We start from the raw sequence: 72,089 nt of genomic DNA, 5'->3' as shown, positions 1-72,089 counted from the left end.
TAAAATCAAGGCAGAGCACCGAGTTTTGAAGAGTAATAGCGGAAGAAGACAGTAAAAGATCGCTTTTACTGGGTCACTCAGTGTTCAGGAGTAGTGGCCCGGCAGACTTACTTTCGAGTTATTCCTTATCAAAATTAAAAAACTGCAAGCTGGACCTTGGATCTTTGGGCCAATTATTTCAAAATCAACCCAAAGATCGGGGGCTTGTGGGGGACGGATATCCCCAGGGTCCACCAGAAGGATAAAAGACCTCACGAAAGGCACGTGGGCCCAATAATTCGCGAGGTCATCCCTTCGTGGGCCTGGGGAAGAACGCCTAGTGAAATGGATCAACCCAAGATCGGATCGACGCAAGCCCAGATGGCCCGACGAATTTGAGTAATGATCGCAACAGTGACCCGACCTCCCCGCGCAGGGGCCCCGCGTATCGGAACAGAGCGGAGATAGGTCGACAGCATTATAGGAAGATAGACTCAGTCAGTTCACTATTACTTAGGCACACATTGTTATCATATCCACATGTAACGCCCCACGGTCGAGTATATAAGGCCTAGGGAGCACCCCTTCAAAGACATCTATCTATCCCACTACTTAGCCATCCACCCGGCTCTCTACGCTTCCAACACTAGAGAGCCTCCTTGTAACCCACCACATAAAGTACTCACACCAGAACGTAGGGTGTTACGCATCTCCAAGCGGCCCGAACCTGTATAAAACTGTCCACTGCCTCTCGTGCATTAGCACGAACCATCGAGCTACAGTCGGTAACACCGTCCTACTCCAAAAAGCACCTTGAGGGGCAACCCCGGGTGCGCGGTCGGACCCAAAACACGACAGGTGCGCCACTAGATCCGAGGTCCAGTGCACCAGACTGCCAAGTCTTCTTCAAGTATCTCTGGACAGACGGTCCGGTGAGCCATAGTATAGCTGAAAAGTGCAAATTTGCTCTTTTCTTCTCCAATTCAAATTGGTTGTCAGTGAGGGCTTTTCGATAACTAAAACAAACATATTTAGAATCTGTTCAACTTGTCTAAGTAACAGATTCATACATGTAGGTCATTCTTCAACTCAGAAACATGTTCTAGCTCAAACACAAACACCAAAAAACTCGTTCTCCAAAATATGCATTGTTAAACATTCTAAACTGCTAAAATATTCCTAAGGGCAATTTGAACTTATTCAAACCTTAGAACCACTCATGGTTCAACTCCTTCATGATTTTCCATGTTTTGATTCTTTTTGAGCTAGATTTCAAGTTGAACGCCACAATTTGACTCTTGTGAGCTTGCGAGTGCACACTTAGCAAACTAGTTAGATCACAAGGTGCAAACACAAGGTTGACTTGTCGCTTGTGGTTCGGGTTGATGATGAGTGATTGTCAATGGGTAGCGTCTCATGTCGAGTCGCGGACTAACCAGGGCGTGAGATTATATATGTACAACCATGTAGGTCGACTTGTCGTGTGCAGGTGTGGAGCACAGGTATAGTGTCAACGGTGAAGGTCATGCAGGTTCATGTCGATGGACCGAGAGCGGTGAAGGACGAGTGCTTGGACTTGACCTAGGGACCGGAGTCGTGGGGTGACTAGAAATGGTGTCTGACACCAAGGACACACAATCGCGCGAGGATGTGGCAGAGCAGGCCGTGTTTCCGACGCAGTCGAGGACTGGAGGGACACGTGTCCAGGATATGGGGGACACACACGGTGCGATAATCACGGTGGTTTGGTGGTTGATCCTTGGAAACCCACCATGTGCCGCTGATGGCGGATTTTGCCGAGTTTGGGCCTCAAAACTTGGCGGTGACGGTTCCAAAGGGAATTGGTGGCACCACGTGGCATCACAACGGAGGGTGCTTCAAAGTGAAGCAACTTCGTGTGGAGCATGTGGCCGTCAGATCGAAAACCTAGTAGTTGGTCTATTTCGCCCCTGTCGGAGTGGGTAGACTCTATGTAAATAGGGGTAGTTTAGAAATGGCAATAACCCTCTATAAATAGAGGCATAGGGTTGTTGCTACAACCATCTCTTTGGCTGCTATTTGTTCTAGAGCTTTTATTTAGAACTCCTAGTTTTCCTCTCTAGGTAGTCATCGGTTTAGCCAGGAGATCCACAACGCTTTGAACTTCGCGACTGTGCTTTGTAATATGTAGTGTTTAATCCGAGGAAGGGTGGCCGGTACCACCCACAGGTTTTGGTTGGCTTCAAACTTAGTTTATGTCTTACTGTTTTTTGTAGTCTTTCGTTCTTGAGTTCTCCCCTTCCCTTCTCTTGTGGATTTGTGCAAAACCATCGAGTTCTTGATTCACCGGTTCTCTTGGGATTTGTTGGTAGGTGAGATTTACTCCTAGGATCATTTCTTATGGCCAGATGGTGTTGTTTGTGGTCATGATCCTCTCCTATCTCGTTTTGAGTTCGTCCTAGAAAATCCCGTTCTTCTCGAGTTTTTGAATTTACGTTTTGTTTTCTGTGTTGCTCGAGTTGATAGTTCAACAGTAAAAATCTTTCTCCCCGCGCAAACTTTATACAAAGTTTGAGATTTTTCTAGACAGTTTTTAGTGCCTAGCACTGCCGCCCGTACACTTAGCACAACCGGACCTTAGGTCGGCACTACCACTCCCTCTTCCCTGTGTATTCGAATTTGAATTTTTACAAGGAGTTGGGTTGGACTTCTTCCAGGTTTTTGGTGTCTTCAAACGACACTGGATTGAAATACATAGTGATCTGGTTCTTTGTGAGTCCCATGAGGTTTTGGTATAATTTTGGGAATAAAGTCACATGTATTGTTCTCACAAGTTGAGAATTTTTTAGTGGCTCTCATTCACTCCACTTTGGTCGCCTCACCAGTCCTTCACAAGGTTGTGTTGGTCATTAATCACCAAAACTAAGCTAAAAATGTCATATAGCACATTTCCTTTTCAATCCCTCCATTTTTATTGTTGATGCAACCGCAACCAAAGCATAGATAACCAATTCAACTTGCAAACTAGTTCACTATTCAATATAGGTTCATAATATGCAAATTTGTAACACCCAAAATCCTATTTTTGGCTTTGGGATTTTTCCTTTCAAAAATGTATTAGATTAAAGTGTGTTTTGAAAGTCGCCTAGAGGGGGTGAATAGGCGAAACCTGAAATTTATAAACTTAAGCACACATTAAGGTCGGGGGTTAGCGTTAGAATTAAATTCAAGTCGGAAAGAGAGGGGAAAACAAATCAAACAAGATTCAAGGCGAGTGAACACGGTGATTTGTTTTACCGAGGTTTGGTTCCAAAGAACCTAGTCCCTGTTGAGGAGGTCACAAAGACCGGGTCTATTTCAACCCTTTTTCTCTCTCAAACGGTCACTTAGACCGAGTGAGCCTTCTACTTAATCAATTGGGTCACTAAGACCCCGCAAGGACCACCACACACTTAGATGTCTCTTGCTTTGATTACAAGTCACTTGGGAACAAGAATGAGAAAGGAAGAAAGGCAATCCAAGAAACAAGAGTGCAAAAGAACACGAACACACTCTCTCACAAGTCACTAATCCTTTGAGTTGAATTCTAGGCTTGGAGAGGGTTTGATCTTTGGAAATGTGTCTTGGAGTGAATGCACTAGCTCTTGTATTGAATGTGATCTCTGAAAAACTTGGATTCCAATAGATGTGGTGGTTGGGAGGTATTTATAGCCCGTAACCACTTGGGTAGCCGTTGGGAGGCTGCTGGCGATGGGCGCACCGGACAGTCCGGTGCGCCACCGGACAGACAATGTTCGGTGCGCCGCCACGTCACCCAACCGTTAGGGTTCGAGCGAAGTCGACCGTTGGAGCTTTGTCCTCTTGCGGCACCGGATAGTCCGGTGCCCCTCTGACTTTCTGCTCTGACTTCTGCCGCGGTACTATGCTGCATTGTTTATCCGTCAGAGTCGACCGTTGCGCGCAGATAGCCGTTGCTCCGCTGGCTCACCGGACAGTCCGGTGAATTATAGCGGAGCGCGCCTTCGTTTTCCCGAGAGTTGTTGGTTGACACCTGTACGGACATGGTGCACCGGACAGTCCAGTGCGCCAACTTTCAGCACACTCAAGTTATTTGCTCCGTTTCAAATTGACTCCCTAACTTGATTCTTTTTATTGGTTTGTGTTGAACATTATGCACCTGTAATACATGAGTTCTAGAAAAACTAGTTAGTCCATGAGTTTGTGTTGACGATCAACCATCAAAATTAATTATAGGAAACAAAGAAAATATTGGTTAGGCTGGCTCCAGCAAGGAACACTAAATGGATCTGTACGCTATATCTAGAGAAAGAAACGTCCGCTATCCTCTCCAACAAGGGACTGTAAACAAATCGGTAAAATATAGCGCGTGTTCGGCGAACGCTAAATGTGGAGGACCTCGGCAACCTAAACGCTGGATCCGTCCACTTCCTCATGTGAACGACGACCTCGGCAACCTCCTGTTGTTCGTCGCCTCCTTCAGTCACTCCGTTTCACTACCTTCGCGCTCAGCTTCCTCCTCGACATGGCCAGTGTGCTCGAGACGTGCGGCCAGCCACGCTGGTGGCCTGCGGCGACGCCCACCTATTGGCGCTCAGCTTCCTCGCCGTCGCGCTCATCCGCGTTGTTGGCCCCTCCCAGCGGCCAGCGCCCACACAAACGGCAGCCTACACCTGTTGCGCGACTGTGAGCTCGCGCCGTAGCAAACCATATCGAGCTGGCGTCGAGGAACCCTGGTGAGTTGAGACTTGAGAGCCTGGCGGTGAATGCATGGAAGAGGATGTGTTGCGGGATTTGGAGATTTGTTTGGAAAAATGGTATTTGCACACGGTAAAAAAGGCCTAGGTAGTGTAGTCCTAAAACATATTTATTAATACAATTTTAGAAACAAATTATAATATGTAGATCAGTTAAAAATGTTTTTGTAATTATGAATTTGAAATTTTCTGGTAATAGAGAATTGGTGAAATTATGGAGAATGAGATATAGAGGACAAAATTTAGAGGACGTTGTTGGAGATCATGAAGATATAGAGAACGAAATTTTTTAGAGTGTGTTGTAACTTGTAAAGGACAGAGAATACTCCTTTAGAGGACGAAATTTAGAGGACGTTGCTGGAGACAACCTTAGTTCTAAAACGTGTTTACCCTTTAAAAGCTTGTGAAATTTCTCAATTCCAACATGTAGTATGTGATGCCACAACCAACTCATATTAGTCTTAGCAATTAAGCATATATCAAGTGGGCGAGTCGAGCCAATCTAGCTCGCGAGCCAACTTCGAGTCGAGCCGAGCCTTATCCTTGAGCTCGTGCAGTGAGCCGAGCCGAGCCAGCTCGGCTCGTTTCCATCTATAGCCAGCACAGCAGTAGGAAACTCGTGATAGGGGAGGAATTGTGGGTAGGCAGAGCGAGGTGCGAGCCATCGCTGGAGGACGGCCGTGGCGAGTGACCCCGTCGCCGACCGGCAGACCACGGTCGTGCAACCGCCATGTGGGCCAACGCGGAAAGTCGGTCCACCACAGCATCGTCCATCCCGTACGCACGGTGAGGGAACGCGGGCGCGTGGAGGTTGGAGCAGAGGCCAACCCGGGACTAGGGATGGCTGAAAGGGAAATGTGCCCTTGGGCCATTTCTAAGTATTTTGGTGGTTTAGTGCCCAACACAAGTGCCTAAGTGTAAAAAGGTGGACAAAGTACAAATCAAGGATAAAGGTATGTTTCTCAGACTTAGTACATTGTTTTATGGACTAATGTATTGTGTCTGAGTGCTGGAAACAGGAAAAATCCAATTGAAAATGTCTTGGCTCGAGTAGCCAAGACTCTGCTGAGTCTGGGAGCACCGGACTGTCCGATGGTGCACCGGACAGTGTCCGGTGCGCCAGACTGACTCGGGCGAACTGGCCGCTCTCGGGAATTTACTGGCGACGTACGGCTATAATTCACCGGACTGTCCGGTGTGCACCGGACTGTCCGGTGAGCCAACGGTCGGCCGGGCCAACGGTCGGCCGCGCGATCTACGCGGGACACATGGCCGAGCCAACGGCTAGAAGGGGGCACCGGACTGTCCGGTGTGCACCGGACATGTCCAGTGCGCCAACGGCTCTCTGGCGGCCAACGGTCGGCTGCGCCGTTTAAGGAAAGAAATCGGGCACCGGACAGTGTCCGGTGTGCACCGGACTGTCCGGTGCACCAGTCGACAGAAGGCAAGATCAGCCTTCCAGATTTGCTCTCAACGGCTCCTAGCTGCCTTGGGGCTATAAAAGGGACCCCTAGGCGCATGGAGGAGGAAAATAAGCATTCCTACAACATTCCTAAGCACCAAGACATCGATTCCGCGCATTTGGTTCATTGTGATAGCATCTAGAGCTCTTGTTGAGTTGTGTACTCATTGAGTGGTGTTGCGAGCTCTTGTTGCGACTTGTGTGCGTGCTGCTGCTCTGATTTTGAGTCTTGTGTGCATTGCTAGTTCCTCCCTTACTCCGTATTTATTTGTGAATCTCAAGTGTAAGGGCGAGAGGCTCCAAGTTGTGGAGATTCCTCGCAAACGGGATATTGAAAGGCAAAGCAAAACATCGTGGTATTCAAGTTGGTCTTTGGACCGCTTGAGAGGGGTTGATTGCAACCCTCGTCCGTTGGGACGCCACAACGTGGAGTAGGCAAGCGTTGGTCTTGGCCGAACCACTGGATAAACCACTGTGTCATCTCTGTGTTTGATCTCTTGTGGTATTGTGTTTTGTTGAGACTCCTCTCTAGCTACTTGGCGATTATTGTGCTAACACTTAACAAATTTTTGTGGCTATAAGTTTAAGATTTACAGGATCACCTATTCACCCCCCCTCTAGGTGCTCTCAATTGGTATCAAAGCCGTTCTCTTCACAAAGGGACTAACCGCCCGAAGAGATGGATCCTAAAGGGAAGGGAATCGTGATCAATGACAAGGAGAAGGAGTCCTTCGTCAACGAGCCAAGGGATGACAAGTCCAACGACTCGGGCTCGGGCCACAGACGCAAAGATGGGAAGAAGAAGAAGACAAGACGCATCAAGGAGATCGTCTACTACGACAGCGATGAGTCTACTTCCTCCCAAAAGGACGACGACCACAACGAATACAAGAGAAAGAAACCGGTCAATTCGAACTTTTCTTTTGATTACTCTCGTATTCCTCAAAGTACTAATGCTCATTTATTATCTATTCCACTTGGTAAACCTCCTCATTTTGATGGAGAGGACTACGGATTTTGGAGTCACAAAATGCGTAGTCACTTGTTCTCTCTCCATCCTAGCATATGGGAGATTGTAGAAAGTGGAATGCACTTTGATAGTATGGATAGTCCCATGTTTATTAATGAACAGATTCATAAAAATGCACAAGCTACTACTGTGTTGCTAGCCTCTTTGTGCAGGGACGAGTACCATAAGGTGAGCGGCTTGGACAATGCCAAGCAGATCTGGGACACCCTCAAGATCTCTCATGAGGGGAATGATGTCACCTTGCTCACCAAGATGGAGTTGGTGGAGGGCGAGCTTGGACGGTTCGCAATGATAAGGGGCGAGGAGCCAACTCAAACATACAACCGGCTCAAGACTCTTATCAACAAAATAAGGAGCTACGGAAGCACGCGATGGACGGATCACGACGTCGTCCGCCTAATGCTAAGGTCCTTTACCGTTCTTGATCCTCATTTGGTGAACAATATTCGTGAAAATCCTAGGTGCACCAAGATGTCGCCCGAAGAAGTTCTGGGGAAGTTCGTAAGCGGGCGAATGATGATCAAGGAGGCAAGATATGTGGACGACGCGTTGAACGGTCCTATTCATGAGCCTCAACCCATTGCTCTCAAGGCAACGAGGAGCAAGGAGGCGCTACCAAGCAAGGTGGCGCAAGTTGAGGCGGCCGGGCTAAATAATGAGGAGATGACCCTCATCATTAAGCGCTTCAAGACGGCGCTTAAAGGTCGCAAGGGACAGCCAAGCAAGACCAAGACAAAGGAGAAGCGCTCGTGCTTCAAATGTGGTAAGATTGGTCATTTCATTGCTAACTGTCCCGATAATGAAAGTGATCAGGAAAAGGGGAACAAAAGGGAGAAGAAGAAGCATTACAAGAAGGCCAAGGGCGAGGCATATATCGGAAAGGAGTGGGATTCGGATTGCTCCTCCTCCGACTCCGACAATGAAGGACTCGCCGCCACCGCCTTCAACAAGTCATCCCTCTTCCCCAACGAGCGTCACACTTGCCTCATGGCAAGAGAGAAGAAAGTAAGCACTCATGATACTAGTACTTATGCTTCTTCAAGTGAGGATGAGTCTAGTGATGATGATGAGATAGATTACTCATGCTTATTCAAGGGATTAGATAGATCTAAAATTAATAAGATTAATGAGTTGATTGATGCTTTAAATGACAAGAATAGATTACTAGAAAAACAAGAGGATCTTTTATATGAGGAGCATGATAAATTTGTTAGTGCACAAAATTCTCTTGCTCTAGAAATTAAAAGGAATGAAATGCTCTCTAGTGAATTATCTACTTGTCATGAATCCATCTCTAAATTAAAAAGTGTTAATGATGATTTGAATGCTAAGTTAGAAATAGCTAGTAAATCAACATCTTGTGTAGAAATTGTTGAAACTTGCAATAGGTGTAAAGATTTTGACATTGATGCTTGTAGTGAACACCTAGTTTCAATTTCCAAACTTAATGATGAATTGGCTAGTCTTAATGCTCAAATTAAGACTAGCAAGAGTAATTTTGATAAGCTAAAATTTGCAAGGGATGCCTACACAATTGGTAGACACCCCTCAATTAAGGATGGACTTGGCTACAAGAAGGAAGCCAAGAACTTGACAAGCCATAAGGCTCCCATCTCCGCCAAGGAGAAAGGGAAGGCCCCTATGGCTAGTAGTGTGCAAAAGAACCATGCCTTTATGTACCATGATAGGAGACAATCTAGAAATGCTCATAGGAGATGTAACGCATATGATGCTTTTGATTCTCATGACATATTTGCTTCTAGTTCTTCTCATGTGCATGATAGAAATGTTGGTAGGAGAAATGTTGTTCATAATATGCCTAGGAGAAATGTTGTTAATGTTCCTAGGAAAGTAATAAATGAACCCTCTACAATTTATCATGCTTTAAATGCTTCCTTTGCTATTTGTAGAAAGGATAGGAAAATAGTTGCTAGGAAGTTAGGGGCAAAATGCAAGGGAGACAAAACTTGCATTTGGGTCCCTAAGGATATTTGCACTAACCTTGTAGGACCCAACATAAGTTGGGTACCTAAGACCCAAGCCTAAATTTGCCTTGCAGGTTTATGCATCCGGGGGTTCAAGCTGGATTATCGACAGCGGATGCACAAACCATATGACGGGGGAGAAGAAGATGTTCACCTCCTACGTCAAGAATAAGGATTCCCAAGATTCAATTATATTCGGTGATGGGAATCAAGGCAAGGTAAAAGGGTTAGGTAAAATTGCAATTTCTAATGAGTACTCTATCTCCAATGTGTTATTAGTTGAGTCTCTTGGTTACAATTTGCTATCTGTTAGTCAACTATGCAATATGGGATATAATTGCCTTTTTACAAATGTAGATGTGTCTGTCTTTAGAAGAAGTGATGGTTCACTAGCCTTTAAAGGTGTAATAGACGGCAAGCTTTACTTAGTTGATTTTGCAAAAGAAGAGGCCGGTCTAGATGCATGCTTAATTGCTAAGACTAGCATGGGCTGGCTGTGGCATCGCCGCTTAGCACATGTGGGGATGAAGAACCTTCACAAGCTTCTAAAGGGAGAACACGTGATAGGTTTGACTAACGTACAATTCGAAAAAGATAGACCTTGTGCAGCTTGTCAGGCAGGTAAACAGGTGGGAGGAGCGCATCACAGCAAGAATGTGATGACCACAACAAGACCCCTGGAGCTGCTACATATGGACCTCTTCGGACCCGTCGCCTATCTAAGCATAGGAGGAAGTAAGTATGGTTTAGTTATTGTTGATGACTTTTCCCGCTTCACTTGGGTGTTCTTTTTGCAGGATAAGTCTGAAACCCAAGGGACCCTCAAGCGCTTCCTCAGGAGAGCTCAAAATGAGTTTGAGCTCAAGGTGAAGAAGATAAGGAGCGACAACGGGTTCGAGTTTAAGAACCTTCAAGTGGAGGAGTTCCTTGAGGAGGAAGGGATCAAGCACGAGTTCTCCGCTCCCTACACACCACAGCAAAATGGTGTGGTAGAGAGGAAGAACAGGACACTAATCGATATGGCGAGGACAATGCTTGGAGAATTCAAGACCCCCGAGCGTTTTTGGTCGGAAGCCGTCAACACGGCTTGCCACGCCATCAACAGGGTCTACCTTCATCGCCTCCTCAAGAAGACTTCGTATGAGCTACTAACCGGTAACAAACCCAATGTATCTCACTTTCGTGTATTTGGGAGCAAGTGCTACATTCTAGTAAAGAAGGGTAGAAATTCTAAGTTTGCTCCCAAACCTGTAGAAGGGTTTTTGTTAGGTTATGACTCAAACACAAAGGCGTATAGAGTCTTCAACAAATCATCGGGTTTGGTTGAAGTCTCTAGCGACGTTGTATTTGATGAGACTAATGGCTCTCCAAGAGAGCAAGTTGTTGATCTTGATGATGTAGATGAAGAAGACGTTCCAACGGCCGCTATGCGCACCATGGCGATTGGTGATGTGCGACCACAGGAACAATTGGAGCAAGATCAGCCTTCTTCCTCAACAATGATGCATCCCCCAACTCAAAACGATGAACAGGTTCATCAAGAGGAGTGTGATCAAGGGGGAGCACAAGATGATCATGTGATGGAGGAAGAAGCACAACCGGCACCTCCAACCCAAGTTCGAGCAACGATTCAAAGGGATCATCCCGTCGACCAAATTCTGGGTGACATTAGCAAGGGAGTAACTACTCGATCTCGATTAGTTAATTTTTGTGAGCATTACTCCTTTGTCTCTTCTATTGAGCCTTTCAGGGTAGAGGAGGCCTTGCTAGATCCGGACTGGGTATTGGCCATGCAGGAGGAGCTCAACAACTTCAAGAGAAATGAAGTTTGGACGCTGGTGCCTCGTCCCAAGCAAAATGTTGTGGGAACCAAGTGGGTGTTCCGCAACAAACAAGACGAGCACGGGGTGGTGACAAGGAACAAGGCTAGACTTGTGGCAAAAGGTTATGCCCAAGTCGCAGGTTTGGACTTTGAGGAGACTTTTGCTCCTGTGGCTAGGCTAGAATCAATTCGTATCTTGCTAGCATATGCCGCTCACCATTCCTTCAGGTTGTTCCAAATGGATGTGAAGAGCGCTTTCCTCAACGGGCCGATCAAGGAGGAAGTGTATGTGGAGCAACCCCCTAGCTTCGAGGATGAACGGTACCCCGACCACGTGTGTAAGCTCTCTAAGGCGCTCTATGGACTTAAGCAAGCCCCAAGAGCATGGTATGAATGCCTTAGAGACTTTCTAATTGTTAATGCTTTCAAGGTTGGGAAAGCCGATCCAACTCTTTTTACTAAGACATGTGATGGTGATTTGTTTGTGTGCCAAATTTATGTCGATGACATAATATTTGGTTCTACTAACCAAAAGTCTTGTGAAGAGTTTAGCAGGGTGATGACGCAGAAATTCGAGATGTCGATGATGGGCGAGTTGAACTACTTCCTTGGGTTCCAAGTGAAGCAACTCAAGGACGGCACCTTCATCTCCCAAACGAAGTACACTCAAGATCTGCTAAAGCGGTTTGGGATGAAGGACGCCAAGCCCGCAAAGACTCCGATGGGGACCGACGGACACACCGACCTCAACAAAGGAGGTAAGTCCGTTGATCAAAAAACATACCGGTCAATGATAGGGTCTTTACTTTATTTATGTGCTAGTAGACCGGATATTATGCTCAGCGTATGCATGTGTGCTAGATTTCAATCCGATCCTAAGGAGTGTCACTTAGTGGCGGTGAAGCGAATTCTTATATATTTGGTTGCTACGCCTTGCTTCGGGCTCTGGTATCCAAAGGGGTCTGCCTTTGACTTGGTTGGATACTCAGATTCCGACTATACTGGATGTAAGGTCGATAGGAAGAGTACATCAGGGACGTGCCAATTCTTAGGAAGGTCCCTGGTGTCATGGAACTCTAAGAAACAAACCTCCGTTGCCCTATCCACCGCTAAGGCCGAGTATGTTGCCGCAGGGCAGTGTTGCGCGCAACTACTTTGGATGAGGCAAACCCTTCGGGACTTTGGCCACAATCTGAGCAAAGTCCCACTCCTATGTGACAATGAGAGTGCTATCCGCATGGCGGAAAATCCTGTTGAACACAGCCGCACAAAGCACATTGACATCCGGCATCACTTTTTGAGAGACCACCAGCAAAAGGGAGATATCGAAGTGTTTCATGTTAGCACCGAGAACCAGCTAGCCGATATCTTTACCAAGCCTCTAGATGAGAAGACCTTTTGCAGGCTGCGTAGTGAGCTAAATGTCTTAGATTCACGGAACTTGGATTGAATTGTAGCATACATGTATTTATGCTTTTGATCATGTTCCTTTTTGCATTTTGTTGTTTAGTATGGTGCTCAAGGTGTACAAACACTCCCTGGCCCTCACAAGTCCGTTGCAAAGTGATGCACAGTTTTAGGGGGAGATGTGTTACAACTTGACCCTTTGAGACTAACCATATGCTTGAGTTTGCTTGTTTTAGTCTCGAAGGAGAATTAAAAGGGAAAAGGTGGACTTGGACCATGCAAGACTTCCACTGCACTCCGATGAAAAGAGTAACTTTTCCAAGTTCATCTTTTAACTCTTATTGCCTATTTGCTCTTAATTGAAGATTTTGGTGAGGCAATGGGGTTCAAGGGCCAAGATTGATCCCGTTTTGGTGCTTGATGGATCAGCTACCACTTGAGAAATTTTGAAAATAGTAGATTAGAGCTTTTGGTTTGTCAAAACTCTTTTATGTCAAAAATTGGCCTCTTGTGGGGAGAAGTGTTGATTATGAGAAAAAGGGGGAGTTTTTTGAAATCCTTGATCAAATTTCTTTGGAAAACCTCTCTTTATGTCTCTACAAGTGGATTTGACTTAGAGATAGGAATTTGAGTTTGATTTGCAAAAACAAACCAAGTGGTGGCATAGAGTGATCCATATATGTCAAATTTGAATCAAAACAATTTGAGTTCTTACTTGAATTGATTTTGTATTTGTTCTACTTGCTTTATATTGTGTTGGCATAAATCACCAAAAAGGGGGAGATTGAAAGGGAAATGTGCCCTTGGGCCATTTCTAAGTATTTTGGTGGTTTAGTGCCCAACACAAGTGCCTAAGTGTAAAAAGGTGGACAAAGTACAAATCAAGGATAAAGGTATGTTTCTCAGACTTAGTACATTGTTTTATGGACTAATGTATTGTGTCTGAGTGCTGGAAACAGGAAAAATCCAATTGAAAATGTCTTGGCTCGAGCAGCCAAGACTCTGCTGAGTCTGGGAGCACCGGACTGTCCGGTGCGCCAGACTGACTCGGGCGAACTGGCCGCTCTCGGGAATTTACCGGCGACGTACGGCTATAATTCACCGGACTGTCCGGTGTGCACCGGACTGTCCGGTGTGCACCGGACTGTCCGGTGAGCCAACGGTCGGCCGCGCGATCTACGCGGGACACATGGCCGAGCCAACGGCTAGAAGGGGGCACCGGACTGTCTGGTGTGCACCGGACATGTCCGGTGTGCCAACGGCTCTCTGGCGGCCAACGGTCGGCTGCGCCGTTTAAGGAAAGAAATCGGGCACCGGACAGTGTCCGGTGTGCACCGGACTGTCCGGTGCACCAGTCGACAGAAGGCAAGATCAGCCTTCCAGATTTGCTCTCAACGGCTCCTAGCTGCCTTGGGGCTATAAAAGGGACCCCTAGGCGCATGGAGGAGGAAAACAAGCATTCCTACAACATTCCTAAGCACCAAGACATCGATTCCGCGCATTTGGTTCATTGTGATAGCATCTAGAGCTCTTGTTGAGTTGTGAACTCATTGAGTGGTGTTGCGAGCTCTTGTTGCGACTTGTGTGCGTGCTGCTGCTCTGATTTTGAGTCTTGTGTGCATTGCTAGTTCCTCCCTTACTCCGTATTTCTTTGTGAATCTCAAGTGTAAGGGCGAGAGGCTCCAAGTTGTGGAGATTCCTCGCAAACGGGATATTGAAAGGCAAAGCAAAACATCGTGGTATTCAAGTTGGTCTTTGGACCGCTTGAGAGGGGTTGATTGCAACCCTCGTCCGTTGGGACGCCACAACGTGGAGTAGGCAAGCGTTGGTCTTGGCCGAACCACGGGATAAACCACTGTGTCATCTCTGTGTTTGATCTCTTGTGGTATTGTGTTTTGTTGAGACTCCTCTCTAGCTACTTGACGATTATTGTGTTAACACTTAACAAATTTTTGTGGCTATAAGTTTAAGATTTACAGGATCACCTATTCACCCCCCCTCTAGGTGCTCTCAATGGCAATTGGACCCGTGGGTATGGATACCCACGGGTTTTGTACCCGGTGGACATGGATACGGGTTAAAAACTCACCCGTGGATCCTATCGGGTCGGGTACCCGAAATACGTCGGGTAGAGTACGGATAGTATATTTTACCCACGGATATCCACTGGATACCCAAAATATTAATTCACAATTTTACATGTTGTGTTTTTTGGCCCATGAAGCAAAGAAAAAAAGCCCAAAGCGGTGAACCGGCTAACCCTAAGTCCCTATGTTCCCGGCCGCCCACCCTGTCATTCTATATTTTACTAAATTTCTATTTGAATAACTCTATGATCTGTCACTTTGTTAGGATGGCATGCAATCTGAAATCATTGATCCATGAACTTGTTGGCTGCTACTACGAAGTTGCTGCCTGCCTGGTACTACATGAACATCATGGACTTCCTATCATTGTGTTGTTGCTTATATTTGTGTTGTGTGAACTATGATTTGTGAACTGGACATGTACTATGATTTGTGAATTGAACGTGTACTATGATTTGTGAACTGTACTATGATATGTGAACTGGACATGTACTAGTCATGAATTGTACTATGATTTGTAAATTGGTGATGTTGCTTATCAATTTCACATGTTGTGATGTTGTTCATTAACTCTCATCTGTCATAAACTGTGTTGCTCATCAATTTACATGCAGATTTATATTTTACAGTAGCATATTCACCGGATACCCGATACCCGACGGATACCCGGTGGATACGGGTATGAGTCTATTTTTTTACCCGATTGACTTGGTGGATATGGATATTTGTATAAGGGTCGGGTATGATATCGGGTCGGGTATTATCATACTCGAATACAACCCGACCCGCTGCCATCCCTACCCGGGACCCGGCCGTGGCACACGAAGTCGCCGGCACTGGTGAAGGGGCGATGCCGCAGACCGGCACGGCGGCACCCAGCACATGTGGGCCACGACGTTCCTAGGGGCCACCCAACGCATGTGGGTCACGCTCGCACCCCATTGTACGATATTTTATTTACTATTAGGCCATCTTTATTTCGTTGAAATTGAATTCCATTTTAAAAATAATAATTAAGATAAAACTAATTAAGTTCATATATTTATATATGTAATATATTTGAATATTATCCTAAATCATATGAGAGAGATAGTTGTATACTACATTTATATTATATCGAAGCAAGTAGAAGAGTGTGCTATAAGTTGTGCATCGGAAAAATAGTATGTAAATCTATAGAATCAATTTTCATCTCTCACTGCATGAATTTGAGATAAGCTAATATGATAACTTTGGAAAGTGGTGGAATGTCTCATTCTAAAAAATAGCCTATTCCATTAGTAAGATTTCAATTCCTTAAAATGAAAGGAAACAAACGGGACCTTAAGGCTTTGTTCGGTTATTTCTACATCATATTTGATTGAATGCGTTTGAAAAAAATAGTAAACATTTTTGACTTGGTGTGGATTTAAACACACGCAGTTCCATCCAATCCACATGGATTGAGATAGAACCGAACAAGTCCTAAAGGCTTGTTTGGGTACTGGAGTGTAAATTAAACTAATTTACACCCTCAATCTCCATCAACTCATGTTTATTAAGGTGAATACTAGACTATCCAAACATAGTCTAAGGCCTAGTTTGGGTATTCTAGTATAGACCCCAATCCACCTCAACACATGTGGATTGAGGTCAATACTAGAGTACCCAAACAATGTCTAAAGGGTGTTTGAATACAAGAGCTAATAGTTACTTGCTAAAATCAGTTAAAGACATCAAAACAAGCTAGCTAATAATTCAGTTATTAGCTATTTTTAGCGAATTAACTAATAGTTAGCTAGCTAGCATCTCCAAGAGAGACTTCATTTTTGACTCTCTATAGGACACTCTATTTACATACAGCATCTCACTCCAACACTATTTATTTAGTTTGGCTAGTCAGTGGCTAACTAAGTTTGGCTAGAGAGACAGGAGCAAATAACTTGGTCAGTTGGATGACTAACCTATTGAAGAGTTATTTTGTTGTTAAGCAACTAAAATTTGACTTGTTAAGTCATTTAATTAGTTTCTTGGAGATGCTCGCTAGCTAGCTAATTAAAAAAATATTTTTAGCCAACTATCTATTAGCTCTAGTACATTTAAACGCCCTTTAAGTGTAATCATATGCTTAATTCTGTCAGTGGAATCCCGTCACTATCAAGACAGCACAATCAGCATCCAAGGTCTGTTAGTTGTATGGAGCTACCCTGAGCTGACATCCAAACCCAGATGGTGGTGAACTAAGCTTGTGTGCCGTACTTGCGGTTTGCATGGCTCTTCACAGTTTCATTAGAGACAATGCCGTAGATGATTTTGATTTTGCAAATGATGTTCATGATCCTAGTCCAAGTGCTCATGGAAGCTTAGCTAACGTAGATGGTAATGTTGATGACACTGATATGGGTAATGGGTGCTTTATGTGATACAATTACATCTACAACGGTTTCATAAATTATTGTTATAAGAGCAACTCCAAGAGAATGCCTCATAATTATGCCCATAAATATAAAAATGGGCTTGATTTGGAGAAAATATGGCCCAAACTAACATGCTTTTCCTTATACTAGCTGAATGCCCGTGCGTTGCAACGGAAATATATAATACCAGTATACTACGATAACTTATATACAAAATGTGTGTTATATTTTTATGAGAAAATGTTTCATAATCAATTTGTGATCCTAGCCATACATAAATTTTGTTATTTTAATCTAGTTATTTCACCACTACATTGCAACCATCAGTATCATGCAGACTTCGATATATGCCACGATTTGTATGGTCTCATCATTAGAGAGCACGTTCCACACATGCCGGAAAAATTCCCTCATACATCATTAGTCATCAGACACGCACCACCATATACTCTTGCTTAAACAAAAAGGTAAGTGTGTATATGTTTGCGAAGAGAATTAAAGGCAGGCCGACATAAAAGCTACCCTGACAGTGGCGAGGATGACGAACTGGTCACTGTTGTCGATCCTCCTCTGTGTCATCTCCGGCACCAAGATGACGCCACAATCCTCGATATAGTAGTCATCGAACGCACGCGACATGACGAGTACTGATGACTCTTGGTTGGGCTGCCAAACGAAGTGCACCCCAGGCTCATCAGCGAGGTAGTACCCCTGGCCGTTGCACCACCGGATGCGCTATTCCACTACATATATCATGTTCGAGGACACTCACACAACGTCAGCAACGTCCATCGTCCCAGCGCACAAGAATTCATGTCCGGTCAGTAGCGACTTACGTGGCAGGTTGGGCTTCAGGTGGACGATGAGCTGGACGGCGTGATGGCGTCGTCGTCGGATGCGGTGTCCAGAACAACCCGAGAGTCATCGACGTTGGCGACAACCATGAGGCCCCCCTGCTTAACGATGGACAACGCGGTGCAGCTGCTCTGGACCGCGTCCAAGCGGCGGCTTTGCGGGAGCTTGTCGTACACAGCAGCGCATGCGACCACGTAAGACTGCTTTTAAAGGTCGAACTGACAGTCGCCAAGCTTCTTCTCGTCATCGATGAGCGACGACAACGCGAGTGCCTCTTGCTCATGGAGTTTGTTCGGGGTTTGAAGTAGGAAACATGGATTCATGCTTGGCGTTGGTTTATGAAAATGACTCACAAGTCTGATCCATGGAAAAAAATATTACGAAGAAAAAATGTCACACATGCAAAAAAGAGAATTTAAGTATAATACATTATTCAAACAAAATAAATAGCATGCAAAGCTCTTCTTTAAATAATATTAATTTCATCCAAAAATATAATTCAAGAATCTCGGTGATACTTATCTACTACTACGCATTGTGCAATGGTAGCAAGTGAGCTTGGAGAGAGATTGTCGGCGTTTCGAGACCGGGGGGTCCCTGGGCCGACGAGTGAATGTCGTCGTGTGCCCCAGCCCAGATGGGTCGAGCGCAAAGGGGGGAGAGCGAGGCGGCCGGAGACCGGCGTGAGAGAGGTGGGAATCCCGCGGCCTTCGTGTTCGTCCCGCGCCTAGGTCGGGTGCGCTTGCAGTAGGGGGTTACAAGCGTCCACGCGGGAGAGGGAGCGAGCGGCCCCAGGCGAGCGCCTGTCTCGTCCTCGTCCCCACGCGGCCAACCCTCTCTAAGAGGGCCCTGGTCCTTCCTTTTATAGGCGTAAGGAGGGGATCCAGGTGTACAATGGGGGGTGTAGCAGAGTGCTACGTGTCTAGCGGAGGAGAGCTAGCGCCCTAAGTACATGTTGTTGTGGCAGCCGGAGAGATTTTGGCACCCAGGTGGTGTGATGTCGTGGCCGTCAGAGGAGCGATGGAGCCTGGCGGAGGGACAGCTGTCGGAGCGGTTGAGTCCTTACTGACGTCCTCCTGCTTCCGTAAGGGGGCCGAGAGCCGCCGTCGTCACAGAGTATGGTGGGCGCCATCATTGCCTATCTGGCGGAGCGAGCCAGATGGGACGCCGGTCTTGTTTCCTGCGGCCCGAGTCAGCTCGGGGTTGGGCGATGATGGCGCCTCCTGTCGACGTGGCTGATCTGCGCCCTAGGTTGGGCGATGTGGAAGCTCCTCCGAAGCCGAGGTCGAGTCTGTCTTCCGTGGCCGAGGTCGAGTCCGAGCCCCTGGGTCGGGCGAGGCGGAGGCCGTCGGCTGAGGCCAGGGCGGAGTCCGAGCCCTGGGGTCGGGCGAAGCGGAGTTCGTCGTCTTCTGGGGCTGAGCCCGAGTCCGAGCCCTGGGTCGGGCGGAGCGGAGTTCGCCGTCTTCCGGGACTTAGCCCGAGTCCGAGCCCTGGGTTGGGCGGAGCGGAGTTCGTCGTCTTCTGGGGCTGAGCCCGAGTCCGAGCCCTGGGTCGGGCGGAGCGGAGCTCGCCGTCTTCCGGGACTTAGCCTGAGTCCGAGCCCTGGGTCGGGCGGAGCGGAGTTCGCCGTCTTCCGGGACTTAGCCCGAGTCCGAGCCCTGGGTCGGGCGGAGCGGAGTTCGCCGTCTTCCGGGACTTAGCCCGAGTCCGAGCCCTGGGTCGGCGGAGCGGAGTTTCCTATGGTGCCTTCGGCCGGGTCTGACTGCCTGTCAGTCTCACTCTGTCAAGTGGCATCGCAGTCGGAGTGGCGCAGGCGGTGCTGTCCTTCTGTCAGGCCAGTCAGTGGAGCGGCGAAGTGACGGCGGTCACTTCGGCTCTACCGGCTGGGGGGGGGGGGGCGCGTCAGGATAAAGGTGTCAGGCCACCTTTGCATTAAATGCTCCTGCGATTTGGTCGGTTGGTGCGGCGATTTGGTCAGGGTTGCTTCTTAGCGAAGGCAGGGCCTCGGGCGAGCCGGAAATATATTCGCCGTTGGAGGGGGGCCTCGGGCGAGACGGAAATCCTCTGGGGTCGGCTGCCCTTGACCGAGGCTAAGCTCGGGCGAGGCGTGATCGAGTCGCTCGAATGGACTGATCCCTGACTTAGTCGCACCCATCAGGCCTTTGCAGCTTTATGCTGATGGGGGTTACAGCTGAGAATTAGGAGCCTTGAGGGTACCCCTAATTATGGTCCCCGACAGTAGCCCCTGAGCCTCGAAGGGAGTGTTAGCACTCGCTTGGAGGCTTTCGTCGCACTTTTTTGCAAGGGGACCAGCCTTTCTCGGTTGCATTTTATTCCGGTGGGTGCGCGCGAGCGCACCCGCCGGGTGTAGCCCCCGAGGCCTCGGAGGAGTGGTTTTACTCCTTCGAGGTCTTAATGCCTTGCGTAATGCTTCGGCTGGTCTGGTTGTTCCCTCATGCGAGCTGGCCGTAGCCCGGGTGTACGGTCGGGTCCCAAGTTCTCGGGCTGGTATGTTGACGCTGTCAACGGTTCGGCCGGAGCCGGGTTTGCGAGAGCAGCCCCCGAGCCTCTGCATAGGGCGAGAGGGCGATCAGAGACAGACTCGGCTTTTTTCATACGCCCCTGCGTCGCCTTTCCGCGAGGAGGGGGGAAAGCGCCATGTTGCCCTCGATGGGCGCCGAACATGGTGTCTCCGGTGAGCTGCAAGCGGGTAATCCGAGAGGACGTCCGTGCCCCGTTCGTTAGGGGTCGGCTAGGGGTCGAGAGGCACGCCCAAAAGTACCTGCGGGTGATCTGCCGGACCCGGTCCCCTGGCGACGGGGTCCGAGGGCTCGATGCCTCCCTCTGATGGGATTCCGTTACAAGATCGCTCCCGCTGGTCTCGGAAATGTCCTAGGGTACCTCGGGAGCGCAGCCCGAGCCTTGGTTATGTATCGAACGTACCCATGGTCATCCCTCGCTCGGCGTCTGAGGCGGCTGTGAACCCTTTGGGGGCCAGCCTTCGAACCCCTGATCAGTAATGGGCGCGGAGCCCGAGTAGCCTGAGGCGGCCGTGGAATTCTTCCGAGGGGCCAACCTTCGAACCTCTGACCAGTAGTGGGTATAGGGCCCACGCGATCTGAGGCGGCTGTCGAACCCTTTCGGGGGGCCAGCCTTCGAACCTCTGATCAGTAGGGTGGCTCGGAGCCTGGTTCCTTCACAGGGAAGGATCCTTTTCGGGGTATCCCCCTTTCCCGGTCCCTGTTGCAAGAGAGAGAAAGAGGAAAAAAGGAAAAGGATACGAAATCGAACGACGCGGCGTACCTTTTTTGGCGCGGTTATTACGGCGAAGGCGAAGCGTTGCCTGCTTCTCCTGCCAGAGGCGCCGCCTGTCCCGCCGCGGAGTTAATGCGACGGGGCGAGTGGTTGGCGGGGCGGCCGTTGCGCGTGCGCGAGCCGTTCGAGGAACGGAACACGGGCGCGTTGTCTTTGCGCCGTGAGAGAGGGTTCTCTCGCTGCCCCCGGATGGGACGTGAGCTTGGCTGACGACGTGACCGCTGCTCCCGCTCGCCTGCCACCGCCATTACTGCCGGCCCATTTTTGGCCGCACTGACTGCCGCGCCAGGCTGGCGCTGCTGGGTCGTGCACTGGGTTGCCTCGAGTCGCGGTATTGGTTCCGCAATCGAGGAGGCGCGGTGGTGGCGCAAGTGGCGGTGCGGTTGCATGCACGAAGCGTTCGGCGCGCCGGTTGCATGACACGTGGGCCTGGGCTTCCATGTTGGGCGTGTTGGGAGTCGGAGAAGTGCGCCCACTTGGCGCGGTTGCATGCCGCCTGCATGGCCGCCCGCCCCTTTCGCCCGTTGGTATGGGCAAAAGTGGAGGGTCACTTGTAACCGCTGGGCGGTTGTGCACACCGCACACGGCGGTTTGGCTTCTTCTGCTCTGAGTCGGCTCGCATGACATGTGGGACCCAGCCCCCGCGCCGCAGGGGAGGGCCTTGGAGCGTATTGGAGAAGACTCAACCCGTGACGGCTGGGGACGCAAGTAGGGATAGTCGCCTTTAAAAGGAGGGCGACCCCCTTGGAAGGTGAAAGGGAATTAGGCTTACACCTAGTCCCTAATTAATTTTGGTGGTTGAATTGACCAACACAAATAATTGGACTAACTAGTTTGCCCAAGTGTATAGATTATACAGGTGTAAAAGGTTCACACTCAGCCAATAAAAAGACCAAGTTTTGGATTCAACAAAGGAGCAAAGGGGCAACCGAAGGCACCCCTGGTCTGGCGCACCGGACTGTCCGGTGTGCCACCGAACATGTCCGGTGCACCAGGGGGACTCAGACTCAAACTCGCCACCTTCGGGAATTTCCAGAGGCACTCGCGCTATAATTCACCGGACTGTCCGGTGTACACCGGACAGTGTCCGGTGCGCCAAGGAGGAGCGGCCTCAGTAACTCGCATGCTTCGGGAATCGCCAACGGCTAGTCCGCTAAAAATCATCGGACTGTCCGGTGTGCACCGGACTGTCCGGTGCGACTCCAGTGCAACGGCTACCTCCGCGCCAACGGCTCTCTGCCGCGCATTTAATGTGCGCTCTGCGCGCGCAGAAGTCAGGCACGCCCATACTGGCACACCGGACAGCAAACAGTACCTGTCCGGTGTGCACCGGACACCCAGGCGGGCCCACATGTCAGAAGCTCCAACGGTCAGAATCCAACGGCAGTGATGACGTGGCAGGGGGCACCGGACTGTCCGGTGTGCACCGGACTGTCCGGTGCGCCATCGAACAGACAACCCTGCCAACGGTCAAGTTTGGTGGTTGGGGCTATAAATACCCCAACCACCCCACCATTCATAGCATCCAAGTTTTCCACTTCTCAACCACTTACAAGAGCTAGGCATTCAATTCTAGACACACCCAAAGTGATCAAATCCTCTCCAATTCAACACAAAGCCCTAGTAACTAGTGAGAGTGATTTGCCGTGTTCATTTGAGCTCTTGCGCTTGGATTGCTTTCTCTCTTTCATTCTTTCTTGTGTTCAATACTCACTTGTAACCAAGGCAAGAGACACCAATTGTGTGGTGGTCCTTGCGGGGAGGTTTTTGCTCCCGGTTGATTTGAGAAGAGAAAGCTCACTCGGTCGGAGGGACCGTTTGAGAGAGGGAAAGGGTTGAAAAAGACCCGGCCTTTGTGGCCTCCTCAACGGGGAGTAGGTTTGAGAGAACCGAACCTCGGTAAAACAAATCCTCGTGTCTCACTTCATTATTTGCTTGCGATTTGTTTTCACGCCCTCTCTCGGACTCGATTATATTTCTAACGCTAACCCGGCTTGTAGTTGTGTTTATATTTGTAAATTTCAGTTTCGCCCTATTCACCCCCCCCCCCTCTAGGCGACTTTCAATTGGTATCGGAGCCCGGTGCTTCATTAGAGCCTAACCGCTCGAAGTGATGTCGGGAGATCACGCCAAGAAGGAGATGGAGACCGGCGAAAAGCCCACTACAAGCCACGGGAGCACTTCATCGGAAGAATCCCGCACCAAGAGGAAGGAGAAGAAGAAGGACTCCTCCAAACGGAAGGAGAAAAAGTCTTCCTCTTCTCACCCCAAAGAGAAGAAGGAAAAATCTTCTTCCCACAAGCCGCATCGGAAAAGCGACAAGCACAAGAGGATGAGGAAAGTGGTCTACTACGAGACCGACACTTCATCAACATCGACCTCCGACTCCGATGCGCCCTCCGTCACTTCTAAGCGCCAAGAGCGCAAGAAGTATAGTAAGATCCCCCTACACTACCCTCGCATTTCCAAACATACACCTTTACTTTCCGTCCCATTAGGCAAACCACCAACTTTTAATGGTGAAGATTACGCTAGGTGGAGCGATTTAATGCGATTTCATCTAACCTCGCTCCACAAAGGTATATGGGATGTTGTTGAGTTTGGTGCACAGGTACCTTCGGTAGGGGATGAGAACTATGATGAGGATGAGGTGGCCCAAATCGAGCACTTCAACTCTCAAGCAACAACAATACTCCTCGCCTCTCTAAGTAGAGAGGAGTATAACAAAGTACAAGGGTTGAAGAGCGCCAAGGAGATTTGGGATGTGCTCAAAACCGCGCACGAGGGAGACGAGCTCACTAAGATCACCAAGCGGGAAACGATCGAGGGGGAGCTCGGTCGGTTCCGGCTTCGCAAAGGGGAGGAGCCACAACACATGTACAACCGGCTCAAGACCTTGGTGAATCAAGTGCGCAACCTCGGGAGCGTAAAGTGGGATGACCACGAGATGGTTAAGGTTATTCTAAGATCTCTTATTTTCCTTAACCCTACTCAAGTTCAATTGATCTGTGGTAATCCTAGATATACTAAAATGACCCCCGAGGAAGTTATCGGGAATTTTGTGAGTTTTGAGTGCATGATCGAAGGCTCGAGGAAGATCAACGAGCTTGATGATGCCACCACATCCGAAGCTCAACCCGTTGCATTCAAGGCAACGGAGGAGAAGAAGGAGGAGTCTACACCAAGTCGACAACCAATAGACGCCTCCAAGCTCGACAATGAGGAAATGGCGCTCGTCATCAAGAGCTTCCGCCAAATCCTCAAGCAAAGGAGGGGGAAGGATTACAAGTCCCGCTCCAAGAAGGTTTGCTACAAGTGTGGTAAGCTCGGTCATTTTATTGCTAAATGTCATATATCTAGTGACAGTGACCGAGGTGACGACAAGAAGGGGAGGCGAAAGGAGAAGAAGAGGTACTACAAGAAGAAGGGCAGTGATGCCCATGTTTGTCGGGAGTGGGACTCCGACGAAAGCTCAAGCGACTCCTCCGACGACGAGGACGCCGCCAACATCGCCGTCACCAAGGGACTCCTCTTCCCCAACGTCGGCCACAAGTGCCTCATGGCAAAGGACGGCAAAAGGAAGAAGGTTAAATCCAACTCCTCCACCAAATATGAATCGTCTAGTGATGATAATGCTAGTGGTGAGGAAGATAATTTGCGTATCCTTTTTGCCAACCTTAACATGGAACAAAAGGAGAAATTAAATGAACTAATTAGTGCCATCCATGAGAAGGATGATCTCTTGGACTCCCAAGAGGACTTCCTGATCAAGGAAAATAAAAAACATGTTAAGGTTAAAAATGCTTACGCTCTGCAAGTTGAAAAATGTGAAAAATTGTCTAGTGAGCTAAGCACTTGCCGTGAGATGATTGACAACCTTAAAAATGAAAATGCTAGTTTAAATGATAAGGTTGATTCTCATGTTTGTAATATTTCAATCCCCAATCCTAGAGATAATAATGATGATTTGCTTGCTAGGATTGAAGAATTAAACATTTCTCTTGCTAGCCTTAGACTAGAGAATGAAAATTTGATTGCTAAGGCTAAAGATTTTGATGTTTGCAAAGTTACAATTGCTGATCTTAGAGATAAGAATGATATACTTCGTGCTAAGATTGTTGAACTTAATTCTTGCAAACTGTCTACATCTACCATTGAGCATGTCACTATTTGTACTAGATGTAGAAATGTTGATATTGATGCTGTTCATGATCATATGGCTTTAATTAAACAACAAAATGATCATATAGCAAAACTAGATGCTAAAATTACCGAGCACAACTTAGAAAATGAGAAATTTAAATTTGCTCGTAGCATGCTTTATAATGGGAGACGCCCTGGCATTAAGGATGGCATTGGCTACCAAAGGGGAGACAATGTCAAACTTAGTGCCTCTCCTAAAAGATTGTCAAATTTTGTTAAGGGCAAGGCTCCCATGCCTCAGGATAACGAGGGTTACATTTTGTACCCTGCCGGTTATCCCGAGAGCAAAATTAGGAGAATTCACTCTAGGAAGTCTCACTCTGGCCCTAATCATGCTTTCATGTATAAGGGTGAGACATCTAGCTCTAGGCAACCAACCTGTGCTAAGTTGCCTAATAAGAAAACTCCTAATGCATCAAATGAACATAGTCTTTCATTTAAAACTTTTGATGCATCTTATGTGCTTACTAACAAATCCGGCAAGGTAGTTGCCAAGTTTGTTGGGGGCAAACACAAGGGCTCTAAGACTTGTGTTTGGGTACCCAAAGTTCTTGTGTCTAATGCCAAAGGACCCAAAACCGTTTGGGTACCTAAAGTCAAGAACTAAACTTGTTTTGTAGGTTTATGCATCCGGGGGCTCAAGTTGGATACTCGACAGCGGGTGCACAAACCACATGACAGGGGAGAAAAGGATGTTCTCCTCATATGAGAAAAACCAAGATCCCCAAAGAGCAATCACATTCGGGGATGGAAATCAAGGTTTGGTCAAAGGACTTGGTAAAATTGCTATATCTCCTGACCATTCTATTTCCAATGTTTTTCTTGTTGATTCTTTAGATTACAATTTGCTTTCCGTATCTCAATTATGCCAAATGGGCTACAACTGTCCATTTACTGATGTAGGTGTTACTGTCTTTAGAAGAAGTGATGATTCAATATCATTCAAGGGAGTGTTAGAGGGTCAGCTATACTTGGTGGATTTTGATAGAGCTGAACTCGACACTTGCTTGATTGCTAAGACTAACATGGGTTGGCTCTAGCACCGCCGACTAGCCCATGTTGGGATGAAGAATCTTCATAAGCTTCTAAAGGGAGAGCACATTTTAGGACTAACAAATGTTCATTTTGAGAAAGACAGGATTTGTAGCGCATGCCAAGCCGGGAAGCAAGTTGGCACCCATCATCCACACAAGAACATCATGACGACCGACAGGCCGCTTGAGCTACTCCACATGGATCTATTCGGCCCGATTGCTTACATAAGCATCGGCGGGAGTAAGTATTGTCTTGTAATAGTGGATGATTATTCTCGCTTCACTTGGGTGTTCTTTTTACAGGAAAAATCTCAAACCCAAGAGATCTTAAAAGGATTCTTGAGACGGGCTCAAAATGAGTTTGGCTTAAGGATCAAGAAAATAAGAAGCGACAACGGGACGGAGTTCAAGAACTCTCAAATCGAGGGCTTCCTTGAGGAGGAGGGCATCAAGCATGAGTTCTCTCCCTACACGCCACAACAAAATGGTGTAGTGGAGAGGAAGAATCGAACTCTTTTGGACATGGCAAGGACCATGCTTGATGAGTACAAGACTCCGGACCGGTTTTGGGCCGAAGCGGTCAACATCGCCTGCTACGCCATCAACCGGTTATATCTTCACCGAATCCTCAAGAAGACATCATATGAACTCCTAACCGGTAAAAAGCCCAACATTTCATACTTTAGAGTTTTTGGTAGCAAATGCTTTATTCTTGTTAAAAGAGGTAGAAAATCTAAATTTGCTCCTAAAACTGTAGAAGGCTTTTTGCTTGGTTATGACTCAAACACAAGGGCATATAGAGTCTTTAACAAGTCCTCAGGACTTGTTGAAGTTTCTTGTGACGTTGTGTTTGACGAAACTAACGGCTCTCAAGTAGAGCAAGTTGATCTTGATGAGATAGGTGAAGAACAGGCTCCATGCATAGCGCTAAGGAACATGTCCATTGGGGATGTGTGTCCTAAGGAATCCGAAGAGCCTCCAAGTGCACAAGATCAACCATCCTCCACCACGCAAGCATCTCCACCAACTCAAAATGAGGATGAGACTCAAGTTGATGAAAGGCAAAATCAAGAAGATGAGCCACCTCAAGATGATGGAAATGATCAAGGGGGAGATGCAAATAATCAAGAAAAGGAGGATGAGGAAGAACCAAGGCCGCCACACCCAAGAGTCCACCAAGCAATCCAACGAGATCACCCCGTCGACACCATCCTCGGCGACATTCATAAGGGGGTAACTACTAGATCTCGGGTTGCTCATTTTTGTGAACATTACTCTTTTGTTTCCTCTATTGAGCCACACAGGGTAGAGGAAGCTCTCCAAGATTCGGATTGGGTGGTGGCGATGCAAGAGGAGCTCAACAACTTCACTAGAAATGAGGTATGGCATTTGGTTCCACGTCCTAACCAAAATATTGTAGGAACCAAATGGGTCTTCCGCAACAAGCAAGATGAGCATGGTGTGGTGACAAGGAACAAAGCACGACTTGTGGCCAAGGGATACTCCCAAGTCGAAGGTTTGGATTTCGGTGAAACCTATGCACCCGTAGCTAGGCTTGAGTCAATTCGCATATTATTGGCCTATGCTACTTACCATGGCTTTAAGCTTTATCAAATGGACGTGAAAAGTGCCTTCCTCAACGGACCAATCAAGGAAGAAGTCTATGTTGAGCAACCTCCCGGCTTTGAAGACAGTGAGTATCCTAACCATGTCTATAAGCTCTCTAAGGCGCTTTATGGGCTCAAGCAAGCCCCAAGAGCATGGTATGAATGCCTTAGAGATTTCCTTATCGCTAATGGCTTCAAAGTCGGCAAGGCCGATCCTACACTCTTCACTAAAACTCTTGACAATGATTTGTTTGTATGCCAAATTTATGTTGATGATATCATATTTGGGTCTACTAACGAATCTACTTGTGAGGAATTTAGTAGGATCATGACACAGAAATTCGAGATGTCTATGATGGGGGAGTTGAAGTATTTTTTAGGATTCCAAATAAAGCAACTCCAAGAGGGCACCTTCATTAGCCAAACGAAGTACACTCAAGACATTCTAAACAAGTTTGGGATGAAGGACTCCAAGCCCATCAAGACACCCATGGGAACCAATGGGCATCTCGACCTCGACACGGGAGGTAAGTCCGTGGATCAAAAGGTATACCGGTCGATGATTGGTTCATTGCTTTATTTATGTGCATCTCGACCGGACATTATGCTTTCCGTTTGCATGTGTGCAAGATTCCAATCCGACCCTAAGGAATCACACCTTACGGCCGTAAAACGAATCTTGAGATATTTGGCTTATACTCCTAAGTTTGGGCTTTGGTACCCTCGGGGATCCACTTTTGATTTAATTGGTTATTCTGATGCTGATTGGGCAGGGTGCAAGATTAATAGGAAGAGCACATCGGGGACTTGCCAGTTCTTGGGAAGATCCTTGGTGTCTTGGGCTTCAAAGAAGCAAAATTCGGTTGCTCTTTCCACCGCCGAAGCCGAGTACATTGCCGCAGGTCATTGTTGCGCGCAATTGCTTTGGATGAGGCAAACCCTGCGGGACTATGGTTACAAATTAACCAAAGTCCCTTTGCTATGTGATAATGAGAGTGCAATCAAAATGGCCGACAATCCCGTCGAGCATAGCCGCACTAAGCACATAGCCATTCGGTATCATTTTCTCAGGGATCACCAACAAAAGGGAGATATCGAGATTTCCTATATTAACACTAAAGATCAATTAGCCGATATCTTTACCAAGCCTCTTGATGAACAAACTTTTACCAAACTTAGGCATGAGCTCAATATTCTTGATTCGCGCAATTTCTTTTGCTAGATTGCACACGTAGCTCATTTATATACCTTTGATCATATCTCTTTCATATGCTATGACTAATGTGTTTTTCAAGTCCATTTCACACCAAGTCATAGGTATATTGAAAGGGAATTGGAGTCTTCGGTGAAGACAAAGGCTTCCACTCCGTAACTCATCCTTCACCATCGCTCCAAGAAAAGGACCTTGTCTTTGGGGGAGAGAGTAAAAGCCCAAAGCAAAAGGACCGGACTTCGTCTTTGGTATAATCTTAACTCATTTACTTATGACCAAAGGGGAAGATAGTACTTAATGGGCTCTAATGATTCCGTTTTTGGCTATTAATGCCAAAGGGGGAGAAAGTAAGAGCCCAAAGCAAAAGGACCGCACCACCACCAATTTCAAAAATTTAGTGCTTTCCAAGAGTATTTATCAATTGGTATCCTATTGTGTTCAAAAGGAGGAGAAAATTAGTTTTTCAAAAATGTATATCAAAACCCTCTTGAACACTAAGAGGTGGATCTCCTTTAGGGGGAGTTTTGTTAAGTCAAAGGAAAAGCATTTGAAACAGGGGGAGAAAATTTCAAATCTCGAAAATGCTTTGCAAATCCTATTCATTTACCTTTGACCATTTGCAAAAGAACTTTGAAAAAGATTTACAAAAGAGTTTGCAAAAACAAAACATGTGGTGCAAACGTGGTCCAAAATGTTATATAAGAAAGAAACAATCCATACATATCTTGTAAGTATTTATATTGGCTCAATTGCAAGCAACCTTTACACTTACATTATGCAAACTAGTTCAATTATGCACTTCTATATTTGCTTTGATTTGTGTTGGCATCAATCACCAAAAAGGGGGAGATTGAAAGGGAATTAGGCTTACACCTAGTCCCTAATTAATTTTGGTGGTTGAATTGACCAACACAAATAATTGGACTAACTAGTTTGCCCAAGTGTATAGATTATACAGGTGTAAAAGGTTCACACTCAGCCAATAAAAAGACCAAGTTTTGGATTCAACAAAGGAGCAAAGGGGCAACCGAAGGCACCCCTGGTCTGGCGCACCGGACTGTCCGGTGTGCCACCGGACATGTCCGGTGCACCAGGGGGACTCAGACTCAAACTCGCCACCTTCGGGAATTTCCAGAGGCACTCGCGCTATAATTCATCGGACTGTCCGGTGTACACCGGACAGTGTCCGGTGCGCCAAGGAGGAGCGGCCTCAGTAACTCGCATGCTTCGGGAATCGCCAACGGCTAGTCCGCTAAAAATCACCGGACTGTCCGGTGTGCACCGGACTGTCCGGTGCGACTCCAGTGCAACGGCTACCTCCGCGCCAACGGCTCTCTGCCGCGCATTTAATGCACGCTCTGCGCGCGCAGAAGTCAGGCACACCCATACTGGCACACCGGACAGCAAACAGTACATGTCCGGTGTGCACCGGACACCCAGGCGGGCCCACATGTCAGAAGCTCCAACGGTCAGAATCCAACGGCAGTGATGACGTGGCAGGGGGCACCGGACTGTCCGGTGTGCACCGGACTGTCCGGTGCGCCATCGAACAGACAACCCTGCCAACGGTCAAGTTTGGTGGTTGGGGCTATAAATACCCCAACCACCCCACCATTCATAGCATCCAAGTTTTCCACTTCTCAACCACTTACAAGAGCTAGGCATTCAATTCTAGACACACCCAAAGTGATCAAATCCTCTCCAATTCAACACAAAGCCCTAGTAACTAGTGAGAGTGATTTGCCGTGTTCATTTGAGCTCTTGCGCTTGGATTGCTTTCTCTCTTTCATTCTTTCTTGTGTTCAATACTCACTTGTAACCAAGGCAAGAGACACCAATTGTGTGGTGGTCCTTGCGGGGAGGTTTTTGCTCCCGGTTGATTTGAGAAGAGAAAGCTCACTCGGTCGGAGGGACCGTTTGAGAGAGGGAAAGAGTTGAAAAAGACCCGGCCTTTGTGGCCTCCTCAACGGGGAGTAGGTTTGAGAGAACCGAACCTCGGTAAAACAAATCCTCGTGTCTCACTTCATTATTTGCTTGCGATTTGTTTTCACGCCCTCTCTCGGACTCGATTATATTTCTAACGCTAACCCGGCTTGTAGTTGTGTTTATATTTGTAAATTTCAGTTTCGCCCTATTCACCCCCCCCTCTAGGCGACTTTCAGAAGGCGACCATGTCTTCGCGCTCCCTTATGCATCGTGTCTTTCCACCTTCCAAGCCCCCGGATGAGGGATACCCGCCGTCTTTCCGCCTCATCGCCGAAGGAGCGCAACTCCGTGGGAGTTGGTACCTTTCAGCCATCGTTCGGCTTCAAGGATTTTCATCACGCAGCCCGGTTGCACCCCTCCGCTGGTGGTCACCCAAGACGGTGACCTCCAGCTCCTGGATGGGGAGAGGCAAGCCGGGCTGTGATCTCGATCCCGCCCTCAGCGTCGAGGGTGTTCGTCATCCTCGCTGGGGCAGGGAGCGAGGCGAGCCGGGTCTCTACCTCTTGCGCGGGTCGGCGGGCCACCTCTTCTTCCAGCTTCTGGTGGTGGCAATCGCCCTCCAGCTCTGCGGCGGAGACGTCCTCCAGCCATGCCGGGGAAGGCGAACTGTTGCTGCCCAGCTAGGATGCAACATTCCGCCCTCTTCCTTGCATTCGCGGCGAGGACGGCAGCGAGGACCTGCCGGTGCGCTTGGGAGCGGCCCGCTCTTTGGCTTTAATAGCTGGTTCGCGTCCCTTGAGTGGGAACGCGAACGAGAGCCCTTCGGCGGCCGCGTCCACCTAGGACCATGGCTGCTGCTGCAGAGGTCGCTGGCGGGTCCCCCGGTGTTCGTCGCCCCGCAGGCTCGAGGTTGCTCATACCCGCGGGGACGAAACCAGAGTTCCGTTTGTAATGGCACTTTGAATGCCAGTGTTTTTGTTCATTGTGGCTGTCGAGGCCTGAACATGTATGTAATTTTGGCACGGAGCCGTGTTTTTTTCTCATTTTCGAGCACCAAGACTCGCCTGTTGGTTGTCTGAACCGCTTCACCAAGCGTGAGTCGCCCCGTGTCAAGGTGACGAGTGAGGTATCCGTATCCCGGAGGCATAGGAGTCCCTCGGCTCGATCGGCCTTGTTGTCTGAGGCTTCTCTAGCTTAGTTAAAGGGACCCCTTGGCCGCTCTTCGATGAGCCAAGGCCAGGGGCAGCGATATCAGCATGAACAGGGGCAGAGTTGGCTCGAAAAGGAAACCTGGTTGGCCGGAGCCCAGCCGGGTCGTCCGTTAGCGGGACCGACGCTGGAGTTGACCAGCCGAGGCCTCGGGTCGGGCTGGCGCCCTTGGAGGACGGCTGGCCGAGGCCCCGGGGCGACCGGCTGAGCCGCCTGCTCGGGCCAGATTCCCGGAGAAGACCCTGGCGGCGATTGCCCAGGCGTGGTGATGACGTCGTCCTTTAGAGCGGAGATCCTTGGACCGCGTCGCCGTCCGAGGCTAGGTCGGACCTCGCCAAAGGTGTCATCGATGCCGAGGGTGCTGCTGCCCCCTTCCAGCGTCAAGACCCGAGCCTGCAGGATCAGATTGTCTTGTAGCATGTGTCTCCTGCGGCCGCCGAGGCCAGAACACACCCTCGCTGTGTTGTAAAGCTGCGTCTCTTTTCCTCTTGTTTCGAGTATCTGGACTTTTTTGTTGGTAACTGGGATGTTTGTGCGAGCGAGAGTTGCTTCTCGCGGAAGGTGATGAGTGAGGTATCCGTATCCCGGAGGCGTAGGAGTCCCTCGGCTCGGTCGGCCTTGCCGCTTACGCGCACCTTTACCCGTCCATGAGGCTCTGTCATCGACTCAGTCGAGAAAGCTCAGAGGATCGCTTCAGCAGAAGAACTTCCAAACGTGAAGACTTGTTTGGTCCGCGGAATCACTTATCCGAACGTGAGTTACTTATCGCAGAAGGTGATGAGTGAGGTATCCGTATCCCGGAGGCGTAGGAGTCCCTCGGCTCGGTCAGCCTTGGCTGCTTACGTGTACTCCATCGTTTTCAGGATCCACTTTTCGAAGTAGTCAAAAGGCACGAAAGATATTCTGGCAGAAGAGATCTTTTTTCGAGGAAAATTTCAACGCAGAGGGGGTTCCCCCCCTTTTAGCCCCCGAGGGAGGGTCGGGCTTTGCCGAGGCGAGGCCGACCCTTCCTTGATGACTAAACTTTGCGTGGGTGCGAGGTATATGAACAACTTGAAAACATCTTAAGGGTAGAAGCGACGTAGCTGTTGGATGTTCCAAGCGTTGCCGTAGACCTCGCCTTGACTGTTGGCCAGCTTGTACGTTCCGGGTTTCAGAATCTTGGCGATGACGAACGGTCCCTCCCAGGGGGGCGTGAGCTTGTGCCTCCCTCGGGCGTCTTGTCGCAGCCAAAGCACCAGGTCGCCCACCTGGAGGTCTCGGGACCGGACCCCTCGGGCGTGGTAGCGTCGCAGGGACTGCTGGTACCTCGCCGAGTGTAGCAAGGCCTTGTCCCGAGCCTCCTCCAGTAGGTCCAGCGAGTCTTCTCGGCTAGCTTGGTTTCTTTGATCGCTGTAGGCCCTCGTCCTCGGGGAGCCGTATTCCAGGTCTGTGGGCAAGACGGCCTCGGCCCCGTAGACTAGGAAGAACGGCGTGAAACCTGTGGCTCGGCTCGGCGTTGTCCTCAGGCTCCAGACCACCGAGGGGAGTTCCTTCATCCATCGCTTGCCGAACTTGTTGAGGTTGTTGTAGATCCGAGGCTTGAGCCCTTGTAGAATCATGTCGTTGGCACGCTCTACTTGCCCATTTGACATGGGATGAGCCACGGCGGCCTAGTCCACCCGGATGTGGTGATCCTCGCAGAAGTCCAAGAACTTTCTGCCGGTGAACTGGGTGCCGTTGTCGGTGATGATGGAGTTTGGGACCCCGAAGCGATGGATGATGTTGGTGAAGAACGCCACTGCCTGCTCGGACCTGATGCTGTTCAGAGGTCGGACCTCGATCCACTTGGAGAATTTGTCGATGGCGACCAGCAGGTGCGTGTAGCCCCCGGGCGCCTTCTGCAAGGGGCCAACGAGGTCCAGACCCCACACAGCAAAGGGCCAGGTGATGGGTATCGTCTGCAGAGCCTGAGCGGGCAGGTGGGTCTGCTTCGCATAAAATTGACACCCTTCGCAGGTGCGGACAATTCTAGTGGCGTCGGCCACCGCCGTCGGCCAGTAGAAGCCTTGTCGGAAAGCATTCCCGACAAGGGCTCGAGGCGCTGCGTGATGGCCGCAAGCCCCCGAGTGTATCTCTCACAGGAGTTCCTGACCTTCGGTGATGGAGATAAATCGCTGGAGGATGCCTGAGGAGCTGCGGTGGTAGAGCTCCTTCTCATCGCCCAGCAGGACGAACGACTTGGCGTGCCGTGCCACCCGCCGAGCCTCGGCTCGGTCGAGGGGTAGCTCTCCTTGGTGGAGATATTGCAGGTACGGGGCCTGCCAGTTTCGATCAGGTGTGGCCCCGCTTCGCTCCCCCTCGACGCGCAGCGCCTCACCCTCGGGGGCCGAGGGTACCTCGGGCTGAACCGAGGACGCCTCGGGCCGAGCTAAGGGTGCCTCGAACTGGGCCGAGGGCGCCTCAGGCTCAGGCGTGTCGTCGATCTTGACGGAGGGTTGATGCAGATCCCGGGAGAAGACGTCCGGGGGAACCGTTGTTCGCCCCGAGGCTATTTTAGCCAGCTCGTCCGCAGTCTCGTTGTAGCGCCGAGCGATGTGGTTGAGCTCGAGCCCATAGAACTTGTCCTCCAAGCGCCGAACCTCATCGCAGTAGGCCTCCATCTTCGGGTCGCGGCAGTGGGAGTTCTTCATGACTTGGTCGATGACGAGCTGCGAGTCACCGCGGGCGTCCAAGCGCCGGACCCCTAGCTCGATGGCGATCCGCAACCCGTTGACCAGAGCCTCGTACTCAGCCACATTGTTGGAAGCCGGGAAATGGAGGCGTAGCACATAGCGTAGGTGTTTCCCGAGGGACGAGATGAAGAGCAGGCCTGCGCCGGCCCCCGTCTTCATCAACGACCCGTCGAAAAACATGGTCCAGAGCTCCGGTTGGATCGGAGCCGTCGGTAATTGGGTGTCGACCCATTCGGCCACGAAGTCCGCCAAAACCTGGGACTTGATGGCCTTCCGAGGGGCGAACGAGATTGTCTCGCCCATGATTTCCACCGCCCACTTTGCAATCCTACCCGAGGCCTCTCGGCACTGGATGATCTCCCCCAGGGGGAAGGATGACACCACAGTTACCGGATGAGACTCGAAGTAGTGTCGCAACTTCCGCCGTGTCAGGATCACCGCATACAGCAGCTTCTGAACTTGTGGGTAGCGGACCTTGGTTTCGGACAGTACCTCGCTGACGAAGTACACTGGCCTCTGAACGGGCAATGCATGCCCCTATTCTTGCCTCTCGACCACAATCGCGGCGCTAACCACCTGAGTGGTCGCGGCGACGTAGACCAAGAGGGCTTCTCCGGCAGCCGGAGTCACCAAGATGGGCGCCTTTGTGAGGAGCGCCTTCAAGTTCCCGAGAGCTTCCTCGGCCTCGGGGGTCCAAGTGAAGCACTCGGCCTTCCTTAAGAGGCGGTACAGAGGTAGACCTCTTTCGCCGAGGCGTGAGATGAAACGGCTCAGAGCCGCGAGACATCCCATGACCCTCTGTACGCCTTTCAAGTCCTTGATGGGCCCCATGCTGGTGATGGCTGCGATCTTCTCCGGGTTGGCTTCGATGCCCCGCTCGGAGACGATGAACCCCAAGAGCATGCCTCGGGGCACCCCGAAGACACACTTCTCGGGATTGAGCTTGACGCCTTTCGCCTTGAGGCATCGGAATGTCACTTCAAGGTCGGAAAGGAGGTCGCAAGCTTTCCTCGTCTTGACTACGATGTCATCGACGTAGGCCTCAACCGTGCGACCGATGTGTTCGCCGAACACATGGTTCATGCACCGCTGGTACGTCGCGCCCGCATTCCTCAAGCCGAACGGCATGGTGACATAGCAGTACATGCCGAAGGGCGTGATGAAAGAAGTCGCGAGCTGGTCGGACTCTTTCATCCTGATTTGATGATACCTTGAGTAGGCATCGAGGAAAGACAGGGTTTCGCTCCCAGCAGTGGAATCCACGATTTGATCGATGCGAGGCAGAGGGTAGGGAACCTTCGGACATGCTTTGTTGAGACCAGTGTAGTCTACACACATCCGCCATTTCTCCCCTTTCTTTCTCACAAGCACAGGGTTGGCAAGCCATTCGGGATGGAATACCTCTTTGATGAACCCTGCCGCCATTAGCTTGTGGATCTCCTCGCCTATCGCTCTGCGCTTCTCCTCGTCGAATCGGCGCAGAGGCTGCTTGACGGGTCGGGCTCCGGCCCGAATATCCTGCGAGTGCTCGGCGACATCCCTCGGTATGTCGGGCATGTCCGAGGGACTCCACGCGAAGACGTCGGTGTTCGCGCGGAGGAAGTCGACGAGCACTGCTTCCTATTTGGGATCGAGCCCGGAGCCGATCCGGATCTGCTTGGAGGCGTCGCCGCTGGGGTCGAGGGGGACGGCCTTAACCGTCTCTACTGGCTCGAAGTTGTTGGCATGACGTTTCACGTCTGGCACCTCCTTGGAGAGGCTTTCCAGGTCGGCGATGAGGGCCTCGGACTCGGCGAGGGCCTCGGCGTACTCCACGCACTCCACGTCGCATTCGAACGCGTGCTTGTACGTGGGGCCGACGGTGTTGACCCCGTTGGGGCCGGCATCTTGAGCTTCAGGTAGGTGTAGTTGGGGACGGCCATGAACTTCGCGTAGCATGGCCTTCCCAGTACCGCGTGGTAGGTTCCTCGGAACTCGACCACCTCGAACGTCAGGGTTTCCCTTCGGAAGTTGGAGGGCGTTCCGAAGCAGACGGGGAGGTCGAGTTGTCCGAGGGGCTGGACGCGCTTCCCAGGAATGATCCCATGGAAGGGCGCAGCGCCTGCTCGGACGGAGGACAGATCGACACGCAGGAGCCCGAGGGTCTCGGCGTAGATGATGTTGAGGCTGCTGCCTCCGTCCATGAGGACCTTGGTGAGCCTGACGTCGCCGATGACGGGGTCGACGACGAGCGGGTATTTCCCCGGGCTCGGCACATCGTCGGGGTGGTCGGCTTGGTCGAAGGTGATGGGCTTGTCGGACCAGTCTAGGTAGACTGGCGCCGCCACCTTCACCGCGCAGACCTCCCGGCGCTCTTGCTTGTGGTGCCGAGCCGAGGCATTCGCCGCTTGCCCACTGTAGATCATGAAGCAGTCGCGGACCTCGGGGAACTCTCCTGCTTGGTGATCTTCCTTCTTGTCATCGTCGCGGGCCCTGCCACCCTCCGCGGGTGGCCCGGCCCTGTGGAAGTGGCGCCGAAGCATGACGCACTCCTCAAGGGTGTGCTTGACGGGCCCCTGGTGATAAGGGCACGGCTCCTTGAGCATCTTGTCGAAGAGGTTGGCACCTCCGGGGGGTTTCCGAGGGTTCTTATACTCGGCGGTGGCGACAAGGTCCGCGTCGGCGGCGTCGCGTTTCGCTTGCGACTTCTTCTTGCCTTTCTTCTTGGCGCCGCGCTGAGTTGACGCCTCGGGAGCATCTTCCGACGGGCGGCCCTGGGGCTGCTTGTCCTTTCGGAAGATGGCCTCGACCGCCTCCTGGCCGGAGGCGAACTTGGTGGCGATGTCCATCAGCTCGCTCGCCCTGGTGGGGGTCTTGCGACCCAACTTGCTCACCAGGTCGCGGCAGGTGGTGCCGGCGAGGAACGCGCCAATGACATCCGAGTCGGTGATGTTGGGCAGCTCGGTGCGCTGCTTCGAGAATCGCCGGATGTAGTCCCAGAGGGACTCTCCCGGCTGCTGCCGGCAGCTTCGGAGATCCCAGGAATTCCCGGGGCGCACGTACGTGCCCTGGAAATTGCCGGCGAAGGCTTGAACTAGGTCGTCCCAGTTGGAGATCTGCCCCGAAGGCAGGTGCTCCAACCAGGCGCGAGCGGTGTCGGAGAGGAACAGGGGGAGGTTGCGGATGATGAGGTTGTCATCGTCAGTTCCACCCAGTTGGCAGGCCAGACGGTAGTCCGCGAGCCACAGTTCCGGTCTCGTCTCCCCCGAGTACTTTGCGATAGTAGTCGGGGGTCGGAACCGGGTCGGGAACGGTGCCCGTCGGATGGCCCGGCTGAAGGCCTGCGGACCGGGCGGTTCGGGCGAGGGACTCCGATCCTCCCCGCTGTCGTAGTGTCCCCCACGTCTGGGGTGGTAGCCTCGGCGCACCCTCTCGTCGAGGTGGGCCCGACAGTCGCGGTGATGGTGCTCGTTGCCGAGGCGGCCCGGGGCCGCAGGCCCGGTGTTGCGCGTGCGTCCAGTGTAGACCGAGGCTTCCCGCATGAATCGGGAAGTCGCGGCATGAGGTTCCGAGGGGTATCCCTGCCTTCGGGAGGCAGAGCTCTCGGCCCGTCGGACCGCGGCGCCTTCCAGGAGATTCTTGAGTTCCCCCTGGATTCGCCGGCCCTCGGTGGTTGATGGCTCCGGCATCGCGCGGAGAAGCATCGCTGCTGCTGCCAGGTTCTGGCCGACCCCACTAGATGCGGGTGGTGGCCTGTCCCTGACGTCGTTGGCGACGCGGTGCTGGAAGCCCTGGGGCGGATGACGTATTTCTCCGGCTGGAGGTTGGCCCGCCCATGCCTGCCCGACGTCCCGGCGGATCGGCTCAAGCGCTCCTGCTCCCTCGTCGAGCCTGGCCTGCACCCCGCGGATTTGCTCGAGCTGTGGGTCATGGCCCCCCGCCTGAACGGGGACCACAGCTAGCTCCTGTGGGATGTCAACGCGGGGCATCAGCCTAGGGAGGTCATCGTCCTCTGGCATGCCGAGATGATTGCCTTCGGAGGGACCCCTTAGATCGACGTGGAAACATTCGCGGCTTGGGCCGCAGCCCTCGTCGCCGAGGCTGCGGCTACCGTCGGAACAGTCGGAGAGGCAGTAGTCACATGCGGTCATGAAGTCCCGCATGGCACTGGGGTTGCCAAGTCCAGAGAAATCCCAACAGATGCTGGGCTCGTCGTCTTCCTCGGACCCAGAGGGCCCGTAGGTTGAGACATCTGTCAGCCGGTCCCAAGGCGACCGCATGCGAAACCCCAGAGGGTTTGGACTTGCCTCTACGAGAGCGCCCGCCAAAGCACGGTCGCTAGGCGGGTTGAGGCTGAATCCAAATGACGTGGGATGGGAATCGGTCGGTACCTCTTGGTCGACGAGCGGCGATAAAGTCACGTCGGGGACTGACTGTACCGTCGTCTCAGGTACGAGGGTGACATCCAGCAAGCTCTCCGCGAGCGCGCTGGCGTCGTCCGCTTGCTCGAGATTGGCGTGTCGCGGGGAGACGGCGCTCGTCTTCGTCTCAAGCGCGAAGTCGATACCCGGTGCGCCCCTCGTTGGGGTGCCGGGACTGTCGACTCGCTCGACAGTCGACGAGGCGCTGCCTCCTGCTTGGCCTTGGTCGCCCTGCCTTCCCCTCCGTCGGTGGGGGAAAGGGCAGGATGAGCTCGAAGGTTGTTCTTCCACCACGCGGGGAAGACGTCGTCGATTCCGCCGCCGGCGGGCGGGCTGTCGGCTGCCATTGTTGTTGTCGCGCGGCGGTGGAAGGAGTATCATGTCGTAGCTGCCGTCGAGGGACATGAACTCAAGACTCCCGAAACGGAGCACCGTCCCGGGTTGGAGAGGTTGCTGGAGACTGCCCATCTGGAGCTTGACGGGAAGCTGTTCGTCAACACGCAGCAGGCCCCTACCTGGCGCGCCAACTGTCGGCGTTTCGAGACCGGGGGGTCCCTGGGCCGACGAGTGAATGTCGCCGCGTGCCCCAGCCCAGATGGGTCGAGCGCGAGGGCGAGCGCGAAGGGGGGAGAGCGAGGCGGCCGGAGACCGGCGTGAGAGAGGTCGGAATCCCGTGGCCTTCGTGTTTGTCCCGCGCCCAGGTCGGGTGCGCTTGCAGTAGGGGGTTACAAGCGTCCACGCGGGAGAGGGAGCGAGCGGCCCCAGGCGAGCGCCTGTCTCGACCTCGTCCCCGCGCGGCCAACCCTCTCTAAGAGGGCCCTGGTCCTTCCTTTTATAGGCGTAAGGAGGGGATCCAGGTGTACAATGGGGGGTGTAGCAGAGTGCTACGTGTCTAGCGGAGGATAGCTAGCGCCCTAAGTACATGCTGTTGTGGCAGCCGGAGAGATTTTGGCACCCAGCTGGTGTGATGTCGTGGCCGTCGGAGGAGCGATGGAGCCTGGCGGAGGGACAGTTGTCGGAGCGGTTGAGTCCTTGCTGACGTCCTCCTGCTTCCGTAAGGGGGCCGAGAGCCGTCGTCGTCACAGAGTATGGGGGGCGCCATCATTGCCTATCTGGCGGAGCGAGCCAGATGGGACGCCGGTCTTGTTTCCTGCGGCCCGAGTCATCTCGGGGTAGGGCGATGATGGCGCCTCCTGTCGACGTGGCTGGTCTGCGCCCTAGGTTGGGCGATGTGGAAGCTCCTCCGAAGCCGAGGTCGAGTCTGTCTTCCGTGGCCGAGGTCGAGTCCGAGCCCCTGGGTCGGGCGAGGCGGAGGCCGTCGGCTGAGGCCAGGGCGGAGTCCGAGACCTGGGGTCGGGCAAAGCGGAGTTCGTTGTCTTCTGGGGCTGAGCCCGAGTCCGAGCCCTGGGTCGGGCGGAGCGGAGTTCGCCGTCTTCCGGGACTTAGCCCGAGTCCAAGCCCTGGGTCGGGCGGAGCGGAGTTCGTCGTCTTCTGGGGCTGAGCCCGAGTCCGAGCCCTGGGTCGGGCGGAGCGGAGCTCGCCGTCTTCCGGGACTTAGCCCGAGTCCGAGCCCTGGGTCGGGCGGAGCGGAGTTCGCCGTCTTCCGGGACTTAGCCCGAGTCCGAGCCCTGGGTCGGGCGGAGCGGAGTTCGCCATCTTCCGGGACTTAGCCCGAGTCCGAGCCCTGGGTCGGGCGAAGCGAAGTTTCCTATGGTGCCTTCGGCCGGGCCTGACTGCCTATCAGTCTCACTCTGTCAAGTGGCACCGCAGTTGGAGTGGCGCAGGCGGTGTTGTCCTTCTGTCAGGCCGGTCAGTGGAGCGGCGAAGTGACGGTGGTCACTTCGGCTCTGCCGGCTGGGGGCGCGCGTCAGGATAAAGGTGTCAGGCCACCTTTGCATTAAATGCTCCTGCGATTTGGTCGGTTGGTGCGGCGATTTGGTCAGGGTTGCTTCTTAGCGAAGGCAGGGCCTCGGGCGAGCCGGAAATATATTCGCCGTTGGAGGGGGGCCTCGGGCGAGACGGAAATCCTCCGGGGTCAGCTGCCCTTGACCGAGGCTAAGCTCGGGCGAGGCGTGATCGAGTCGCTCGAATGGACTGATCCCTGACTTAGTCGCACCCATCAGGCCTTTGCAGCTTTATGCTGATGGGGGTTACCAGCTGAGAATTAGGAGCCTTGAGGGTACCCCTAATTATGGTCCCCGATAGAGATGTAGTAGATGTGTTTCCTGTCATAGATGTAGACATAAACACATATAGGTGGGTGCCCGTGCGTTGCAACAGAAACATTTAATATCATGATAACTTATGAACAAATGTGTGTTATACTGTTATGTGAAAATGTTTCATAATTAATTTGTGATCCTAGCCATACATAAATTTTGTTATTTCAATCTAACTATTTCATCACTACATTGCAACCAACAGTACCGTGCAGACTTCTATACATGATAGCTGAATGCCCGTGCGTTGCAACGAGAATATATAATACCAGTATACTATGATAACTTATATACAAAATATGTGTTATACCGTTATGAGAAAATGTTTCATAATCAATTTGTGATTCTGGCCATACATAATTTTTGTTATGTATAATCTATCTGTTTCATCACTACATTGCAACCATCAGTATCATGCAGACTTCGATATATGTCACGATTTGCATGGTCTCATTATTGGAGAGCACGTTTCACACATACCGGAAGAAATTCCCTCGTACATCGTTAGTCATCGGACACGTACCACCATACGCTTTTGCTTAAACAAAAAGGTAAGTGTGTGTTTGCAAGACTAATGGTCAAACATCGTATAACCATAAAGTTAGAATACTATATTAATATATTAAATAAATTAATTCAATAGACATAGATTAACCCAATTAACATAGGATAAATAAATATCTAATTATAAAGGTATGAAACATGATATAATCAATGTTGTTACTGCGTAATAAATATTCATACGAGACTAACACAACTGGAACGGTTCAATTTGGAATTAAAATGGGGAAGTTATGAATTTCCAAAGTTTCTATGTATTTGATATAGGATTAATTAGGAAATCAATTGTATTGTTGTTTTCATGACAAAACAGAGGTATTATGTGATAAAAATAATATTATAGAATTATAGAAATTGGAATGAACTCATTTGGATTTAATATAAAATTTTCATAAATTAAATGGGTTTCTGCAATTATTTTTAAACTAAAAATCAATTTCTAAACTCCTTTTCCCTATTTTCTTTATTTCCTGGACTACGTCCCAAATTCCAGAAAGATCAGGGGCTAAGCTATAAATGTTTTTCTAGACTCAGTGAGCATACAGAGTGGACGACGGGTTAAACACAAAAGACGTCTTAGTTGAAGTTGTACACAATTCAACTAGGTATTCTGCTCAATAGATCCAAGGTTCGGTTTCTGAGTACGCGGAACGGGAGACGGCAGACTACTATTGCTTATTTAATGAGTAGTAGAGGATATCAAAAATATATTATTTCTATTATTCTGCTGGCATTCAAGTCAGAATGAAGGCAGATATGTAATTTTGTATGTCAGGAGAGAGAATCCATTTTAAAAATCAGGATTACCAAATAATCAGATATATTCCCGAATTGAGGGTATGCGACGCGACCAGACAAACAAACAAATAAAAAGCCCAGGGTGATAAGTAATGCAGCATTGCATTAATTAATGCAGGTGAGAATTGTCGAATAATGGAATTGATACACCGATTTTATCAGTACACTTGTTTCCTCGCATAATAACTTAGCATTTTGGGAGTTCCGGAAAGATGGAACTTGGCCTCCACTAAAGAAAATACAATGACATCATACGCTATACACGATGGTTCTCAGATGACTTGCCTCCGAAAGAAACAAGCTGTCTACTCTTTGCACAGCGGTCAGGAGCGAAGCAAAAGCAAAACATGCTGATACAAAACATTTGACGCCATTAGCGCCTGTACCCGCTACTAGCCAGATCACATACTCCTCGTCTGCTTATTGGCCGATTGCTTTCCACCTTCCTCTCGGTTCTTTCTTGAGCTCCTACTCTGGCCACTGTAAGGTGCTTCATCTTGAACGGGTTACCTACACATACAGAGATTAATAGAGAGCAGCAACAAAGATTGCTGCTTTTTTCCCAATATATACTCATCAGAACATGCTCTTCCCAACTAGGGATGCAGCCGAGCAAGCCTCATGACACTGTCCGGCCATAGCATATTGAAGCAATGTAAAGGTTCTTGGCCCATTTCTCCTGCAAAAGATCCAGATTATTTTGTCGACGTTAAATGGGTGATTTGAAACAGCGCGGTCAAGGATACAAATATATGATCATACCTTCACATGGTTGCTTGGAAAAGCAGATGTTCTAAGAGTTTCTTGTGTCTCATCCATTAACTTTCTTTTAGGTATACTCAATATGAAAGCAGCTTGATCGCCAGTAGCTGCTGTAGAAGTTATTCTATATCCGTTCTCCCATCGTCGGTGAATACCTTCACTAGGATAAAGAAAATCCAACTCCACTACCTGCATTGCATAACAGAAAAGGAAGCACAATCAAATTGATTTCAGACAGCAGATAGTTTCCAGTACTACACAGATCTATTATGTATCCTTCTGTTTAAAAAAGAAGTTTCAAATACCACACAGTTCTATATGCAGCTGCTCCTAGAAGTGCCATTGCAAAATATGCATTTAACTGTGCATTGACCAAAAACAACTTCCCCAATACCTGTTCAGAGTATCCAGAGTTCCTTGACATAACTACACCCCAGCGGCTTCCTGCAGTTGTCATTGATGTAACATGAAAACCTTCTTTCCATTTCTTGTTGATCCACTTGTAGGGGAATGATTCACTAACTTTGTAAGACTGCTGAGTGTAAGGAGTTCCTGCAAAAAGTAAAAAGGTTTAATGCACAGATAAATCGATGCAGACAAGGCAAAGTGAAAGGGTACAGAGACAGGCCAAACATCTATAGAATCGCAGAAAACTGTTACTATCAGCCCAAAATTTGTGTTAGTTGTGCTTGCATCTAACAGTATAGAAGTGGAGCATCTTCATCAAGTCCTTCTGGAAAAGACAGTTTGACTGTTTGAGGCCCTGATTTTAGAAGAGCGGTGACATATCAAACATTCATGTGATTTTGTTTTATTTCTGTGTAGACCCACGTTCAAGCATCAGATAAAGTTAGACTTGGGTCGGGCCAGAAACCCATTTTTTTTTCTGGCCCAGGCCTGACCGGCAGACATCAGGCCAGATTTTTGTGGCCTGTGCCCACCCGACAGATGCATCGGGTTGGGGTTTTTTCCCAGGTTGAGATGTTTTTGCTATATTGGGTAGGGTTTTCGATCAAAAAAATCAGCCCACACCCGACCCAGTGTCTAGACTGAAATTGTGGCCCGTGCCCACATAATACACTGGTCAGGTCAACCAGTCAATGATCAAGTCTACTTGTGTGTATTCTCAACGTTATCTTGTAACATATCTTGAAACTAGAAAGCAAACAAGAACACGAAAGCCACCAGGATCCAGTTATAACCAATTGCTCTGCATGCCATAGCATACATGCATGAGTCAGCATAGAGCATTTAACTATGTAGACACCACTCAATTTTTTTTCATATGAATGTAATAACTAATAAATATAAGAGGCCTCAAATACAGCCATCAATTAGGGCAGACCTTTTGACATGACCACCAAGGAACTCCCATTCATTGCACCAGCTATGGCACTGATGTAGTAGTTATTTTCCCACTGCTCCATAATCCAATCCTAAAGTGCAAGAAAAGACACTTGTAGCTTATAAATGTAGCCTTGCTTAGAAAAAGCACTATGCATGAGAATCGAGACCATACCTTATGAAGGAATATGGGTGACAGTTCATATACTTGGGATGTGAAACCAGTCCCTGCATCCATAATGAGAGCCCAAAGATTGGCTGAAGATGCTACTGAACTAATGAACAATCCATCTTCATTACCCTTCTCTATGTGTTGATGAAGCCTGGCATCTGCTACATTGTAATGGTATCTGAAAAGAAAGAAAGCATTTTAGAGCATGAAGCCATATAACTAATTTAGACGACATATTTAACTTAACTTATAATCTGCAGCTGTGGTACATTCTCAACTGTCTTTTTTTCCATGACATTTAAAATGCCAAAGCACTAAAAAAATTACATGGTTGCTGTTAATGAAAAATTGAAAAACTGCAGTTGTGAATACATCACAACTGTGTACATATAGCATCTGTCGCTCCTTGTCAAAGATCAGGGAAACATCTCTAAATTTTAAGACTAGAAGCTTCCCAAAAAGGTAACTCCTTCCACATTCAAACAAATTGTCATAGAGAAGCAAAAACAGATGTACTTGCGTGGACAAAATCATCTCATACAAGAGGCAAGGAGTAAGGACCACCACACAAACAGGGTCTAACTTGAAAATTGAGCACATCATGACAAGATCTATAATGCATACACCCAAAAAGACTATTATTTACTTAGTTACCTCTGCTTCATGGGCCTTCTAGCATTATAAACTGAAATCCACTGATTTGCTGGGCTTCCAAGTCGAACTTTCTTCTTCGGTTGCTCATCTTCTTCTGGATTTACATGTAATCTTCCACGTTTTTGTCCAGCCTACGTATGGAAGTAATCAAATGCAAAATTAAGCCAGATATCCAGTAATTACAGAAATGCATAAAAATAATTGTATAACAAAATAGGAAATGTCATTCCTTGTAGTGAAAAACAAACCTTCAATGCACCATCAATTCTAATAGGCCTCAAATGCTGGGGCTCAATCAATTCATCGAAAAGGGAAATAAGCTTTGAGTAATTTGGTTCTTCATCAAATTTCATGTTTGTCACAGTCTCCAGGAAAAGTTTGAATGGAGTTGGGCAAAAACAGCATAATAGATCTGGAGAGGTAGCCATTTTCTTCTTGCAAACAAGAAAACTCTTGTTCTCGCCCTGCAAATTAAAGCAATATTTAAACATTACTTCAATCTAGAGCCATTGGCAATTTTGCCACTATCATTTGTGGGCTTCGCCAGTATGCCATCGGACCCACAAATCATAGACACAGATGGTCCCACCAGTCATAGACACGGGATGGCATAATAACAGGCAGCCAAATTTGAGAGTGGCAAAATAGCAAATTTCTCCTTCAATCTATATGTGAATTCAGACATAAAAAAATAAGAAGAAATGGCTTCAAGCATGTAAATATGACATGAATAAGAAAGTCTGCATAGTCAATAACCAAAAGAATGATTCAAAAATCCCATCCAAAGAAAGATAGCACACCTGATAACCTTGCCACGGCAACCTTCCTCTAAGAAGAAATATCAATGTATATGCTAATGATTCCAGATCATCCCTTCTGCTACCAGTACGTCCTAAATGTGCATGGACACTAGCGTATCTTATTGTACCTCTGTCAAGGAAAGGGCAAAGTAAGGCCAGTGTATTGAAAGGAAATGAAAAACACACTATTTGGCAAAAAGAAACCTGAAAATATCTGGTTTCTGATCATATTCAACATGTTGTCCAGATGACCCTGATTCCTTCCATCTAGATGCTGACAGTGCAAAAGGTAGGAACGAAAAACATGTTAGCTCAAATTTTACATCAGCATTGGTATATAACAAGTTCAAAGCACATGTGAAACATAGCTCACAGAATATTAAGAAAGAGCAGTGTGACAAATTGGTTAGACCATCTTAACATTTGCAAGCAAAAAATCTATCATAAAAGCAGCACCATGACGTACCTAACCCAAGATCAATCAGAAAAAGTTTTTTCTCGTCAGGGGATCCAGGCTGGCCAAGTAGAAAATTCTCGGGTTTAACGTCTCCATGAACAAACCTGACAGAAAATTACCAATAAATAAATAATCGGGAGATACAGTATGGCAAATAAACTCAGTAAATATACTAGTTACCCTTTTGCATGAAGTTTCTCAAGTATAGAAATTGCCTCTACAGCAATGCAAGCAACCATATTAGGTGTCATCCTGAATCAAATATTGGTGATCAGTCAGCTGCTTAGAATAACATGAGTTAAACAAAGCAGACAGAACATGTCATCTTACAACTGCCCAAATGAATTCCAGACATCCCAAAGGCTGGGCCCTAGAATATCCATCACCTGGAATAGTTGTAATGCTTATTTCTTTAACTTCAGTAATATTAACTCAGATTCAATTCAACTATGCATATATTTATAAGAACTAACCAGAACATAATAATCTCCTTGTCGACCTTTGTAATGAACCCATGGTACACCATAACACCCGTTCAGAGCACTTGAAGCGGATGAACAACAAAAACATGACAGTTAGTAAAATGGCTAGTAAGATTTGTCCTTAATAGTAGTAAAAATATTAATAAGTAATAACATCATATACTGTTATCATATTTAACAGAATGCTGCCAAACAAACAAAATAACAAAGAAATGACAGAGTTCAGTAGTAATGAATGGAGCCATCAATGTACCTTAGCCATTCAATATTTTGGGTTTCAGGATAAAATATAAGTGAAGAGTTACTGAACCAAACACAAAACTACAACGATGATACACCATGTTTAGAGTACATTTTTTATAACCATGATCCCTAAAATTATTCTATAAGAGCATAATATACACTTTCGGCTTAATATAATGTAATTACCTATAAACTTGCCACTCATATGGAGGGCCATAATTGCAGCCCTTGCTGTTTCGGTGCTCAAATTTCAAAGCAACCTGTGGTCATGTATTAGTGTAACTTCCATAGAAGAGGGTATCTTTTTAAGTAACTTCCAGAGTGAACTATATATAAACCTCGTAAGCATCAGGTCCAGTGCGCTCTGTTCCCCCAGAAATCCTTCTGCCAACATATACTTGCCCAAAACCACCTTTCCCCAACTTGCGTTCAACCTTGTACTGTGGAGAATGGCCTACTTGAACCTGCAAAAGAAATTTATCATTTAAAGGTGACCAAATTTTCAAATCCAGTTATACATTTGCAGTTCTAGCTTTTGGCACCATTGGCTAGAGCTGTCAGTTACTCAGTTATTACCAGTTACCAAAATATATCACTAATAAAAAATATTTCATGAACCTGGAAAACATGGTAACTTTTTCCTTTTTAGCAATCCAAGCATTTGTTGGTAAGATTCTCATGTTTGAATTTATTTCTTCCAAGTAGATTGAAAAAGATCATGCTAAAATTTGTAGCATAGGTGGGCTATTTGTAGCACTAGCCACTTTTTACTATATGTAGTAGATTAATGAAGGACAAGCTTGGCGCAGTGGTGAGAAGTCTTCGCACTGAGCCAAAAGGTCCTAGGTTCGACGCAGGGGTAAGGCTACATCGGTTATTCCTTCCCCAGACCCCACTCGTGTAGGAGACGCCAGCACTGGGCCTGTCCTTATGTAGTAAACTAGCCAGTAGCCGTGCTTTCCTACGATTGTTATATACTCAAATATAACTATTGTTTATTTCTAAACACTAAGATACGTGTGGTCTGGTGGTTAACCCCAAATTTCTGAAGCAAGGAGCATGGGTTCGAGTGCTCGCTCTGCACTATATTTTGCGCAGTGTGGTGGGTGGGCCATGGTATCACCAGGTGCCCACATTAGGTTCTTAATAGATTAAGTATAGAAGTATAGATTTATCTCTGACAACTACATGTAGTCCTGTACTATCCAGTTTTAGAGTGCTCAAGAGTTGATGACAGATGTGAGCTCTCTATAGCTTTTATAGCAAGTACTTGCTATATCTTGTAATAAAAGATTCAATACTTTGAACGTAAAATACTGTAGCCTGGCCTATTTACAGATGCATCCAAACAGTATTTTATCATGTTCATTTCTGATAAGGCCCACTTCTCATATACATACAACTCTGACTCACCTAGTCAACAACAACAACAACAAAATCTGGACTTAACACTTTGATCTAAAATAAGGGCACGCCTGATTTCTTTGCCCACCCTACGGCCCTGCCTGGCCTTACCTAGTAAGGGGACAAGAAGGTACTGATAGTTCCCTTGCTTGGTTTGAATTTGAGCAAGCTGTGCAAGGATTCCGTAGCTTTTGATGAGACATGAGAGACAAAAAATGTCTCTCGTCCAGTAGCGAGGTTTGCCTTGACCAACCTTGCAAGCCAAGGCCAGTGGGCAAGGTTGGGCAATAAAACCAGACATGACACTTTCAGTTGATTAAATCAAGTCTCAAGGTAGACACAAGTGATGTAATAATTTATACATCTGAAATTGTGCAAGATATGATGCTAAGTTCAGAGGAACAAAGCAACTGCATCTACAGACACTCGCCTATAACATTGGAAGTGGACTGACACAAACGAAACATAATCCGGAATGGTGCACCTACCCTAACACAGGAGACTAACACTCTGACAGTATGTAGTTACACTAAGCAACACGTTAACTGGTCTAATGTTAAAGGAATAGAACTGTTTTCCTCAGGAAAATGGTAGCAAGCCATATTGTATCCACAACTTTCTGTTTTCTTACCAACTCCAAACTCCTTTAGGTCACTACATATCTGATCCACAGGCTATCCCATAATAAATTATGAAATCACTACACCTACAGCTAAAGAATTGTGCATATTAATGAACATTTCATTCATTCAGTCTCATTAGGAATCAATAAGATATTTATTGCAGATATATAACCATTAAAACAATGATAGAGTAAGGAAGAAGGCACTGAATTGTTTGTCACTTGATTCTTGATGGTGTAAGATAGTTAATACATGTGAAGTTCCAAAGATACATAATGAGTAGCTGCATGTAAAATGGGCACATATATGAACTACGCTTATTAAAAAAATGAATGATACCATATTCCATGTGGTGTGTGGCAACAGGTTTGAAACCCGCGGGTATAGGATTTACAAACCCGTACCCGCGAGGTTAATATTAAACCCGCACTCGCACCCATTACCCGCAACGAGTACAACATGCTACCCATACCCTCTACCCATGGGTGCCACAAACCCGCGGGCACATAATTACACATATTCCATCTATATATATGCATGTATTTATATACACATATAAATGTACATATATATGCACGCATATAGATATATATCCAGTGTGGGTACGCAGGTTCGCGGGCACGGGTACAACTTTTTGAAACCTGCAAGAAAAAACCCGTCGGTTGAGAATTAAACCCGCACTCATGCCCACACGTGCAAACTCACACCTGAACCCGCATCCCATAGGGTTTTGCCCGCGGGCATGCAGGTAAATGTGCCTGTTGCCATCCCACAATGACACCTTGCCACAATCTATATTTTCTCATTATTATCCCATTTTCTCAGATAGCTTCACTGACAAAACTAGCCTCAATGGCAACAAATGACACTGCTATGAAAATCATGCAAGTGAAGATACAGAACCAAATAGGGCAAGCAAAAGTGCATAAGAAGAGCATACCTTCTCTGGGACTGGAGATGTAGTCCCTTCATCTTCACCTCCAGCAATCTTCTCAGCACTCCCACCATCCATCTTCAATACCTTATTAGCAATGTCTTCAATGGGCTGCGCCCCACCTGCAGCGCGGGCACCAACACCAGCTCCTGGAAGAACCTCAAGAGGCTGGTCAGGATCCAAGTTAATCACTGGAACACCTCTTCCTCTTCCTCCCCTTCCCCGTCCTGCTCCTCTCCCTCCACCCCTCCCACCCCTTCCTCTACCACGTCTTCCTGCCACCGTAGGTGCCGCCACAACCAAGTTGTCAGTAGGGTCTTGAACCACAAGATCCTCAACCTTCTTTGCCCTCAACCGAGACTGCCGGACTCCACTACGCAACTCTGGCATCCTTTCTCCCCATGCACTTCCTAACGCATTCAAATCTGTCAATCGAAAACCACGACAGCATCGTTAAGTAGTCAATACACCGGTACTGCATTCTACTAACAGCTCAACAAACATAAAATATCACTGGAAACATGAGAGAACACATCTGGATAAATAAGTACTGATCGAGCAAGCACAAACAAGCCTTCATTTATTTACGATCGACATCTAGGACTAATGCAAAACTACTGAGCCTTGTCCCATTTGCGGTAAAAAATCTACGCAAGCCATGACATGAGATTTCCCAACAGTCAGCTCCCCACAATCCCTCTCCTCCACAAATCCTATCCCGATCTCATCCGCACGTATTCCTCTGTCAAAAGACCGATCAAAACACGCGAGATTAAAGCACGCCAATACCTCACCCACCTCATCACCCCCCCCCCCCCCCCCCTCCCAGAAAATCTCTACGGGTAAAGAAACCAAGGGGACAGAGGCCGCCCCCCAAATTTCCGCCACGACACGGGGAGATCGGCGGGCGCCGGAGCGATCCCCGCGCGATCAGAGACCACGGCCGCTAAGATCGGTCCGCACCGCGCCGATCGTCCGCGCCCGCCTCGGCCTCGTCCGCCGCCGACACGCTAACCAATTGACGCGGTGCCCGGCGATCGATCCGGGAGGAGGGACGGACGTAGGGGTAAGGTCCGGCGCTTACCTCGGGGAAGGAGACCGTGCGGCGGCGGCGGCGGCGGCGAGGTGGGGATGGGTCGAGGGTGGGGGGAGGTTGGTGTTTGGTCTCTGGCGCAGACACACACCCACACACACCGCTGCGCTGTGGCCTGTGGTTGGGTTGCCTGGAAGGGAGAGGAGGGGGCTGGCTTTTTGAAGGCTTCGCGTAATCGCGTTGTTAATTTCCCCTTCCTCCGTTTGGAAGGCAGCGAATGCGCATGCATGCTAGCTCGGTTGGATCCAAGGGCCAGCATTCGCCGGGGTCTCCTCGAGGCGCCATGGATAACGTGCATCGCTCGGTGGGGCCTGCCGCTCAGGCCTGTCAGCAGTACCAGTAGTAGATTTTTTTTAGCTCCAAGGGTCGTGCTATCACCGGTCGCCGTGGCCAGTGAAGTGCGTGCGTTTTGCAACTTCTGCCCATATTTTCTTTATTTATTTACTAGCAAAAGTGCGATGATATGCATACGGTTTATTTATGTTTAAGTATAGAGTATGAAACATTAAAATATAAAAAGATATGTGTTCTGTTGATTAAGTGTATATAAATGTGGATTTAAAGTCAATAATTATACTTTGAATCATCATTTATATATAATTTTAGTTTTTTACTGTTTAAATAAGAGGGGCGCGACGATATTGAAAACTATAAAATCTAAAATCCTAGAAACTGATGTTTTATATGGTACAAATATATAATAGGATTTTGCGTTGCGCTCAAATGCGTGTTGGGGCGAAGCATGCTCTAATTTTTAGCTAGGATTGCTTGCATATTTTAGAGTGTACAATCTTAATCGATATACTACTTTTGTTCTTAATACTGCACTTTTGAAGAGCAAGTTTGACACTCTGACTTGTGTTAGTCAAGGTAGTTAGTCTCTTGTAGGGATAAAATGGTCAATCGGAGTATGAGATACCTATCGCGAGCTTGTCTTGTTTTGTTTTCTAGGCACATCACATATGCTGATCGTTTTCAGACTGAACCCTTCCATCATGCATGCATGTGGAATTTCTGTGCAGCACAGCAGTCGTGGGGTGATTTGTCCAAGGACGCGTAACTAAGCGCACGATCGCATTTGTTTGACTACGTCTATTTAGCCTGTTGAGGAAATATAATAACTTTTCTCTCGAATATTTATCATTCGCTAGTTTATTTTTTACTAAAATACAATAAATAAATAAATAAATAACGAAGAGTGCATATTATATGAGATACAAATAGCACAACACTATGATCATGATTTTTATTTTGTGTAAATATGTCTTTAATTTATTATATTATATTATAAACGTTTAAAATATATTAATATTTTATGGCATTTATTTAGGACCATGTACAAGGGAGTGCAACTGGTTCGGCTGAAGGGGGGGGGCATTTTTTAGGCCTCCAAACTTCCATGCAAGAAGGTCAATTAGTGATTACCGATTAGATCTTTAGGATACAGCTGGAACCTAAAATACTTGATGCATCATCTTCGTTCGCCCTCGCTTGCTGGCAACACGCTCTTGCCATCGTGTGTCGATCTCGCTCACTCTGTCATAGTCATTGCACACATGTGGAAAGGTATGTTCACAAAAAAAAATATCAAAGATATGTCTTGTTGGGGCCTTCGGCTTCCGAAGGTCCTCAAAAATATGATTTAAACAATGTTTCTGGAGTATAATGTGTGAACAGGTATCTTCGGACTCGAATCGGTACCACAGTGGGAGAAGCCCAAAGAATACGAAGGTTGATACAGCGCCGAAGCTGTGAGCAGGAAAGCTTCGGCGTGATAACAGAAAAGGAAACCGACTTAAAGATAAAAAGACCATTTAGACCTCGGTGGATTACTATAAAATTACTACCAAATGTAAAGGGCATGGATGTAATTTTACATGGGCTGTGTCCCGTGCCTATAAATAGGTGAACAGTGCTCCCGTACTGTTCACGCTGACTTGACATTTTGCTTTTGCGTCACGCTTGTACTTTTACCTTCTTTCAAGCCGAAGGTACATTTGTAATTTGATATCATTTCTATTTTTCCATAATAATAATATAGAAATGAGTTGATGATTGTACACAATTGCTTACGTTAACCTTTATATTTCATATGATTCCTACTTCATTATTATATGTTGTGTTGATGAAGGTATGTCCTTCACAACCTTCGTCCGAAAGTCATTATATCCCAAGGGAAATAATGCTTTGAAGGACGAAGGACTTTAACGTTTAACATTTTTTGTGTTGCCTTGTTCTTAACTCATAGCATTTGAGAACAAGTACCCAACATTGGCGCCCACCTCCGGTGAACTCACTTCCACTCTTTGAGTTTTGAACACCTTCGGCAACCATAAACCTTCGCTATGGCGCCGAAGAAAGCTTCAGCAACTGGGACTGCAGTTCTGCAACCGCTGGACCCCAACCAGGAGACTCTCTCTCTTCGGGAGGCCCGAAGCCAGAAGAGGAAGGCTGTCAGCCCGACACCGCAAGAGGATGAGCTAGACCAAGAAATCAGAGACATGGAGATGCTTCATCAACAGGTGCAGAGGAAGAAGGAAAAGATGGCCAGGCTAGCAGAACTGCAAAGGCAGATAGACGAAGCCTCTGAAGAAGTTCGTCATCTTACTCAGGATGAGCAGAACCGAAGGCCTCAGCACAAAGACCTTCATCAGGAGGGTTTCTTCAACGAAGATGACTGGTATGAGAATTTCCACCATGGAAATTTTGCTTTTGATGATGCTTCTCCTCTGTCCGCTGAGCTGCAAGCTACACCTTGGCCTCCGTCCTACAAGCTGCCCCAGCTTCCTATATTCGACGGCCATTCAGACCCGAAGCAGTTTTTGATGAGCTACGAAGCAACAGTATCTTCGTATGGTGGCAATACTGCAGTCATGGCAAAATCTTTTGTTATGGCTATCAGGAGTGTTGCTCAAACCTGATATTCCTCCCTTCGACCAGGAACGATCACTTCATGGCAAAAGCTGAAGGACATGTTGTTAACCAGCTTCCAAGGGTTTCAGACGAAGCCGGTCACTGCTCAAGCTCTATTCCAGTGCACCCAGGATCACGAAGAATACCTTCAGGCGTACGTCCGGAGGTTCTTACGTTTGAGGGCACAGGCGCCAACAGTGCCCAACGAAATTGTAATTGAGGCCATGATCAAGGGACTTCGGCCAGGACCTTCAGCTCAGTACTTTGCTAGGAAGCCTCCTCAAACTTTGGAGAAGCTGCTCCAGAAGATGGACGAGTATATTCGGGCCGACAATGATTTTCGTCAAAGAAAGGAGGAGGCTTTCAGGTTTTCCGAAATGACCAGGGGCTTCGGAGGAAGATTTTATCCGAGGCACGTCAGGTCAATTCACAACTCTACTCAAAATGATGATAAGGGGAGTCAGCAGCAAAGGCCACAGGGCTCCTCACAGGCTTCGGGGCAACAGCAAAGCTCCTTCCGGCCGCCAGCTCCAAGAGGCAGAGGTGCCAGGGGCTTCGGCGGAAGATTTGGAGATCAACCAAGGAGAATATTTTGCTTGTTCTGTGGTGAAAACAAGGGCCATACCACCAGGATGTGCCATGTTACCATCCAGAAGCAAAAGGAGATAGCCGAAGCTGCAGCACAACAGGGTCAGCCGAAGCAGATCATGCACACTGCTTCGTATCATTCGCCTTATATCCCAGAATATGTAGGCAACCACCCTGCAGTTTCTGTTGCTTCGGCGAGTCAACCTCAAGCTTCCTGGCAACAGCCTCCGCCTCCACCACCGCTGCAACAAGGCCAGCAGCCAGAAGGGGGCCAATATGCTCAACACCAAAGGGACTTCAGAGAACAGTCCGAAGCTCGCACAGTCAATAGCACTGTGCCAGAGTCGAAGCACATTTATTGACAAATATCCTACCTTGATAGTAGTATTTTCCATTCAGTTTTATTTTCTGTGTAATAAAGGACACTTTTTGAATCCCATGTAATAGTTTCGTTGTTTGCCACAAGGAAAATATATCTTCTCCACAGGCTTAAGTTGTTGAAGCTTAAAGATTTGCGATAGCAAGGAGGACCTTCGAATTATCAAGAATTTATTTTAAAAGGCACGGTATGAATTCTTCGAAGCAACAAAAAGTCGTTCTAAGGAACGCAGAGTAAGTTTGCTGAAGTTACAAAAAGCCGTTCCAAAGGGAGCGCAGTGTAAGTTTTCTGCTCAAAAGTCGTTCCAAAGGGAATGCAGAGCTTACAGCGAAAAATAAACGCTGATACCGCCTAAGTAAAAGGCGAAGCGCGAAAAGTCAACGCGAATACCGCCGAAAGTAAAAGGCGAAGAAGCTCCTAAGGGAGGCTTATAGCGAAAAGTCAATGCTGATTCCGCTGAAGTAAAAGGCGAAGAAGCTCCTAAGGGAGGCTTACAGCGAAAAGTCAACACTGATTTAAAAAGATTATGTGTTTTATTGCGCGGATGTCCGTGTATCTTCGAAATAAATACCATTTTACATAGCATAACATCATCACATCATTTTGCATAGCATAAGCATCATGCATCATGCTGCATATGGCACAAGAAGGGGACATAATATCGATCTTCGGAAGAATGCTTTGAAAAAGGGAAAATCATGCTAAGTCACAAGGAGATACAATATTGATCTTCGGAGTGTAGCTTCAGAAAATATTTTCACGAAACTTGGATATTCTTCATCAGAACACTATGGATATTGTTGTGATAAATGAAAATTCTTCTTCACGAAGCATGAAAAGAAGGGAAGGTGTTTTTTTTCGTCAAAGACTCAAAAACGGTACGTATGTAGAATTTCATGCATCGTAAAGAATTGAACCATAAGAAACAAGTATATTACATTCAGGGTTACAAGATATTACACATATTACATTTCAGATGTTTTTATAATAGCACCTAGTCTTCCCTAAGTACTACTTCCGCAGCTTCGTTCAGGAGTTGATTGACAACTTGATCCATGATAGCTTCAGCCATCTTTTTAATTTCATCATCTTCTTTCGGGTGAGGGCCCGAAGACGCTTTAGTAGGATCTGAGGGAGGACAGGATACAGCTACATTGCTATTACAAATTGCGAACGAAGTTTAAAATCAAAAATTACAGCACAATAAAAACCATTAGTTAATACCTATTTGCCCTTCGGGCTCTGCGCTTTTCTCAACAGCCTCTGCTACTTTTCTAGCGTCATGGATGCCTTTTTCGTTTTTTTGGATAATTTCTCGGGCCATTTCTCGACCACCATTGTCCCAGATATCGGTGAAAAATTTTCCACCAACCATGCTAGCTTCGGCTGAAGGATCTTTTGCATCTTCGAAAGGCAAGGTAGCTTCGGATTGCGCTAAAATCTTTACATGCTCGCAGCCCTTTCTCTCCAAAATGGTGACAATCCCCCTGGCACCCGAAAAAGCGCATATGTCTCCGCGGCTATTTAAAATTTCCTCAAAGGCCTCAGCTTCGTGATTAATCCATTCGATGGGACCTTCGGGGTTGCCTCTTGTAAAGTTTTCTTCGCTCGAGAATGCGCCAACGCTGGCGAAGCTAGCTTTCATTTTCTTAACACACTCCATAGATTTGTCGTAGCATCTTTTCTTGGACGAACGAAGCTCTTCAACAGTTCCTTCTAAATGACTTGCCCATTGGTCGCTAAGTTCTCGCTTCGTTTCTTCAAGTATGCGTTCTTCTTTAGCTCGGGCTAATTGCTTCCGAAGATCGTCAATCTCGTGCTTTTGAGCTGCAGCTTGTGCTTTAGAGGCAGCTTCGTCCTCCTTTATTTTATCCACCAATGTAACTAGAATTTTGTCCTTTTCCAGGGCTTCGATTCTTAGTTTGATAACCTCTGTTCGAAGGTTGTTGAAAGCAATTTCATAGCTCTCGTCTTCGGCATTCTTTTGCGCTCTCAGCGCGTTGCTTAAAATTAAACCCTATATGTAAAAGAGTTAGTATAAGAATAAAAGAATAAATTTAAAATCATAAAGTTTCCAAATGCGCAGATCTCGTACCTTCAGGCTATTATACGCAAGGCTGTCCGCAAGATCGTCCTTTGTCATCGCGCAGAGGCTAGCCTCCAGCTTCGGAAACCCCATGCTTCGGGCCATTTCCCGACAGACGAGTAATTCTTTGTTATCCGGGAGGCAGTATAGGAAATCTTCTTCATTTGTACCATTGAACACTAGTGCCCCCTTCGGATATTTCAATTCTTTGGCATAGTGATTAGCTTCAAAAACTTCTTCTTTTGATATCTTTTTCCCCGAAGCATGTCGAACAATATAATCTTTGGGGGATGCTTCGGGGGCAACAGCACTGATTTCTTCAACAAGAATTGGCTCCGTCATTTTTTCTTCCTCGGTTTCCAAAGGTTTTACCTTCGTAGGCTCTGAAGGCCCAGCTTCAGTCTCAGTTTGTTGTTTTGGAGCTTTAGTATCAAAGATTTCAGTTTTCGCTTCGGAAGTTTCAACAGTCTCCTTCGGAGTCGTGCTTGAGGACTTAATTGTCTCCAGAACATCTAGCACATTGACCATTCTTTTTCTTTTCGGGGTCACCGCTGGGCCTTTTTGGTTTTTTATTGTCTCAACACTTGCTGAAGGACTTAAAATTTCCAATATTTTCGTTCCTTCAGTCCTCGGTTTTTCTGCTTTCTTTGCTGAGGGTGCTTCAGCTTTTTCTTCGATCTTCGGCACTGAAGTTGGTTCTTTAATTTCAGTGGCTGAAGAGGTTTCGCCGGCGAATTCAGGCACTGTAGCTGGTTCAATGTAGCGTGGCCGGTGTGTGAGAACCTTTACCCTTTGTCTCTTCGGCGCTGGCTCGCTGGGAGCGGCTGAAGCAGTTTCTTGTGCAGAAGCTGCGCTTTTTCTTTTTTGGCCCCGCGCTGGATAGTGGTAGTCGGGGTACACGAACCCGATTGCGTCAAACACTCGGTTCAGTCTTTTCTTTTTCCGGCCTCCGAAGGCTGCTGACAATGCAGTATCTTCGGCCTTTGAATAAACCCCAAGTAGTTCATCACTTAAATTTTTAATGCTTTTTAGCCAGTCATCATCTGGCTCAACGAATTTATCTCCAAACTTGAAAGTATACTTCAGCCTGATAAGTCCACCTTCGTCAGCCTCCTTTATGGTCTCTTGCGGCATTTCCTATTTTCCGCGAGCGACCATACTCTGAAGGCAATATGCTCTTGAACCAAATCTCTCGTTCCAATAAAAGAGCAAATAACTCCGAAGGCTCTCTGGCATTCTTCGGCAGCTTCGTTCATTTCAACCTTCGGCTTCCGCAGGCCGAAGCGTTGCCAAATAGGGCGCATAATTATACCTTTAATATCTTCCCGTGTTTTCAGGTCATTCTTCACATAAAACCATTTTGTCATCTAGTCGTCGGGTCATCTCTTCTGAAAGGTTGGCACGGGACAGCTTGACCCGGACCGAGAGACGAAACTGTAGCAGCCGAAATTATTGTGATACTGCTCCTTACCCAGGGTTTTGTCTCATATAACAATTCGTGTATGTTGCAGAAACTTTTCGCATCAGGTTCCAGACCTTGGCTTCTCACGGCCCACACGAAGATATTGTCCCGGAAATATCTTCCCCTCATGTTGACAAGATGATTTTCTTTGATACTTGATTTGCCGAAAACCGCATGGCTTGGTCGCCAAGGGCGATCTTCGGAGTCCTCACCGCCACTATCCACATCATAACTGTCGCTGTCATCAGTATCTTCAGATAAACCTTCTAAAATCTCTTTGGTGATCTTTTCTGTATTTGTCTTCGACATTGCTTCAAGAAACCCCAGGTTTTTCTCTTCAGAGAGACTCAGCTTCATTTCGACAGCAGCCCTTTTATCTTCAGACATCTTCGAAAATGCTAAAAAACTGCTTTCAAAGCTGAAGCTTAAAAACTTAAAAAGCCAAGCAAGTGTTGGTGCGCAAGAGCTAAAAATTGAGTAAGCAAGAGCAGATGGCAAGAAAGCGTACCAAATGAGCTCGTGGTATGCTCTTATTTATACGCCCAGTGCATTAAAAATTGGAAGACCCTACTTGTCAGTGAATGTTGCTATTCTAGCAAAGGGAAGGTGTTTTTTCGGACCTTCGGCTTAAGGCCTTCGTCCATGTCGCAATCTAAATTTATCATTCTAACAAATTAATATTGCGAGGGGCTACTGTTGGGGGCCTTCGGCTTCCGAAGGTCCTCAAAAATATGATTTAAACAATGTTTCTGGAGTATAATGTGTGAACAGGTATCTTCGGACTCGAATCGGTACCACAGTGGGAGAAGCCCAAAGAATACGAAGGTTGATACAGCGCCGAAGCTGTGAGCAGGAAAGCTTCGGCGTGATAACAGAAAAGGAAACCGACTTAAAGATAAAAAGACCATTTAGACCTCGGTGGATTACTATAAAATTACTACCAAATGTAAAGGGCATGGATGTAATTTTACATGGGCTGTGTCCCGTGCCTATAAATAGGTGAACAGTGCTCCCGTACTGTTCACGCTGACTTGACATTTTGCTTTTGCGTCACGCTTGTACTTTTACCTTCTTTTAAGCCGAAGGTACATTTGTAATTTGATATCATTTCTATTTTTCCATAATAATAATATAGAAATGAGTTGATGATTGTACACAATTGCTTACGTTAACCTTTATATTTCATATGATTCCTACTTCATTATTATATGTTGTGTTGATGAAGGTATGTCCTTCACAACCTTCGTCCGAAAGTCATTATATCCCAAGGGAAATAATGCTTTGAAGGATGAAGGACTTTAACGTTTAACATTTTTTGTGTTGCCTTGTTCTTAACTCATAGCATTTGAGAACAAGTACCCAACATGTCTAGGGTGGCAGGGGCCTAGGCCTAGGCCTAAGTACGCAAGAGCGACAACAGGGAACAATGTTCCTTAATGCTCCCTTAATTCTATAGGAGCTATTAGTTTATTTAACTTTCTCATATAAATTATGCAAAAAAAACTTTCTAACAACCCCTAATCTAATTTGGTCTCTCCTAATCTTATATTCTGGCTTTGCCCTTATGAGTAAGTCTCCACACTTTAGGCCTTAGAAACTCATTGATCCTATCAGGTTCATTAGGTACTAAAATAGCATTTTAGCATCTCTCACGTGTGAGCTTTCAAGCCTTGGTTGTGAATGTTCAAAGGTACTAAGGAAAAAACCAACCAAATATACCTCCAACATCTAATATTGTTATAGTTTTATTTTTTTCTAGTGATTCAGTGAGAAAGGGCTTTATTCAGTAGTTTCATACATGGACTTAGTTTTTAGTGGCACAGACATGCATCTAGTAATCTTACGCCGAAAGCATCACCACTAGAGTAATCACCTACATCTAACGAGTCTGGCTTCCCCAGAACATCTAAAATTTGGGTATTTGCTCCACCATGCTAAGGCTCTATTTCAAACCTCTAAAATTAATAGTTAGCCGCTAAAATTAACTAAGAGGTTTAAAATGAACCAGCTAATTAACTAACCAAATGTTAGCTATACCCTCTAAAGAGTCATTAGTTGTTAGCTGCTCTAACCTAGCTATAAACATCTAACAATTAGCTATAGAGGTTAAGAATAGGTCCTAAGAAGACTCTTTTTTGTTCTGTGAGTTAGACCTAGAAGGCGTTGGCAATCAAACAACGCAAACTTGCATCGCATAGCATATGCAGCCAACCTAGCAAACTAATAAGTTAAAATCCAACTGATAATAAATTAGGGTTGGTTTGATGACAAGAGAATTGGAGGGATTGAGGGATCAATCCTCTTGTCACAAAATCAACCCTTAATGTTTTTATTTGACTCACTTTCCACTATATTTTTTATAATTTCAAACCAACTCGTCTCAACCAATAAACTAATTAAACCAACGTGCTATTACAGAAACCATGAGTTTGCATAAAATGTGTGTGTATGTATATATATGTGTGTGTGCGCGTGTGTGTGTTTGCATTGTTGGATTTATTGGGTTTAGCCGAAACTAGTTTATTAAATCATCTAAATATTAGAGGTATATGTAATGCTAGGGAGTCAAAGAAGGTTAATTCCACCTTAGGAATTAACAGGGACCTTAAGCAATTTATAAAGAAGCTGGAAAAGGAGACAAGCATGCGACACACGCGCTCGACCACCTCGCCATGTTGAGGCGGTGTGTGACTAGTAGTGATGTATTGTCATGGGATTTTTTAGTTACATGTTGATAACTATGTGACCAATGTTACCAGTTGTGGGAGATAGATATTCCCTAGATCCTCACAACATCGATTGAGTTCATGGGCAATTAAAAGGCATGAGTGGGCTAGTCAATGAAGCTCGTAGGTTGGTCGGCTAACTTAAACCCAAGGATGGGGGAAAGCTTGCTTGAGCACCAAGGCGTCGTAAACAATCGTTGCCGGTGAAGCCAGCAGAGAGTTCTATGTCACCCATAAGTCGGAACAATATCGCCATGCATGCAGCGGTATCCACAAAGCGGAACTGACTCCTATATGTGTAGGGGTAGCGATGAGCGTCAACTTGTAAAACCTGATCTCTTCATCTATATAAGGCGGGATAGGTACCCCTACAAAACGATTACACACCATGTAGTTTGATAGAGCACTCGATTTTGTAACCTTAAGCTCAGATCAATATAAGCAATACAGAGCACATGACGTAGGGTGTTACGCACTCCGACGGCCCAAACCTGTATAAGTCTTCGTGTTCAACTGTGCTTTGCACGAACCATCGAGCTACACCAGATCTCACCAACCACAAAAATCACTATGTGATATATCTCCTAGTGTGTTGCTGGTATCAAACACGGACAATAGTAAATGTCAAAACTAGTCTCATCGGTAATGTCTAGGTTCACTGTAGAAATGGCGTCAAGGTTTTCTGGCCCTAAGTGCACGAACTTGGCAAGCGTAGGCCTCTAAAATCCCTTTTCTGCTAAAGATCTTGCTTCAGATAGTGACTAGTAATGTTTTTGGTAAGCATTACACATGATTGCTCATTGAATATCTACTTCTCGATGACTATTTGAGGAACTGCATAGCGTCAACCCTCGCCAACGCATCAAGCCAATCGAGCAGTATGACTACTCCAGTTAGTAACAACGCTGATAATGTCTTCGGCAACGACACCTCTTCATCATGCATTCTCCAACTTCTAATTTGTATACCTTTTTATGATTAGAAGGATGTTAAATATGAAGAAATATCTATAATATGATTATACTGATTCACTCGTAATATCCATATTCATAATTTATCTAAATGGTTTTAGAATTAAAATGTACCATAAAATGTCTAGTCATCTAACAATCCAAAAACCTTGCTATTATAGACATTCGGTAGTTAGCTTTGGTGCAATAATAAAGCCCAATGTATTTGTTTTTTCTAGCTACAAACGTTGGTCGAAAAGGTTATGATGTGTTGATGTGCATGTTTGACAGTTATGAACATTATATATGTCACGCATGGGGAGCTCGAGTAGCTCACTCTAGAGTGGGAACGTGTTTCTGTGGTAGTAGATAACCTATTTCAAGGTGTCATCATAAGTGTTCTAGTAGTAGATAACCTATTTCAGGGTGTCATCATAAGTGTTCTAGCTGACAATCTTGTTGACTTATACTTGACATTGCCAACACACAAAGATGTGTGGGATACACTTGAGGCAAATTTTGGGGTCTCGGATGATGACAGTAAACTATATGTTATGGAATGGTTCTATAACTATATGATGGTTGATAATCATTCTATAGTGAAATAAACCCATGAAATTTAGACTCTAGCAAAAGGCCTTGAACACTAGTGCAAAGATGCTCCACGTGCACTACCAGACAAGTTTGTGGCAGGAGTCATTATTAGAAAGTTGTCACCCTCTTGGACATATTTTGCTAACACTCTAAAGCACAAGAGGGAATAGTTTGGTGCCGTCGTTGATCTGATTAGGACCCTTGATGTTGAGGGAAGGGCAAGGAAAAAAGATATACATGGAAAATGGATTATTGGGTCTTCTGGTGCCATGCCAATCTGGTGCAAAAGAATAATTTTAGTACCTCCTAGAACAACAAGAAGAAGAATTTTCTGCATAACCAAACAAATGATAATAAGACTACCCATTTCAAGAATAGTATGGGAAGTTTCAGTGTGTGCAATTTTCCAAACCATTTTGCTAGATAGCGAATAGAATGCAAGGATAAGAAGTCCGCAATATGGTTATTAGCGAGCCTAGAATACACAGTCCTTTTGATTCATCGTCCACGTGATTGGTGGGCTAACACAAGTGTTGATGTTCATGTTTTGTGTTGATGTTTACTTGTTCTCTTCTTTTAGGTCGAGGGTACTTGCTCCTTGTTAATGGGAGGAGTAGCTCGCATTCACATGTTCTTGGTGTTAGTACAGTCAATCTAAAGCTTGCTTTGGAAAAGACCATGTAGTTGAAAAACATGCAACATGTATCCACCATAAGCAAAAAACTTGTCGGCATATCTCTATTGTGTAGAGATGGTTTAAAATTAGTCTTTGAGTCCAATAAATATGTATTGTCTAAATTTTGTTCATTTATGTTGCGATGATAGAGGGTTGTTTTGCGTTTCTTTTTTGAATCTCTATCTCTATCTCTACTACTAATTAAGCACGTAACGTGGGCGCTGGCGCTACCACGGCTCCGCTCCGCGCACCCCCTCTGCGCTGTCAGACAGCGCCAGGCGATACCGTGTCCCCCGCTCCTCCCCACGCGCAAGAGTCGCCCTGCTCACCCCGCACCGCGATGCTCGCCGCTCTGCTCCTCCCGCGTCGCGTCCACATATGCGATGACCGGGATCCATGACCGCCGCCCCCACCTCGGCCTCTTCCTGTCCGTGTAGCCGGCCACTGCTTCTCCGCCACAGCTCGCCGCCTCCTCAACCACTGTTGTGCCACACAATCCTACCGCGACGCATCTGACTCAAGCTAGGACGTCTCACGGGAGCGGCGGTGGAAGCCAGTCCAAATCCAACCGAGTCATCTCGGCGACTCCACCAGTTCTCCATCGCCCTTTTTTAGGCGTTCAAGTTCCTCCGAGAGGACAACAAGCAGAGGAGAGGTAACCCTAATCCCAAATTCCTTCGAGTTTTCCTTTCACTTCCCAACACCCGGCCCACACTCTCCTTCAATCCCTCCGACGACGCCGACAACGCATCCCCGTGGCCATCCTTGATTCTCCTCGCCGAAGAAGCGTTAGCCAAGTCGTCGCGGTCGCGGCCCGCGGGCCACTCGAGAGTGTTCCTGGTGAGTAGCACCACCACGGTGGGGAGCAGGGGTGGGGGAGGCAGCACTGGCGATGGCAGGGTGCAGCTCGCCGACAACCTCGATCTCGACGTCTATGTGCAGTCCAAGTGCCAGACTATGAACGAGAAGGTGAGTCTGCCTGCCTGCCTGCTATCTCTGTTCCGGTCGTGTCGCGAGATCTAGCTCGCCTGCTGCATCCTATTGTCAGAGTGGGTTGGACCATATGGGTGGTGCAGTGGAGTCGTGAAGAAGTTTCGTATCCCATAAAACAAAAGAAAAAACTGCCCAACAACCAATCATGGTCAAAATGTTTACATCAACATTCTTTGTTGGGTTCAGGTGAAATTATCCAAATCAAGTTAGTTCGATTTGTAATAGGTGGATACAAATTCTCTTCTTAGTTGAGATTTCTTATCTTGCTAATTTCTTCTTTGTTGGGTATAAACTCTGGTCCTCATAAATCTTGTGATTTCTTATCTTGCTAAAGGTCAGCAGAGACAAATCCTTACTGCTAGAAGCACATAGGCAGGAATAGGCTGCATGTTTTTTTGGGGAAAATACTGCTTTTGCTTGCAGCTCATGGGCAGTAAAGAAATGCATGTCCTCATAAATCTTGAATGATGATTTCCTATCTTGCTAGAGTTCAGCAGAGCCAGTTCTTTACTGCTGCAAGCACATAAACATGAATAGGCTGCACGTTTTTTTTGGACAATACTGCTCCTTGCATCTCATGAGCAGGAAAGCAATGCACGTTCTTTCAAGAAACCTATTTCTATTCTTTGCAAAAAGCATGCAGCCTCATTACTCCCAATTTCTATTTTTCATGACTATAAATAGCACTGCCGCTATGAAGCTACATTTCTTGAGCTAAACATATTTGCAAGCTAATGCGCTTTTTTAATAAATATTTTATTTAACCGCATATTTATTGAGCTAAACATGATGACCATGTTTTTTTATTTAACCGCATATTTATTGAAAGCACACACTTGGTTTTCTTTTCTGGTTAGACAACTAGAGTAATTATCTTAAAGTTTCTGTATCGCCCAAAAGAAAATTTCAGCCATCACTTAATTTAGACCTTAGTTTTGTAACAACAAGCACATAAACTTTGCTTTCTCATATATGCTGGTAATTATTTGTGTAGTCTTACATGTGGTCTCATGATTTCTATATATAGATTTCATGAGATGCCAATATTACTGATGAATTATTTATTGTAGCCCCCAATATTCTGCTCATATGCTCCAAATGTTGACCTTTTTTTGTGATAAAACTCTTTCTTATGTTGACCGATTATTGTACTAATTTGGTTTTGAATTCCTTATCATACAGAGGTGTTGGAGCATGCTTGTGGAATGGGAACATTGCAAATGGGCGAATATGAATCAAGTGTTTCTATTGGGAACGACACCTTTAGCATTCGAGAGCCACCTGATGTTTGCACTGGGATATGCCCATTTAATTTTCGTGCTATGATTCCCCTATAGGTATGCTTAAACTAACCTTTTCTTCCCAGTCAGTTTGTTTGTAATAGAAGGCTTGGCACCAATGGTCATTTGAACTATGTGACAGTTATACCATTTCATTCTTACTTCAACAAGATCTGTGCTGTTTTTATGAGCATAATATTCTAGACACTGTCATTATTTCTGTTGCTATTTTCCATTTACACGTTTCAGCTAGAGAGAATATATTTATTCTTCCTCGTTTTGATGCCTTGTTGCTTACATTCTAGAGCATCCTGAGCCACACCTGTTCTTCCTAGCAGGTACCCAGAAGAACAATGTTTAAATCACAAACAAATGACAAAAATCTTTTATTGGGTATCATTTCAAGGTTGGATCAGATTCGATTAGTTGATTTTCTCTTGTCTGTATTCTTGAAAATTGTTGCAGTATCATTTGGTGCTTTAGTTAGTATCGAAAAACTGAAACTAGAATGCTCTTTTGTGATCAGTTGGTCATATTACTATTTACTACCATACTTGACATACCAGGTACCAGTTCGACCATCACTGTTTATAATTGATAGCCATAGCTGAAAGCCTGAAACTGAGAATAAAAGAAGATAAGAACGTAGCTCCCACTGGCTCTCCTGGTCTGTTTCAGTTTTGCAAGTTCTGAAGACATATGAAAATATTTTTTATTTGTAATTAATCTAATCCTACTCCTACTACTAATTAAGCATGGAATGTGGGTGCCTGGCGCGTCCATGGCTCCGCCTACCTATCACTGCCATACTGGCCCTATCAATAACCTCGTGTCCCATCTCGCCTGCCCCACAGAAGCACCGGCCGCCACACCTCCTCTCGCCTACCCCGCAACGGCGACGGCAGAATCCCCTCCACCCGGCCATGCCCACACCACGCCTCGAATCCGCGATCTCCAACCAAGGACGCCATCAGCGCCCCCAATCCCATGCCCCAGAATCCCTTTCGCGGCTGCCTCATAATCCCTTTCGATCTTTTGAATAGCAAATATATTGCGCGATAGTGTTTCTAGATGTAAAATATCATTGTACGGGACCCACTCTATATGTTTTATTTTTGAGATGTTGATCTTGGAAATATAACCCAACTTGAAATTTACATTATCTTGTTTAGTATAAATTTTCTGCGAGCTCATAGTATATGGTTGAATTTTTGTTTGATTATTTCAGAAAGTTCCCTCCTAAAATTTATTAGCCTATTTTGGTCGGATTTCTGCGAGCACATGCTGTTTTAGCCTGTTTTGGTCCTTTTAGACCTTTGTATTCTGCGCGCCTTCACTTTCATCTGGTGAGTCCCGAATACATCCTAATCCTTCTTTTTGCTGTGTGTCTGTGTGAAAATTGGAGATGTGTGAGTTGCAGGCTGTCAATGCCACCTTTTAATTTTATGGATTAGGGATTGCATTGTTAAGTTTAACAGATGTTGCACTGATCTGCCATGGATCATGAACTGTTATCCCATCATCCTATGTGTGCCATATTTCCTCCACACATGATTATTGTGTAGTTGAGGTTTAATCTGTTACAAAATTAAATTAAAGTTTCCAGTAATACACTTGCTCTATCCAAAGTTTTGTTTTCATGTTACTCTTCAATTTCAACGTTAAAATGATGTGCAGGTCATCTAAATACTACACAAACATATTTAAGTTACTCCAGCTACACAGACACGCTTGATTATTAAGTTTGTGTACTTCAAGTTTCCGATTTCACACGCATGATTAATGTGTAGTTGAGGTTTCATCTGTTACAAAATTAAATTATGGTTTTTAGTAGTGGTTGCCCACGCAAGTAGTAGTTTGTAGAAATACACTTCAATTAATTTAGTCTTTTGGTCTGGTACTCTTCCAATTCACCGTTACAATGGTGTTCTGGTCATATGAATACTACACAAACACATTTAAGTTACTACTGAAACAGATCTGCAATGCTTTTTATTTTTTCAAAACTACTTACATAAACCCACCGGTTTCATTTTTATTCCATGTATGTCTGTTTAATAGGTTGTAACGCCCCGAATTTTGCAGTTGAATTTTTTCTTTTCTTTACTCGCCAAAATTCGGGCGTTACCTTTCCCTTTTCTTTTTCCCCTCGCTAAACCTTGACCTTTTCCAAAGTCCTAGCGGGATTCGGTTTGGATTTCCCGTGTAAGAAAAACCCTAAATACCTTATGTTGTTTGATGCACCATGCCGAACCCTGCATTTCTTTTGATTGCTTTGAAAGCGCAATTGCATTCATGTAGAAAGATCGGATTTCGAAAATGTGGAGAAGATCTTTTCTTTCTTTTTTTTTTCTCCCTCTCTTTTTCTCTCCTCTTTTTCTCTCTCTCCCGCGCCGTGGGCCGACCCCGGCCGGCCCAAGCCCCTGCGCCCCCCCCCCCCTCTTGGGCCCAAAGCAGGCCCAGCCGCCCCCACCCCCCCTCTTTTTCCCCAAATCCCCTCTCCCTCCCCCTCATTCTCTCCCTCTCTCCCTCCCCACCCAAGCCGCCGCCCCCACCCACCTCCCTGCCCTAGCCGCCACCGCTGCCCCGACCCCGGCTGCGCGCCCTCGCCGTCGGCCACCCCCCCCCTCGCCGGTGAGCCCCCTCCCCTCCCCCTTCTCCCTCCTCTCTCCTTCCCCCTCCCCTCCTTCTCCCCTTGGCCGCTGGCCCTTGGCCGCGCCCGGCCGCCCGACCGCGCCGCCCGGCCGCCCGGCCGCCCCCAGCCCCGCCCGCTCGGCCCCGGCTCAGCCGCCCCCGGCCCCAGCTCGGCCGCTCCCCCCCCCCCGCGCTCGGCCGCCCCAGCTCGGCCGCCTGCCCCCGGGCCGGTTCAACCGCCCCTAGGGCCGGTTCAACCGCCCCCCCCCCTCTGTTTTTTTTTTATTTTTTTTATTTTATTTTATTTACTTTCTGTGATCATAATTACCGTATTTTAAGTAGGCTAATCACTGTTCATGCTATGGGAAAATAGGAAGTTTAATTTAAAATTCCGTTATGTTATTGATTCACGTAGTTAATTGTTTACCCTGTGCAATGTTGATCAACTAAAAGTGATTAGGTTTCCATCAGTATATATAAATATATAACAGAATTATTTTGTTAAAAACCAATTGTGTCATTAGTGCATAAGATTTAACCCCCTGCGAGACCTTTCCCGTTTCTTTCTAACCATAACAAATGCGTTATCGAATGTCATACTTGATGCATACTCACTTTATTTGTTCCCGTGTATGGTGTACTGTTCTTTTGTATTAAATATGTGGATGGATGTATGTATGTTTGCGCTCGCATAGAGAACGATCCGGTCGAAGAGCCCGAGGAATTCGCAGGAGAAGCCCCTGAGCAGCAGTCGGTTGGTGGAGGCAAGTGTCCTTTGACCTATCTATGTCCTATTCATTCTTTAATTCACCTCCCGCATTACACCTTTATACCTAAGGATTGACTAGCTTTTGTTATCCATGTCCTTGTTTACCTATTTGGGTCGGATTATTACTACTTAGTCTGATGCTATTGCTCAACTCTAATCAATGAACATGATGTGATTATCTATGATACGCTGTTTTCCCGTTCTTCTTTATGATTATACTTGTGGTATTCAAGGGGGCTCGAGCGGTTTCTCGAGTGCCTCTCCGTAAGGACCTGTTCTATGGATGACCGCCCGGGAAAACAGTGCAACCATGAGGGTGGAATGGGGTGCCCTTAGCTGAATAATTAGAGGATCCGGGGTGTAGTTCACTTAGCCGTCGTGCCGTCAATGGGGCTCGGTGTATGCGGCTCGCTCTGCCAAGTTTGGGTTCGCCCCTTGGGGAGGAGTGCGGTGCATTTAGGAAACCTAACGGGTGGCTACAGCCCCGGGGAATCTTTGTAAAGGCTTCGTAGTGAATCCCTGGCCATTCACCTCGGGAGTGAATAAGGGTCTTGCAAGCCCGGGCTAGAGAGGGAATCACGGCTTGTGGGTAAAGTGCACAACCTCTGCAGAGTGTTATGAAACTGATATATCAGCCGTGCTCGCGGTTATGAGCGGCCAAGGGAGCTCCAGTGATTAGTGGTACTTGATCAGAGACATTGTGGTACAGGTGGTTATGAGATTGATGGTTCTGGTTATGATTATGGTGCTGGTAAGTGGTATTCTTTCCGTTTGGAAAGGGTACATCGGGTTAATAACTTGGGTTAATGCTAAAACTTGGCTTTCTACTAGTAAGTAATAACCTGACCAACTAAAAGCAACTGCTTGACTTATCCCCACATAAAGCTAGTCCACTACAGCCAAACAGGATACTTGCTGAGTATGTTGATGTGTACTCACCCTTGCTCTACACACCAAACCCCCCCCAGGTTGTCAGCATTGCAACCACTGCTCAGGCGAAGATGAAGCTGTGGAAGGAGACTTCCAGGAGTTCCAAGATTACGACGAGTTCTAGGTGTGGGTTAGCGGCAACCCCCAGTCGGCTGCCTGTGAAGGCCGCGTTATCTACGTTTCTTTTCCGCACTTTGATTTATTGTAAGAACTATATGGACGTCTCAGACGTATGATGTAATCGACTATTTCCCTTATTAATACTATTTTGAGCACTGTGTGATGATGTCCATATTATGTAACTGCTGTGTACGTGAATAACTGATCCTGGCACGTACATGGTTCGCATTCGGTTTGCCTTCTAAAAACCGGGTGTGACATAAGTGGTATCAGAGCCGTGCTGACTGTAGGACCGCTAACCTAGAGTAGAATGGTCGTTCTAAGGACTATAGACCTCTGTCTCTGCCTTGACTTTGATATCCCTTCAAAAGTTGGTCCTACCGACCAAACCTATGTTTTACTATATATTATACCTTGCTAAAAATTGTGTTTCATTCTGATCCTTCGTTTACTTATTACTTGCTGGTCATATTAATTCTGTTCTTACCCTTTTGCTTGCGATGTCTTTTGTAGATGGCTCGACTTAGACACACTGCACGAAAGTCAGTCATCCCCTTCTTACCTTCCCGCCTTGCTGAGCGTCCGCTTCGCCGTCCCGTGGCCGGACAGTCCAGCCACTTGGAGAGACTACACCACCGCCTGCGTGAGGAGCAGGAACGTCGACGACAGGAGCAGCGGAGCTCTTCCCTCTCGCTCCACCAGGAGATAGAGTCTGTGAGGAGCTGCTCCCCTGTGCTTCCTCTGGAGCCGCCCCCTGCACCACCACTGGGCGCCCCAGCTTCTGGAGTAGCTGCTGGAGGAGACCCAGACGACGGAGATGGCGACGACAGCTCGAGCCACGACACCGACTTCTCTACTAACCCTGAGCCGGAAGGATGGGTTGCTCGACCCATCACTCGCGACGCTGCTCGCGGGTGTCACTTCCACGATGCGCTCGACACCCTGCTACGTCGGGCATTTGACCGGCATACTTGGTCCGTCGAGTATCGCTGTGTGGTCTACCAGCATAGTCGCGGGGTCTACCCGGACCGCTGGGAGGCGACTT

At 47.4% G+C, this 72,089-nt stretch overlaps 1 protein-coding gene across 1 annotated transcript; it reads right to left on the bottom strand.

Moving 5' to 3' along the window:
* Positions 1-43,060: 43,060 nt before the first annotated feature.
* On the bottom strand, positions 43,061-52,027 carry LOC100502202 (uncharacterized). Its single transcript, NM_001357699.1, has 17 exons — positions 51,936-52,027; positions 50,858-51,276; positions 48,229-48,354; positions 48,077-48,150; positions 47,639-47,708; positions 47,496-47,551; positions 47,346-47,417; positions 47,175-47,269; positions 46,913-46,982; positions 46,709-46,838; positions 46,157-46,372; positions 45,909-46,039; positions 45,258-45,432; positions 45,084-45,174; positions 44,133-44,290; positions 43,739-43,927; positions 43,061-43,655 (listed from the first exon to the last, which is right to left on the bottom strand). The coding sequence occupies exons 2-17, from the start codon at positions 51,239-51,241 to the stop codon at positions 43,596-43,598; spliced, it is 2,097 nt and encodes a 698-aa protein (NP_001344628.1). The 5' UTR covers positions 51,242-51,276; positions 51,936-52,027; the 3' UTR covers positions 43,061-43,595.
* Between the last annotated feature and the right edge of the window lie 20,062 nt (positions 52,028-72,089).

The sequence above is a fragment of the Zea mays genome, chromosome 8, assembly GCF_902167145.1.
Source record: "Zea mays cultivar B73 chromosome 8, Zm-B73-REFERENCE-NAM-5.0, whole genome shotgun sequence".
Taxonomy (NCBI): domain Eukaryota; kingdom Viridiplantae; phylum Streptophyta; class Magnoliopsida; order Poales; family Poaceae; genus Zea; species Zea mays.
The sequence above is the reverse complement of the archived record's forward strand: the minus strand, read 5'-3'. Positions and strand labels throughout refer to the sequence as shown.

Bases quoted from the DNA above. Each gene is read 5' to 3' on its own strand.
- LOC100502202 (NM_001357699.1), bottom strand. From the start codon at position 51,241: ATGCCAGAGTTGCGTAGTGGAGTCCGGCAGTCTCGGTTGAGGGCAAAG. The intron at 46,839-46,912 runs GTTTCTTTTTGC...TTTCCTTGACAG, and splicing joins CAGAAACCAGATATTTTCAG to AGGTACAATAAGATACGCTA. The intron at 46,040-46,156 runs GTTTGTTTTTCA...TTCCATACGTAG, and splicing joins GAATTGATGGTGCATTGAAG to GCTGGACAAAAACGTGGAAG.